Source organism: Asparagus officinalis, chromosome 3 (assembly GCF_001876935.1).
Source record: "Asparagus officinalis chromosome 3, Aspof.V1, whole genome shotgun sequence".
In the NCBI taxonomy this organism is placed as follows: domain Eukaryota; kingdom Viridiplantae; phylum Streptophyta; class Magnoliopsida; order Asparagales; family Asparagaceae; genus Asparagus; species Asparagus officinalis.
This window is the reverse complement of record NC_033796.1, coordinates 15,928,854-16,000,942: the sequence shown is the minus strand read 5'-3', so window position 1 is coordinate 16,000,942 and position 72,089 is coordinate 15,928,854. Positions and strand designations below refer to the sequence as shown.

General features: G+C 37.2%; 5 protein-coding genes across 14 annotated transcripts in view; 2 read left to right on the top strand and 3 right to left on the bottom strand.

The window, feature by feature from the left end:
- The window catches only part of LOC109833172, a 6,655-nt gene extending 293 nt beyond the window's left edge, over positions 1–6,362 (bottom strand). The window contains exons 1-6 of one of the 8 annotated variants that reach the window (XM_020400738.1): positions 5,709–6,362; positions 4,098–4,263; positions 3,576–3,662; positions 3,017–3,140; positions 2,749–2,898; positions 1,797–2,278 (exon numbers count right to left, since the gene is read on the bottom strand). In XM_020400738.1, coding sequence (XP_020256327.1) covers positions 2,127–2,278; positions 2,749–2,898; positions 3,017–3,140; positions 3,576–3,635 — 486 coding nt within the window. In that variant the 5' untranslated portion in view covers positions 3,636–3,662; positions 4,098–4,263; positions 5,709–6,362 and the 3' untranslated portion in view covers positions 1,797–2,126. Of the gene's footprint in view, positions 1–1,796; positions 2,279–2,748; positions 2,899–3,016; positions 3,141–3,575; positions 3,663–4,097; positions 4,264–4,424; positions 5,545–5,708 lie in introns of those variants that run through there. The other 7 variants (XM_020400737.1, XM_020400739.1, XM_020400742.1 and 4 more) reach the window with 7 other exon arrangements.
- On the top strand, positions 10,558–13,009 carry LOC109833171 (L-type lectin-domain containing receptor kinase IV.1-like). 2 transcript variants are annotated; one of them, XM_020400735.1, is made up of 2 exons: positions 10,677–10,846; positions 10,975–13,009. In XM_020400735.1, exons 1-2 carry the CDS (start codon positions 10,805–10,807, stop codon positions 12,604–12,606), a joined length of 1,674 nt encoding a protein of 557 aa, XP_020256324.1. In that variant the 5' UTR covers positions 10,677–10,804; the 3' UTR covers positions 12,607–13,009. The 2 variants fall into 2 exon arrangements, with proteins under 2 accessions (XP_020256323.1, XP_020256324.1); XM_020400734.1 differs by having other exon boundaries at positions 10,558–13,009.
- On the top strand, positions 26,248–29,012 carry LOC109833170 (L-type lectin-domain containing receptor kinase IV.1-like). The gene is made up of 2 exons (XM_020400733.1): positions 26,248–28,481; positions 28,721–29,012. Exons 1-2 carry the CDS (start codon positions 26,600–26,602, stop codon positions 28,828–28,830), a joined length of 1,992 nt encoding a protein of 663 aa, XP_020256322.1. The 5' UTR covers positions 26,248–26,599; the 3' UTR covers positions 28,831–29,012.
- Positions 30,513–37,748, bottom strand: LOC109833169 (uncharacterized protein DDB_G0290685-like). Of its 2 annotated transcripts, XM_020400731.1 has the most exons (3): positions 37,570–37,748; positions 32,476–32,606; positions 30,513–32,168 (listed from the first exon to the last, which is right to left on the bottom strand). In XM_020400731.1, the coding sequence occupies exon 3, from the start codon at positions 32,062–32,064 to the stop codon at positions 30,640–30,642; it is 1,425 nt and encodes a 474-aa protein (XP_020256320.1). In that variant the 5' UTR covers positions 32,065–32,168; positions 32,476–32,606; positions 37,570–37,748; the 3' UTR covers positions 30,513–30,639. The 2 variants fall into 2 exon arrangements, with proteins under 2 accessions (XP_020256320.1, XP_020256321.1); XM_020400732.1 differs by lacking the exon at positions 32,476–32,606.
- Positions 71,219–72,089, bottom strand: part of LOC109833168 — a 2,052-nt gene continuing 1,181 nt past the window's right edge. Inside the window, 2 exon segments of the mRNA XM_020400730.1 lie at positions 71,219–71,871; positions 71,874–72,089. The exon segment at positions 71,874–72,089 is cut by the window's right edge and continues 64 nt beyond it. Coding sequence (XP_020256319.1) covers positions 71,437–71,871; positions 71,874–72,089 — 651 coding nt within the window. The 3' untranslated portion in view covers positions 71,219–71,436.

The window sequence follows — 72,089 nt, the reverse complement described above, 5'->3', positions numbered from 1 at the left end:
AAAATAAGTAAAAATCGCTCCTTTTAGGGGCTGTTTGGTTCGTTTCTCATGTATTGGGAAATACAATTCTATGTAAAGAAACCCGAGCTTTGGCTTTTCTAAACTTTTTCAAGAAATATATGGTTTGCGTTTGTTTCACACATACAACATGATGGGAAACCAATGTATACATTTTTCTTGTGTTTGGTTGGCATCAGAAAAAGGGGGGGAACTTTTAGTGATTAGACATTTTTTATTTTTCTTGTATTTGGTTGATATTAAATTGTGTAGGGAAAAGTGTATATGGTAACCATGGTAAGTTTACCACTCAGTAAAGACAAATATGTTTGTGATCGTTAATGGAGGTAATTTTACCAAAAATAAAAGTGCAAATATAACATGAAAAACCAGTAAATAGCCGAATTCGTCATAAGTATCTAATTGGCATAAAAAATCAGATGAAACATGTAATAACGTGATTATTTTAACTGTTATTAATTAAGTGACTGATTTGACATGAAAAATACCTGTTTGACAAGAAAAAATCCCACGAAACATATAATAACATGATTATTTTAACTGTTATGAACTACACACCTAATTTGACATGAAAAATATCTATTTGACAGGAAAAGATCACATGAATCCTGTAATAACATGATTATTCACAAATTTATGAAATACGCACGTGAATTTGCGAAACTTTCTTATGAGACCTGTAAAACCCTATAATCATCTTGATTAGTCATAAATGCTTATATGACATAGAAAATCACATCAAACTTGATTAGTCATAAATATTTGTTGATATCACGTAAAATATACTAGCCACATGTTTATGAATTCTATGGCTGGGAACTCAGAACTTAGTCAATATCATCATTGTTAGCCATCCAATGTAATATCAATAAACATTACAGGTTGCTAATCTCAGAATATTTTTTTTTAAGTAAAAACGAGGGTTATACCCCGTTCATTAATAATCAGAATTATCAAAAGATAGTTCAGTACAAAACAAGGACACGAACTGTGTCCATATGTTGCTAATCTCAGAATATTTGACAATCATCGTAGCTTAAAAGTAAAAAAGTCACCAACTAAAACTCATGAGTAACAATATTTTCATTAATAACCCACAATAATAGCCATTCAATACAATGTAGATAGATTGTAGGTTGCTTACATACAACTTTTTTTAGTTGTCATGTATATGGTGACTTATAAAGTTCTTACAAACACAAGTTCCATGTAAAATTAGTATTCTACAATCATCACATAATGTTGGTAAATATGCACATGAAATCATAGGTTTATAGTTGAAGCACAACTAAAATCAAAGTCATACAAATAATTACAAGTTTGTACAAGTTTGTTGAGAAGCTGAGGGAATGGCAAACAAAACTTCTCAACTTTAGCAAGAAAAAAAAAACATTGGGACGTGTAACAACTATCATATGATAAATCAAATGAATGACAATAACTAATAACATAAATTTTAAACCTAGTGACTTGCGTATAAAATTCTGGATTCCTCATCCTATTCTTTGAAAGTTACCATACATGGGTTATTTTGAATATTGTTTCGGTTGCTACATGGAATACTTAAAAATGAGGAACTTTAGGTGTAAAATGTAGTTAATTGGAACATAATTCAAGCTTGATAATGAGATAAATATTGTAATTCATGTATGGTACAATTAATTAATATGAGAAATTCACAAAAATAGAAAGTAATGAGATAAATATTGTAATTCATGTATGGTACAATTAATTAATATGAGAAATTCACAAAAATAGAAAGAAGATATCCAATTCATGTATGGTACAATTAATTAATATGAGAAATTCACAAAAATAGAAAGAAGATATCCAAGAGTGCAAAAGATAATTATACATGTTGGATCACAATTAGGAAGAGATATACAAGGAACTCCACTGAAAAATTTTAGGTTGCTAACGTAGGCCGATGTGCTACGTGCAAAATTCATGAGATTTTACAAAATTAAAGCAATGATGAACTTCAGATGCAAATATGCAATGAATTGGAAATAGCTTCAGGCTTGATCAGAAAATATAGAAAATGAAATGCATAATTATTACTGGTTGGCTAGGATAATAAGCCAATGTGTTGCTTTTCAAAAATTATATTATTTTAGAAACAAAGAATAAACACAAAAAAATAGGAATAAAGAAATTGCAATTACGAAAATAACCAGACCTATTTGCTCACCATTAGGTACAGGTACAGAAGGAACTCCATTGGGTAAATCTTGGTTGCTAACATTTGCTGTTATGATGCCTGCAAAATTCATGAATTTTTACAAAATTAACACAATGGAAAGTTCAGGTGTAAAATTAAATAACCTTTAGCCTAATACAACTGTTCATAATGTTTTACTCTTGTCAACTATGAAACATGCCAAGTGATTTTCATTCATAGTCTAAGGGAAAATCAAAAAATAATAATAAAATATTGCAAAAATGTTAAATAATCATACATGGTGGATCACCATTAGGAGATTTTGAAGCAACTCCGCCACTTGGTAAATATCGGTTCCTAACATAAGATGCGCTATAATAAATTGGAACTAAGTTCAAGCTTTAGGATTAATCAAGAAATTCAATGTGTAAGTCTTGAATAATACAACCACCAAAAATGTTCTATTTACATCCAATCATAAAGTTGCAATTGAATTTCCTCTAGAATGCAAGGAAAATTAAAAAAATAGGAAGTAATTACATATTGCAAATAATTGAAAGCAATCATACGTGATGGATCACCATTAGAATTTCTCTGATTCATGGCATTTTTCTGATGCACGAGGAGCTCATTGTATTTTTCAATCTGTTTCTTGATCACAATCAACATATTGTAAAGCCTGAAGAATGTAGGATTCTCATTCTCTAGTTCTTTCCAAACTGTATATATAAAAACAAAAGAAAAAAATCCTAAAGTTTCAGTGGCTATAACATGAAATTTATAAAAATGTAAAATTAGAAAAATCAAGCAAACTAAATACTCAGTTCGGCACTTCACATGCTTTCCTTGTTAAGGCTGACCAATGCATGACAGAATAATGTGACATGATGTAAACATCATGCTTTGATGGAAGCCAGGCCAAATTCCTCAGTTGCGAACATAGAAGATATGATCCATCAATCTAGATATACACAATAGAGAAAAGTAAATTAAAAGAAGAACTAAATTCGGAGAATAACCTCACATGTGGAATATGACCGATGTTAAGAAAACATGAGAGTTTCCATAGGAAGCTAGATAAATATATATATATATATATACTTAGTACAAGGATGGCTTGAGGAACCTCATCAGAAGAAAAACATGATCACTGGTTTCCATAAAAAAAATTAAAAATAAAAAGTCACCACCTAGAGTACCTATGGTATGAGTAAAAAGTAATTTTTTTTATTGCATGTGCTAAATGTTGTCCGATTAGTAAACCTATCCCCAAAGGCAGAACTTATATATGCATATATTAATCCATCAGTTCAAGAAGCATATAAACTAATTAATACCAAAGTAAAATACAAATACAACAAGAATTTGAAACCTAAACAAGAAACCTTCAGCTGACCTGAAAGTGAAGAATAATTGGTTTCACCAACCTCGTGTTGTGCTGAAATTCATAGAACATACCCCCTTTCTCCGTGGGTTGGAATTCCTATATACAAGGATATGCATTTAAAATAATATGATAAATTAAAATGCAAAAAATAATGTAATAAATCTGATCGGAGAAGGGGCTGGCTGAGAGATTGATGATGGGTAGTTTGCTATCAAACATCAATTTTGAATACAGATCTCATTAATTATAGTTATACTGTAAGTTAAAAATATATGCACATAATAGAAGATAATTACAATACCCTTGTCTATTATTGACCTTCAATATTGCAATGAAAAAAAATCATATTTCAAAAAAGCAATACATGTCACAGGCAATGTTTGTAAGCATATGCTGCGTACGTTTCTAATTATAAAATATCCATGACATGAAAAAGCAGTTCAAGTGCAGCATCCTACAGAAAAGTTCACATCTTTATTCAAAAAACCCAACAGAGGCAAAATCACAAACACCTAAACCGTAGGAACTCACATGTTCATCAAAACCACCATATTCTCCGCGGTCAGCAACGACTTCCTAGTTCCTATGCATCCTACGCACCAGACTCCAAGCCAAGTCAAACCTTTTCTCATTCCCCAGCACCCAAATCATCAACTCCCACGCTTTGGGCCAATCCTCGACAAAATTCCTCGCCCATCTAACATGGAGTTATATTAACCGTGAAGAAATGACGGGAACTCAAAGTATAGAAGGCTCAGATTTGCCATTTCATCATTAACATGTACATTTATGAGGTTGTAGTTGGAAAATAAGTTCAGAAAATTATGAACATGGAATCATCCCAGAAAGAGCTCCTACTATGTGAAGTTCTAGGAATGGCTGCAACGGCTGCCTAGCATATAGCTGACCTCCAGTGTTGACTCGCCATAGTAGTGAAAGAAAGATACAGAAGAAATTCATAAGAAAAATGCTAATCGAGAGGATTGAAAAAAAACAACTTTAACACTACAAATCCTTCATCATCATCATCATCCCTTTTTTATCAAATTACTTTTACAAATATAACTAAAAAGGGTTTTTTAGATATTAGTCACCCAAATCTTCAAAAATTCCATATTAGTCCCTCAAATCATTGAAATTGCTTATTAGACCCTCAAATTTTATGGGGACTTGAGGCTAACATGTTAACCAATAACCAAAACCATTGAGGTGATTGGCAGCAAATCATCATCACCTCGTTGGAGAGTTCCAGCAACAAAGACTGGACATCTAAACAATTTAGGGATCGTTTGGTTTGCTGCAAAAAGAAAGGGTAGCAAATGCTAGCATTTCCTACAAAATCTACTTCAAATCCATTATTTTAATCATTACAAAATTATTTTGGAAAATATATTTTCATTGCAAATTCAGTGTATGATGAATAGCCTTGAGCAATGGACCAACTCGTTTAAGATCGTTTCGGACATTTAAACCCCTAATTACAAGTGACTGCAGCTCAGCTACCCTGCCAAAGCAATTGGGCTTAGATTATAAAAGCATAAATCTTGAAACAGCTCATGTACTGAATCAAATTCAGGTGAAACGGGTTGGCTTTGGTTCAAGTCCTCGAAGATCCATGTAAATCCCCATCCCTAACAATTGGCTTCAACAGTTTGCTACCTTACCAAATCAATTAGGGGTGAGTTCAAATCAAAGGAGTATCATGATTGAGATGCCCGTACAGTTGCAAAAAAAGATTTTAGTTAACTGCAACTGTAATTTTCAGATAAACAACAACAGCAACAACAACAATAAAGCGTTGTAATTTCCTATCAAGCAAACAACCCCAAAATTGTAGGCCAACACTATTAAAATCAGTAATAACTGATAAGCAATTTATAAGGTTTCACAAATTTTGAGTGAGTGCATGTATCAGTGAAACAGTAGGGGTGCAAACGGATCGGATTCGGGTCGGATACTACAATATCCATTAGGAATCAACCCCAGCTTGCTGCCTCGCCATTTTCATCGATTAGGGTTAGGGTTGACTCACTTTTAGAGGCAGTTATATTATAATTTCCTTTGATTATAAAGAAAAGAATTGCAAGATTCTAAGATTTTAATAAATATAAGGTTATAGTTTCTTGAATGAAAGATACTTACGTGTGAGGTTGATGATATACAGCCACAAATCTTCTTCTTTTGATGATAATCTTTGGAGGATTTAGGCTTTCGAGATGTAGGGATCAATTTTTAGGAGAGAACGCTTATCCTCTTACCTCCTCTTTATATCTCCCAAACAAATCTCCACCATGCTTCCAATCACATCACTCAACACCCTCCCTTATCTCTTAGATTTCCGTCTCAATGGGATGGGAGGGATGTGAACGGCAGGGCCTTGGGTGAGGGAGGGGTTATTTGGATCCGCCATTACTAAATATGAATATACAATTAGAAAGAGAGAAAAAACCAACCAAATGGGCAAAAGGGGAATGAAGAAGATCGCCGTTGCCGATGCCATGGCCAGCTCCCACAGTGCAGAGCAGACCAAATCCTTCGTCAGTTTGAAGGGGGGGGGCGGATCGGAGGAGGGCTAGGGTTTGGTTTTGAGATTGGGGGTGGGTTTTGAAGGTAGTGATGAGATTGAGGAGAGAAGGGAGGATGGGGTAATTGTTAGAAGAGGAGATGGGTTCGTTGGAACTGGGGAGAAAATGGAGAGAAGAGGTGAGCAGGGATCGGAGGAGTTCAAGTGGAGGAGGTGTGTTGTGTGTGAGGGAGGGTATGGGAGAGAGTATGGGGGGTACGAGAGTGGGTGAGGGACAGATTTTTTTTTTTTTTTTTTTTTCATCCGAAGAGGGGGGCTGGATGAACAGTAAATGATAAAATTTGGCATGAACCCCCGAAAATAACCTTGGTCCCAAAACAAATTTCAAATGGTAAAAATGAAGATAAACTGAAAAGTGGATGGCAAATCCGGAAAAACAAAACAAAAACCCCATCCAGCTTTTAGACAATGTATTTTATAGCAACGCTAAACTAGTAATATCACAGTGGCGTACTTAACGGAGCACATACCAAGCACTATGGAAGCGCCGCACGTACTCTTGAGTCTCTGAGCAGGACCAGCATCAGCTCAATCATATATATGTTGTCTACCAAGTGCACATAGTACATATATATATACTTTAATTGCACAAGCTGTAAGTGCCAAAGAGTGTTTTCTTTAAAGAACAAGGATAACTTCTAAACTTTTGAATGCACTAGAGAAAATTTTGAACATTTAGCTTGAATTTATGAACCTCTGAATAAAAAACTTTAACCTATGGGATAGGACCTATGAACCCTATACAAAAACTCCTTAAGATTACTCGTGACCTTAGACCATCTCCAATGGCAAGGCAAATATTGCCTTTCTCTCTCCTTCCACCTCACTTTATTCTCCCGGCAAGGCAAATATTGCCTTTCTCTCTCCTTCCACCTCACTTTATTCTCCCTCCACATCACTTGCCTTTTTCAATTGCCTTTCAACTTCACAACAACTAGTTTTTCAAAAAGTTTTTTTACTTTATCTTTCCTCCACATCACTCAACTATGATAACTAAGCAAAAATTTAAATTTTTTTTTGTGTCCAAAAAATACAAACTTAATCTCTATTTATAGATCTTGAAAAATAATAAATAGTGGTGAAAAAATAAAAAATTAATTTCAAATAATTATTGATCAAAAAAGTCATTTAAAAACAAAGTGAGAATAATTATAAAAAGTTTATGACATGTGGGGCCCATTTTGAAAGTTAACAGGAAGGCAAATTTTGCCTTTCTCCTCACTTTCTCTCCCCTCCTTTTCAAATGCCTTCCTACTTGCCTTGCCATTGCATCAAAAAATTGTTGAGATTGTTGGCCATTGGAGATGGTTAGTAGCTGGTAGAGGGGAACATCACCAATCCCATTATGTTAGGAACGAGTCATTTGCATACTCTCTTTTTTTTTCTCAATAGGATAGGTGGGTTGCGTCCATATATGTCAGGAACACACTATAGTGAACCACGACACGGGTCAATCGTCCCAAAATGCGGTACACTAGCGAATCGGATTGCATGCCCAACGTCCAGATTTAGAATTCAAATTAGTAATATTTTGGGGAAAAAAGAACAAACAATGTACCATAATTGCATATCGAAAATTCTTATAGCATTATTTAAGTTTGATCCTTGAAATTGACTTTTGCAAGGAAATTGTACGTAAAAGCACTCAAATTCTTACATTTAAAAATCAAACTTAAAGCTCACCACATTCCCTAGTGTACCATATAAGCCTACCCCCTTGTACCCGATTCCAAATAAGTAGCGTGTCACACTCCTGTTCCCGTTCCGTGAACTGGAACGAACCAAGTTCCATGCTACTGTGGCCTAACCACATGTCATTGAGAGGGTGATGATATGGACTTTGGCATGCATTTGGCTAGATGTTGGTGCAACATAGGACATCTAACATGTAACACCAATGTGATCATCTATTGTTTTAGGTATTGATTTTTCTATTTTCTTTTGAGGGGAAGAATTTGGGCAAGACATCACAAACGTTTGTATCCCTCTATATTGGGAAATTGTTTTTTGTTGAACTCTTCCTGATGGAATTTATGATTGTTGAACTCTTCCTGATGGAATTTATGATTTCAAAGCAAAACAATTTCATAGTGAATAATAACAGAAGGCATGGGAGAGGCAGTACTGTTCAGAAAATGGTAGTTGAAGATCTCTTTATTATTGTTGTTGTTTTCATTTTGTACCTAATTTACTCACTTTTGAGAAACCCAGGTTATCTCTTAAACCACCTAGATATGCAGGATGGTAAACCATTTTTTAGCCTAGGCTATCTCTTAAGCCAAATAAGCTGGTTGATTATTTCCTTATATGTAATAAAGTAGTGAAATATTTTAGTTAAAAATATGAACCGTATGTTTGTTACTTCAAATACAAACTCAAGCTTGATTTTAGAGGTACTATGAAAATCGAAGCCACTTTTATATACGATATGATTTGGTTAGAAATCACCCTGATTTTAAGACGGTTATTTGACTAACTGTTGTGACAATGGGCACACTAAACTTGATGATCTTGTTGCATGCAAGTGCCTCTTCCTTGTGCCTCAACTGGCGGGAGTCCATTTTAACATCCCCCGCTGGCTTTAACTATAGTACATATTATTCAGTCTTATTCAGTCATCTAAAAGCAGTGGGCTGCTGCCAGCATCTGCATGGACTTTGTTCTGTGGCGTTATGAACTTACGTAGTACCACAGTATCTTGATTCTTCCATTGAGCACAGCAGGTGATGAGGGTGATCAATGGTATCCCAGAATTCCTCTCTTGATAACCTACAGTGGTCTTCTGTTATGTAAATTGATTGAGCATGAGTAAAGTGTAACTTTATCTCTTTCTGGGCCATGAAGACCCTACTCTGCAGTTAACTTTGGTTAAAAGAAGCCGAGATGCCTGCCCATCTCAACTTTTTAGTGTGGTCAAACGAGGACAAGCAGCAATGCAAGGCCTTGTTTGGCTAAAAATGTGAAATTCCGTGACAATCTTCTAAATTATAGTTCAATGGAGGCACATGAACAATAAATGATTTATCTGGACTGATGTGGATGATGATTTCTACAAGAAGAAGAATGGTGCCTGATTCATATTTATTCAAACCATTATCTCTAGTCGTTAGATCTGGATTTCGTCTGATATAGATCAATGTTTCATCTTTTTCAAGATATGGGTAACTTCCTGTGTTTTAATTTGGTCAAGATAGGTTGGCTTACCGCTCAATAATTCTTTCTTGAGCATCAATTTATCATCTTATACTACTCGCTTTCATAATGGATCATCGTTAGCTTCTAGTGCACCATAGGCATATTGTAAACAGTCAGTAAAAGTTTATTATTCTGTTGGCGGCAAAGTAAATTTTCTGGGGTTGAGAGGTATGCTAGGCCATTTTTATAGTGATCAAATGAAAATACAGATTTACATTGGTACCGTTCTCAAAAAACTCTTTCAGTTTGGAAATTTTAGAAGTATAAATTAATCTTCCATGGCTTTGGGTTGTACAAACAACTCCAAGCCACTTCAGTACTGTGTATATCTGACCCTTCCTAGACTTAGAAATGGCAAAAAAAAAATCCTGATCTTGAAGGATCAATTAATGCCGGTTTAATTTGCTGCATCCTCTCCACCTTCTTTCCAAGCTATGTAAAAGACCTTTCTTTTATCTGTAACCGCTACGTTAAACACTATGTATTACCAACTCATACATCAATTTATCATCTTATACTGCTATGTAAAAGATTAGTGATAATGACCAGTGTAAAAGACCTTCTTTCCGGGAATGATGTTGTGGAAGAAAACTTCACATAGGGGGATGAGCCCCCAGCTGACTTTCTCTAAGCTCCTCTTGAGTCATCTCAGATTCTTTCTTTTGCAGTGGCAGTGGTTTCATAGACCTCTGTGTAATCGGATCATTCCGGAACTTCTGGCTGTAATGTTTCGGGTGGAGCTTGTTTTTGGTTTTGGATAGGTTAGTAGGATGTAATGGTAGTTTAAGTCAGATACCTTGTTATTTACCTGGATTTCGGAAGGCTTGGAAACTCTGAAGCTGTGGACTGGAGGGTGACGACATAGGTCCGGCTCGCGCCTTCTCAGCAAATCTCTTTGCTTGCGAACCCCCCCCCCCCCCCTTGTTTGAAACTTCTGTAGCCTTCTGGTTGATATATACATTTTCAATGAACAGGACAACTCGCCCTTTTTTGCTTCAAATATATATATATATATATATATATATAGTATACTATATATGAAGTTGAAGGCAATGAGCCCAGTATGCCTATTAAATCTCAGGTCTTATCACGTCTGTTTTTTACGGTTGTTAGCTCAAGGTTGTTTGTTTTATATATTATCAGCAAGTGCTTGAGACTAATAATTCAGCTGTTTGGCGACATGTTAATGTGAAACACGCCACACAACAAAAACTCCCAAGATACTTAATTAAACCTCGAGAGGTTTCTTCGCCTTTTGCAGGAACGAAAATACCATCCCTCTCGATGAAAACATTCTTCTCCTTCTCCTTCTTCCTTTTCGTAAGACTTGCAGCCTCAGGGGAATATGACTTCACTTTCAATGGATTCAGGAATACCAACCTGAGCATTGATGGCATTGCTTCAGTCACGTCTAATGGCCTTCTTAAGCTGACCAACAAAACACAGGATATGACAGGCCATGCCTTCTACCCTCTTCCCCTCCACTTTAAGTCTGAAACCGGTAGCACCCTCTCCTTCTCCACTACTTTTGTGTTTGCTGTCCTCTCTGAGGTCTCTGATCTCAGTGGCCAAGGCATCACCTTCTTTGCTTCTCGTACTACTAACTTCTCTCTCCCTTCTCCACCCCAGTATTTGGGCATCTTCACGGAAAGTAACAATGGAAGAGCGAGCAACCACATCTTGGCCGTTGAACTTGACACCATTCAGAACCCTGAATTGCAAGATATCAATGACAATCACGTTGGAATTGACATCAACAGCTTGATCTCCAACAAGTCATGTCCTGCTGGCTACTATGAAGATAGTACTGGTTCATTTCAAAATTTGACTCTAATCAGTGGCAATCCAATGCAAGTATGGATAGATTTTGATGGTGAAGAGATTCAGATCAATGTTACCTTATCCCCCATGGGAATGCCTAAACCTCAAAGGCCCCTCTTGTCCTCGACTATTGATATTTCAAGCTTGATGCTTGATTCCATGCATGTAGGTTTCTCTTCATCGGATGGCCCTTTTCATACTGAGCATTACATTCTTGGGTGGAGCTTCAAGATGAATGGGGTAGCAAGACCTCTTGATTATACAAAGCTTCCTTCACTACCTGTTCATAAACGGAAAGTGAAGTCTGTAGTTATGGCCACATGGCTGGTCATAGTTTCATGTTTCTTTGTGTTACTAGTTGTTGCTTTGACTGTTGTTATAGTGAGGAAGAGGAACAAATATGCTGAGCTGCTTGAGGATTGGGAGCTCGACTATGGTCCTCATAGATTTTCATACAAGGATCTGTTTCAAGCCACAAAAGGGTTCAAAGAGGAAACTTTACTTGGGAGTGGAGGCTTCGGTAGAGTTTACAGAGGTGAGTTGCCTAACTCCAAGATGGAGATTGCAGTTAAGAAAATCTCTCATGATTCAAGACAAGGCATCAGAGAGTTTGTGGCTGAAATTGTTAGCCTTGGCCAGCTCCGCCACCGAAACCTTGTTCAGCTCTTAGGCTACTGCCGCCGTAAAGGAGAGCTCCTCTTGGTCTATGATCTAATGGAGAATGGTAGTCTTGATAAATTCTTATATGGTCGAAAGAAGCCTACTATCAACTGGACTCAAAGGTTCCAAATCATCAAAGGGGTGGCTTCAGGTCTTTTATACCTCCATGAAGATTGGGAGAAGGTTGTGCTCCATAGAGACATCAAGGCCAGCAACGTGTTGTTAGATAGAGAATTGACCGGAAAGCTTGGAGATTTTGGCCTTGCAAAATTATATGATCGTGGCTCTGATCCTCAAACTACTCGTATTGTTGGAACAATGGGTTATCTGGCACCTGAGCTTCCTATGACTGGAAAGGGTTCGACCATGACTGATGTATTTGCATTTGGTGTCTTCCTATTTGAAGTGGTTTGTGGTAGGAGACCAATTGAGTTCCAAGCAGACGGTGAAGACGTGGTTCTTGGGGATTGGGTACTTGAGAATTGGAAGATGGGTTTGCTGATGGAGACAGTGGACCAAAGATTGAGAGAGTATTGTGTCGGTGAAGTCGAGTTAGTATTAAAGCTCGGATTGCTATGCTCACATCCAGTTCCTGAAGCTAGGCCAAGCATGCGGCAAGTGGTGCAAATTTTAGACAGAGATGCAGAACTATCCGAGCTATTGCCAAGTTTTATGAACTTTAGCTCTCTGTCATTATATCAGAGTATAGGGTTTGATAATTATATCATGCCGATCACCTCATCGGATTCCCCTCTTCCTGCTGTGTCAAGAGGTCGATGATCGCTTTGTAAGGAGAATAATTCTCTTTCTGTATGTAGAAGTGCTACTTGCTCATCAAAAGCTAGATGCCTGTTAGTTTTTTCTCTCCTTTTTTGTTTGGTTGGAAGACTTATATCTGAGACTTCTTAAACCACCTTGACCCCTCTACCACCCGAGCCAGGTTCACAAGCAGCAGAATATATCTTTGAGCAATGTGCAATAGGCTGCTTAACTGTTATATTGCAATAGATTTCTTTGGGAGTCTGCTGCTTTAAAACCAAGGCGATTGAGTGGTGAATAGACCAACATGGTTAAACCTTCATCTTTCTGTGTATTAAGAATTTGTTTTCTTAAAACTTTGCCCTAGTTAAGAAGAATCCTAATTAGGGTGCACCATCGGTCAGACAAAAGATCGGTCACTCAAATCCTCCCAATGATAGATGCAAAGAAAGTGCAGAATAAAGGCTTTTGATGTTTTATAATTTATCATCTTGATTTATGATGTTTATAATGAGGGGATGATGTTTTCTTCTTCTTCTTTCTCTCCTGTTCACAACTCTCAGAAAAGTACATAACTGGTCCCCTTGATCTATCTAAGGTTTCTGTGCTTTAGAGTGACATTTTTCCTACTCGAATATTTTGAAGAAGGTGTTCCTGGGTGTTGATAATAGTGTATTGTAGTGGGTTTTAGTCCCACATTGCTTGGGAGAACAAACCTCACACTCCTCTACTTGTATAAATATATGTGCACACTCAATATTCAATTCAAGGGAAATTTACCCAAGATTCTCTCTCTCTCTTACTTTAACATGGTATCAGAGCTAGGGCTATTTCCCTTTCAATAAAATTTTTAACGCTTTTGCGTTCTTTTGCCAAATCTTGGCCTTATTGCTTTGCAGCCGTTTAATGTTTTATTTTTTTTTATTTTTATTTTTAATTATTTGGCGTTCATCTGCCAGATATTTTGGCCTTGTCGTTTTGCGGCCTCTTAACGCGTTTCGCGTTCTCGTTTAACCTTCGGGTTCTATTTTAAACCTTCGGGTTTCATTCTAACCTTCAGGTTCTATTTTAAACATTCGGGTTTCATTCTAACCTTCGGGTTCTATTTTAAACCTTCGGGTTTCATTCTAACCTTCGGGTTCTATTTTAACGGCATTGTCGTTTCAAGACCGTCTCTCGGTCTCAAATTAACGGCATCGTCGTTTCAAGCCGTCTCTCGGCCTCAAACGAACGACATTAGTAACAGCATCTCGACATCTTAACGTCTCAAGATTGCTGTTATGGCTCCTTCAGAGAAGATTCCCAAACCACCTTTGCCCCTCAATGATCAAAGTGACTGGGCAGGGTGGTCCACCATTGTCACCAATGCCTTGCGTGGCGCTGGTTTGCTTGATCATCTCACCAGTACGGGACCAGTTCCACCGTCCATCAGCACTGTTGCTTCATCCAGTACTATTGCCTCTGGCAGTGGTGATGTCGATCTTCAGACTGCTCGTGCTCTCTATGTCAAGGAGAGTTCAGAGTGGCAATTGCAGGAATTTCGTGTTATGGATTATCTCACTCGCTGTGTTGGCTCTGGTCTCACTGTCGAGATTGGCTCGCTTCCCTCTGCTCAGGCCATGTGGACTCGTCTCACTGAGCGTTTCACTGAGTGCTCGGGTGCACGGGAGGCATATCTTCTGCAACGCATTTCTCTACAACGCAAAGGTAGTTCATCTCTGCAGTCCCATTTTGGACAAATGCAAGCTTTTTGGACAGAGTTACGCTCCATGCTTCCTGGACGTAATTCCACATATGAAGACTGGCTAGCCTGGTACGAACGGCATGAGGTGCATCAATTGTTTCAGTCCCTTCCTGAATATTCAACTATGGCTGATCAACTACTTCACCAGCCTCAATTTCCGACTTTGGCCTCAGTTATGGGAGCTCTCACTGCTTATGAGACCCGGCAGCAGACAGCACGACTCAATTTGTCAACAGACACTCCTACCTCTTCACTCGAGACTGTTTTGTCTGTACCTGTCACTGCTCCTGTTATGAATTATACTTCTCCACAGGCTCCCTCTCCACAGGCTCGATCTAAGCTCTCTTGCAAATATTGTAAGAAGGAAGGACACCGCATTGAGACATGCTTCAAGCTTCATCCTGAGTTACGTTCCTCAGGTACTGGACGTGGTCGGCGACCCCCTCAGTCTCAACCCTCTCGTACACCAGGATTGTTGGCCAATGCTATACCTTCTACTACTTCAGACTCTACTATTCAAGCTATTGAAAGTCTTCGCCGTCAACTTGATGCTTTTCAACATATCACCTCTACATCCGCCGCACAACTCTCTGGTATGCATTTTGCTGGTTCTTCAGCTAATCCTTCAGTCTCTGGTATGAATGATCTCTGGATTTTTGACTCTGGTTGTTCCTTTCATATGACTTGTAATGCCTCACTTTTATCCTCTGTCTTTACTTCATCCTCTCTTCCTCCTATCTACACAGCTGCTGGACAACCATTGTCCATTACTCAGTATGGCTCTATTACCCCACAAAATGATCCATCTGGTCGTCTAACACTTGGTCCCGTCTATGTGGCTCCACAATTGTGCTTGAATTTAATTTCTATTAGCTCTTTATGCATGGCGGGCCTGTTTGTCTCATTTTCTTCTGATACTTGTATTGTGCAGGATCCACAGACGGGCAAGACGGTTGGGGCGGGTCGTAGGAGGCACAAACTGTATTTTCTGGAATATCTTCACCTTCCAGAGTCCATACGTCCACGTTCTCTTGTTGCTTCTCTTTGTTCGTCAAAACCCTCTACCTCGCTTCCTGCCAATTTATGGCATAGACGACTTGGTCATGTGTGTAATAAAAGGCTGGAGAGTCTTATTCAGTCTGGAGTACTTGGTCCTGTATCATCTAGTTCTAGTATTGAGTCATGTGCTGGTTGCAAATTGGCTAAATTCACTGCTTTACCATTTAAAATGAGTACATCTGTATCCACTTCCTTATTTGATTTAGTACATTCTGATATTTGGGGGCCAGCTCCTTTGCCTTCTTCATCTGGCTACTTATATTATGTTAGTTTTATCGACGATTTCTCTCGTTTTACATGGGTTTACCTACTTAAGAATCGCTCTGACGTACTTACTGCTTATCAAGCCTTCACTGCTATGATTTTCACTCAATGGCAATCTCGTATTAAAGTTTTTCGTTCTGATTGTGCCAAAGAGTACCTATCCTCTGCCATGCGCTCTATCATGTCCTCTCATGGGACTATCTTTCAACAGTCATGTCCCTACACTCATGAGCAAAATGGTGTTGCTGAACGCAAACATCGTCATATCCTCGATACTGCCCGATCAATGCTCATTTCTTACTCTGTTCCTCGTCGTTTCTGGGCTGAGGCTATTCTCACCGCGACTCATGCCATTAATATCACTCCATCTAGCTCTCTTTCCGGTGCTACTCCTTATAGTCGTGTTTATACTCATCCTCCCCGTTATGATCTAGTTCGCGTTTTTGGTTGTCGATGTTTTGTTTTTCTGCCATCTCACGAACGTGATAAATTGTCTCCCAGAGCAGTTTCTTGTGTTTATTTAGGAATTAGTTCAGAACATCGAGGTTATCGTTGTTATGATCCCGCAACTCGTCGAGTTCATATATCTCGTCATGTTCAGTTCGAAGAGGATTCTCCATATTATTCTACTTCTGATGACTTTAATTTCCTCCACTCTACCGATCATGCTTCCCCGTCCACTGCATCACCCACTTCTTCACCTCAATTTTCCTTTCGAGATCTCCCTGACATCTCTCCCTCTCCTTCTGTTGACTCTTCCTCACCTGAGTCTTCTCTTACACCATCTAATCCATATCCTGTGGACACAACTCTCACTCCAGAAAATACTGTTGATCTTCATGCACCTGCGCCAGCATCTCCCCCGCCTGAGGTTCCTCTTGCTCTTCGTCGAGGCAAACGCCCACATGTCATGCCTGCCCGGTATGCTTCTGTTACTTCTTATTCACCTATCTTTCATAACTTTCTTGCTGCCATTCATACTATTGTTGAGCCAAAGTCCTTCCAAGAGGCAGTTCAAATTCCAGAGTGGCGACAAGCTATGGCTGAGGAATTTCAAGCATTTCAGCAAACTCATACCTGGGATATTGTTCCCTGTCCTCCTGGGATCTCTCTTGTTGGCAGTAAATGGGTTTATAAGGTCAAGTTTCGTCCTGATGGCACCATTGAACGTCGAAAAGCTCGTTTAGTGGCTAGAGGTTTTACTCAGCAACAAGGTATTGATTATGAGGAGACCTTTGCTCCTGTTGCTCAGATGCCCACTGTGCGTACTCTCCTTGCGGTCGCTGCTGCTCATCGTTGGCCCTTATACCAGATGGATGTCAAAAATGCTTTTCTTCATGGCTCTTTATCAGAGACCGTATATATGCAACCGCCTCCAGGGTCAAATATTCCTCCGGGACATGTATGTCTCCTTCGTCGTGCTGTTTATGGTCTCAAACAGGCACCCCGCGCTTGGTTTGAGTGTTTTCGCGATGTTGTGCTCAAAGCGGGCTTTATAGAAAGTCATCAAGATGCTTCTCTGTTTGTTCGCACTACATCGCGTGGCAGGGTTTTATTACTCATCTATGTAGATGATATGATCATTACAGGTGATGATATGACAGGTATACAATACGCAAAATCTCAGTTGCAACAACAGTTCCACATGAAGGATCTTGGATCTCTTCGGTATTTCCTTGGTCTAGAAATTTCTCAAGGCCCGCGGGGTGTATTACTGTCTCAACAGAAGTATCTCTCAGATATTCTAAATCAAGCTGAGTTAACTGATAATACAACTGTCGATACTCCACTCCAGCAGAATGTCAAACTTTGCTCTACTGACGGTGAGCCTCTATCTGATCCTACCCGATATCGACATCTTGTTGGTCAGTTGGTCTATTTGTGCATCTCTCGACCAGATATCTCTCATGCTGTTGGTATTGTCAGTCAATTTGTTAGTGCCCCACGTTCTGTACACTATGCTGTCTTATTACGGATTCTTCGGTACCTCCGGGGTACTAGCACTCGCTCACTTTTGTTTCCTGCTACATCTAAGTTAGAGCTTTGTGCATATTCTGATGCTGATTGGGCTGGTGATCCAACTACCAGAAAGTCTACCACAGGTTATTGTATATTTCTTGGTGATTCCCTTATTTCCTGGCGAAGTAAGAAACAAGATGTTATTGCTCTTTCCAGTACTGAGGCAGAGTATCGTGCAATGTCCACAACAGCTAAAGAGATTATTCATCTTCGTCGCCTTCTCAGTGATTTCGGTATTTCTGTTACGACTCCTACTCCTCTCTACTGTGATAATAAGAGTGCCATCCAGATTGCTAATAATCCAGTATTTCATGAAAGGACCAAACATATTGAGATCGACGCTCATTTTGTCCGTCACCAAGTTATCAAGGACAAGACAATTCTACTTCCTCATGTTTCATCCGCTGACGAGCTTGCAGATTTCTTCACAAAGGCATTACCTGTTCATCGGTTCCAGTTTCTTGTACGCAAACTCACTTTGTTTGATCCAACATGAGTTTGAAGGGGGCTGTTGATAATAGTGTATTGTAGTGGGTTTTAGTCCCACATTGCTTGGGAGAACAAACCTCACACTCCTCTACTTGTATAAATATATGTGCACACTCAATATTCAATTCAAGGGAAATTTACCCAAGATTCTCTCTCTCTCTTACTTTAACACTGGGGTATCACATTGTTCCTCTCTTTTTTCATTGTTTTTTTTTTAACAACTCAAGGCTTCTCGTGTATGGAGATCTAATCCTAAGTTCCCCCCTTAGTATGACTCTGAACCATAGTGAGATCACATCGATAGATTCTCTAGTCTTTCTAAACTACTAGTAAAAGCTCATAATATAAACAGAATTCCATTCAGATCTGAGTTCTGGTGTATTCGAGCAGATTGGTGCATGCTATCATCTGATGTCTGTTCCTCTCAAACTGTGGCTCGTTGCAGAGGTAATGAGACAAAATTTCATATGGCTATGGTCTCATTATTCATCTTGAACTTCCCCAGCACTACTCCTAGAAATTCATACAAGTTGGACGACTTTTTATGTTTGCTGGAGTTTGGATTCTAGCGGAACTTCTTTTGATAAACTACTCCTGGATCCGAGGAGCCCCTGGATCATGGGGGCGATTTCATGTAGAGTGGGTTGAATATTTTTTAGATGTTGGAGAACTCTAGAATCCTTTTTGGCAACCGTACCTTAGCTTTGGCTAAAGAGGATCTACTCCAATCCTTGTGCATACACATGGGTATCAGAGAGAAAATACTACGTACATGTTCACGTTGTGATCCTCTCATGTGTATCATGGCACATATTAGAAAGATTCATTAATTTTATGATTGGAATTCACGCTCCACATGCAACAAATCCCTTAGATCAAGAGATATCAGTAAAATAGTTAATAAGGTTTCAGTGTGTCTCATGAGGAAATAGTTAGTGATACATGTTCCCTGTTTTCTAACCTCAAAGCAATATTTATTGGTTAACATATCTTATTGAGAACAGTCACTTATTTGAGGTCCGCAATTTTTGCAGGCGACATGTGATCATCCTAGGTTCTGTTAACCAGATGGTTTCCATCTTTGCGGGGGTGAGTTTAGACAATAGCTTTTATTTGTTCTATGATGTGATGTTATGATAATGCTTGGTCAGAATCACTATGTTAATCATTTTTCGTTGATAATATAGCGGTGCCCTTTTCTTCTCTATTTTGCATCATCATGTTGTTTGGGAAATTTAGTTTCTGTCAAGTACTCTTTAGTGAAGCATAGGGGGGTAAACTTATTCTTCCTTTCTTTTCTTTTATTTTCTTTTTTTCTCCCCTTTTCTTTTTAAAGAAACTATAAGAGTTTGAATTCACGTTTAAGTTTTTTGCTTCTGTTCAGGAAATGGCTTAAAGAAAATCGATATGTAAAAGCCATAAAAAATTGTTCTGCATCTGTTATTCAGCTTGATGTATTCTTTATTAGCGCACGAAGATTTCGGTATTGATTTTACATTGCAACGTTAAAGTAGTATCATCACAGTAGCGTGCCTAACGGAGCACATAGCGCACTCAAAGAGCTGGACCAGGTCAATCATATATAATATCTGTTTTCTACCAAGTGGACATAACACAGACGCATGCTTTATTTGCACGCGCGGTAAGCGCCAAACAATGCTTTCCTTAATGAAAAGGTTAGGTTCTAAACTTTTGAACACAGAAAATTTTTAAACATGTTAGCGTGCGTATCTGGACCTACGATCTATGAGCAACGGTAGGCAAGATCCCAATAGCAAATGGAAATTTTTTGGAAAAATGCTTCCGGCCCCCAAAAGCTAAGAAAACGTGCTTCCCACCCCCCAAGACTTTGTCAACGGGTGTTTTGCCCCCAAAAATAAAGATTCTGTTCTCTAAACCCCCAAAACACAAAACCCAAAAGATTAAAATATGTGAAGACCATAATACCCTTCTTTCTCTTTTTTTATTAAAATATGATGTGGATTATTTTATTATTTTTGTTTTCTCTCTCTTTATCATGATGTACTGAGATAATAGTTGAAATGATTGATGAGGATTATTTTATTATTTTTGTTTTTTATTATTTTCATTGTTTGTATTGGGAGATTGTTAAAGTTACGGGTTAATTGTTAAGATTACGAGTTAATTGTTAATGTTACGGGTCAATTGTTAAGGTTATGGATCCTCTCTCTCTCTCTCTCTCTCTATATATATATATATATATATATATATATATATATCATGATGTTACTTTGATGATATTAAAATGATTGAAGAGGATTATTATTTTATTATTTTTGTTTTTTATTCTTTTCGTATTTTTAGAATATTCTTTGTCAAGGATAATGGTTGGTTGTAAAGGTTATGCATTGATTATTAAGGTTACAGGTTGGTTGTTAAGGTTACAGGTTTGTTGTAAAGGTTATTGGTTTGTTGTGTAGGTTACGGATTTGTTGTTAAGGTTACGGGTTTAATTGTTAAGCTTACGGGTTTAGTTGTTAAGGTTGCGGATTTAATTGTTAATTGTTAAGGATAATGGTTAGTTGTAAAGGTTATGCATTGGTTGTGAAGGTTACGGGTTGGTTGGTTGTAAAGGTTATACATTAGTTGTGAAGGTTACAAACAATTAACTCGTAATCTTTTTTTAATGTTACGGGTTAACCTTGGTCTGTGGGAGGAGACGGGACATGGAGGACGCCGTCTCGATCCGACCTGATTTTGTTGAGGGAAGCTTGGCGATCGCTGGGAAGTTTCACTTCTTCGGAGTCTTTGATGGCCATGGATGCTCTCATGTAAGCTAGCTTCGAAGCTGGGAAGTTTCACTTCTTCGGAGTCTTTGATGGCCATGGATGCTCTCATGTAAGCTAGCTTCGAAAATTCAAATCCTATTATCCCCTATATGTAAGCTAGCTTCGAAAATTCAAATCCTATTATCCCCTATTCGCCACGTGTTTTTTTTACTCGGAAGCCACTTGGGAACTAATAATTTCAAATTTTCAACTCGATAGGGCGGTTTAATTATCGTTAAAAATCATGCGTCTTGTTAACTGAAGGTTACGGGTTTAATTGTTAAGGTTACGGGTTTAATTGTTATGCATTGGTTGTGAAGGTTACGGGTTAGTTGGTTGTAAAGGTTATGCATTGGTTGTGAAGATTACGGGTTGGTTGTTAAGGTTACGGGTTTAATTGTTAAGGTTACGAGTCAATTGTTAAGGTTACGAGTCAATTGTTAAGGTTACGAGTTTAATTGTTAAGGTTACGGGTTTAATTGTTAAGCTTACGAGAGAGAGAGAGAGAGAGAGAGAGAGAATGGATCCATAACCTTAACAATTGACCCGTAACCTTAACAATTAAACCTGTAACCTTAACAATTAAACTCGTAACCTTAACAATTAAACCCGTAACCTTAACAATTAAACTCATAACCTTAACAAACAATTAAACTCGTAACCTTAACAATTAAACCCGTAACCTTAACAATTAAACTCATAACCTTAACAATTGACCCGTAACCTTAACAATTGACCCGTAACCTTAACAATTAAACATGTAACCTTAACAATTGACCCGTAACCTTAACAGTTGACCCGTAACCTTAATAATTAAACTCGTAACCTTAACAATTAAACCCGTAACCTTAACAATTAAACCCGTAACCTTAACAATTAAACCGTAACCTTAACAATTAAACCGTAACATTAACAATTAAACCCGTAACCTTAACAATTAAACACGTAACCTTAACAATTAAACCCGTAACCTTAATAATTAAACTCGTAACCTTAACAATTAAACCCGTAACCTTAACAACAAATCCGTAACCTACACAACAAACCCATAACCTTAACAACAAACTCGTAAACTTAACAACCAACCCGTAACCTTAACAATCAATGCATAATATTTACAACCAATCATTATCCTTAATAACGAATATTCTAAAAATACGAAAAGAATAAAAAATAAAAATAATAAAATAATAATCCTCTTCAATCATTTTAATATCATCAAAGTAACATCATGATAGAGAGAGAGAGATAGAGAGAGAGGATCCATAACCTTAACAATTGACCCGTAACATTAACAATTAACTCGTAACCTTAACAATTAACCTGTAACTTTAACAATCTCCCAATACAAACAACGAAAATAATAAAAAATAATAATAAAGTAATCATCATCAATCATTTTAACTATCATCTCAGTACATCATGATAAAGAGAAAGAGAAAATAAAAATAATAAAATAATCCTCATCATATTTTAATAAAAAAGAAAGAGAGAGAGAAGGGTATTATGGTCTTCACATATTTTAATCTCTTGGGTTTTGTGTTTTGGGGGCTCAGAGAGCAGAATCTTTATTTTTGGGGGCAAAACACCCGTTGACAAAGTCTTGGGGGTGGGAAGCACGTTTTCTTAACTTTTAGGGGCTAGAAGCATTTTTCCCAAATTTTTTTAGGGTAACCTATGTGATAGGACCTATGAACCATACACAAGAATCTCGAGATTGCTCGTAAGCTTTCGTAGTTGACAAAAGGGAACATAACCAATCTCATTATGTTAGGAACGAGTCACTTGTGCACGGTATTCTTTCCCCCTGATTTTCTCAATAGGAAAGGTGGATTGAGCCTAACCACAGGCAAGTTAGAGGGTGATGATATGGACTTTGGTATGCATTTGTGATTTGGCTAGACATCGGGCTCTTCATTGGACATATGATTTCTAACAACTAGGGGTGCATTCGGTACGGATACGGTTCGGATATGACGCTTACCATAACCAAAACCACTTTCTGAAAACGAATACGGATACAGTTCGCATATTCATCGATAAGAAAAAAAGCATTACCATATCCGCATTAAACGGAAACGGATACAGTTTAAATATTAGAGAGTCAGATACGGATATGATACGGATACTAATCGGATGTTTGGGAAATAGATATGAATAGGATATGACAAAAAATACATATGATTTTAATAACTCAACTGTGGGTTCTTCATTAGAAGCTTGAACTGATGGATTAGACGACATGATTCTAATACTTATTCATTTAAATTTATAAACTTAATCAAACAAAGAAAATATAATGATGCAAATTACAATCACATATGCAATAAAAAACAATTAGGGATAATAGGTTAGGGATTTTTATTAAATAAATTATGGTTTTTCAATTCAGTCAACAAATGCTAGAAATTAGGACTTTTATCAAACAAAAAAAATTAGGGCTTAGGGTTTTATAGTACAACTGTATTACTTTCTATCATATTCCAATAAAGGGTAAATTAATGTTAATAGCCAAGGCAAACTAACATCCATCTGATGCGGAATCAAACAACCATTCACAATTAGAAGATTGTGACTGATCGATGTCCCATCAAGTTCACAAGCCCATAACAATTCCAATAGTGTTTAAATTAATTCATTTAAAACATTCAAGAATTAAGTGCCTTCCTTTTCAATCTAAAACCAAATCGAAACAGATTTCTTGTTCGCCGCTTAGTAACAACAAGAACAACAACATTACAGAGTAAAATTTTACCATTTCAAATGCAGAATTATCTGATCTCACGATAGTTTCCTCGCTGCCTCTAGAAAGCGATGATTAAAACTGTTTAAGGAACGATAGAAAGACGAATCTTCTCCTGCCTATCAATCAGACTCCATATTACAATAATATACGCAACTAAAAACAATTAGGGCTAATAGGTTAGGGATTTTTATCAAATAAATAGAGTTTTTTAATTCAATCAACAAATACTAGAAATTAGGGATTTTATCAAACAAAAAAAATTAGGGCTTAGGGTTATGAATTCACCTTAGGGATATACGAAATTGAGGAGGAGAAGAGGAGGTCGGACGTTATCAATGGTCGTTGTCGCGTCAATCAAGAGGATGAGGCGGCCGCGGACTTCTTGAAGAGTTGAGCCGCGAAGAGGCGGAGGTAGAGGGGAAGCGTAGGCGGAGGCCAAGCAGGAGGCGGAGGCGGAGCTCGAAGGCGGCTTGGAGGCTCCAAAAGATTAGTAGCCGCCTGGGGCTTGCGAAAGTTCCCATAGGTAGTAAGGTCGTTGAATATCCCTTACTAGGATGAATGCTTTCACTTGGGTTGAATTTGGGGTTTTTGGGTTGAATTTGGGTCGGGTTGCGGATAACATGAGTATATGTTATAGACCCGACCCAATACAAGTATTATACTTAGCCCATTTCAAATATCTGGATATCCGGAATGTATCCGCAATTTTGACCCGATAACTGTATCCGAAACCGTATCCGGATAAAAAATATAATCTGTAACAGTATTTGAAACCATATCCGACCGGTTTTAATTTTCCCCCACCATATCAGCTTTCTAAACGGATACGATTGCGGTCGGTCCGAATAAATCTGAACCATTTTTCACCCCTAGTTTTTCAATTCAATCAACAAATGCTAGAAATTAAGGCTTTTATTTAAAAAAATAAGGCTTAGGGTTTTGAATTCACCTTAGGGATATACGAAATTGAGGAGGAGAAGAGGAGGTTGGACGTCGTTGATGGTCGTCGTCGCGTCGATCAAGAGGATGAGGCGGCCGCGGACTTCTTGAAGAGTTGAGCTACGAAGAGGCGGAGGCAGAGGCGGAGGCGGAGGTGGAGGGGAAGCGCAGGCGGAGCGGGAGGCAGAGGCCGAGGCCGAGGCTAGGCTTCGAAAGATCAGTAGCCGCCTGGGGCTGGCGAAAGTTGTCGTAGCTAGTGAGGTCGTTGAATCTCCCTTGCTGGGATGAATGCTTTCACTTGGGTTGAATTTGGGGTTTTTCGGTTGAATTTGGGTCGGGTTGCAGATAACTTGAGTATATATTATAGACCCAACCCAATACAAGTATTATACTTAGCCCATTTCAAATATCTGGATATCCGGACCGTGTCCGCAATTTCGACCCGATAACTGTATCCGAAAATGTATCCGGATAAAAAATCTAAACCGTAACCGTATCTGAAACCATATCTGACTAGTTTTAAATTTTCCTTATCATATCCGTTTTCTAAACGGATACGGTTGCGGTCGGTCTGGATAAATCTGGACCATTTTGCACCCCTACTAACAACCGTGTGGTCATTTATTGTTTTAGGCTTTGCTTTTTCTATTTTCTTTTTAGGGCAGACTTTGAGCAAGGTACCGCAAATGTATTTGTCCCTCTTTATTCGAAAAATGTTCTTGTGTTAAACTCTTCCTGATGGAATTTAGATCTTAAAGCAAATCAATTTCGTAGTGAATAATAACAGAAGGCCATGGGAGAGGAGGCAATGTTGAGAAAATGGTTGCTGAAAATGTTGTTTTCATTTTGTATCCAATTTTCTCACTTTGTAGAAAACCCAGGTTATCTCCTAAACCACCTAGATATGCAGGGTGGTAAACCCTTTTAGCCGTGACTGCTGACTTGTCTAATTAGTTACCTTGAGTTATTAAAGCTCTTTAGCCGAAAACAGTTAGGCAGGAAAACCTGGGCCGGAGCCCATTAACCATTTAGCTTGAAGATTATTTTTTCTGTGTGTCTTTAAAGCAACTTCTTTATTAGGATCCCGGCTCCATTATGCCCAAATTTTTCATTGAGTAAAAAAAAAAAAAGAGCTTTGCTACAGGAACCCAAAATATGGGACCAATAAAAAGAACAAGTGAGGTGTCCTCCTTTTATTGGATAATGAGTTGGTCATCATTAATGATGGCCAACTCATTATCCAATATGAGGGGGACACCTCACTTGTCCCCCCTATTGGTCCCATATTTTGGGTCCTCGAAGAATTTTTCAAAAAAAAAGGCAAATTCCTTCCATAAGCTAGTGTTATTGTCTAAATTCCAAAATGTTTTTAAAATAGATTAACAGCCTTCATAACCAAACAGAGGACATATATCTGCATATCAACATGTAAGAACCGACAGATTCTTAATCACAATAGTCAACGTTAAGAATGATTTTCCTTTAGAAATTCTGCCCCCCACCCCACACACACAAAAGATTGAATATTGAACAAAATAAATTTGAAAAAGTCAAAGTTAGGCATAATAAGGCCTGCACTCCTCAAAGCAAGTCGTTATCGCCTTCTTCCTGCTTGTTGAAAATGTTGCCATTCCTCTGCTGTGTCGCAGTCGTTGCAAAATGCAAGTCAAGGAAAACGCTGATCAATTGCTAACCACCTACTGATGAAAGGCCTTTGTTTTAACTAAATGAGAATTTCAAATTTAATAGGTCAGAGTAAACTGTGAAGACTGTTCTTTTGGCTTTCTTACAAATGCTGCGGGCCATCGATTGAGAAATGCATGGTTCACGATGCTTGTCTGCGTTCTCCATTGACTGACGGGCACCAAGTCTTCATATTTCGCTTTCATCTTGCTAACCACCGAAATTGATGTCTCCTGTTGTTAAGTGAACCGCTAGAGCAAAGAGTCCGAAATTCACAGACTAATGAAATTCTCAATGTTCAGGACGCCTCTGTTCCTTTTCTTCTTCCTCCTCCTAAACCTCACATCCTCAACTGAAGATGACTTCACCTTCAATGGCTTCAACAGCGCCAACCTCAGCCTCGACGGAATGGCATCGGTCAAATCTAACGGCCTCCTTCAGATTACGAACAACACACATATGAAGGGCCACGCTTTCCATCCAATCCCTCTTCATTTCAAGTCTCCAAACGGTAAAATTAACTCTTTTTCGACTACTTTTGTGTTTGCAATTATCCCCGAGGTCTCCTATCTCGGCGGCAACGGCATCGCCTTTGCAATCTCCAAAACCACTGACCTCTCCAGTGCTTTAGCAAGCCAGTACTTAGGTCTGTTCAATACAAGTAACGATGGCAATTCAACCAATCACATCTTTGCTGTTGAGCTTGACACCATCCAAAACCCTGAGCTCCGTGATATCAACGATAACCATGTCGGGATTGACATCAATAGCTTGATATCTAACAAGTCCGATACCGCCGGTTACTTTGAAGATGGGACTGGCGTGTTTAAAAACTTATCTCTGATCAGCAGCCAACCGATGCAAGTTTGGATCGATTTTGATGGAGAAAATATGCAGCTTAATGTTACCTTATCTCCGATAAAAATGCCTAAACCTAGTCGGCCTCTCTTATCGTCTGCCATTGATCTTTCAAGCTTGATGCTCGATTCAATGTACGCTGGGTTCTCTTCCTCAACTGGTGCTTTCCACACTAATCATTTTCTTCTGGGGTGGAGCTTCAAGATGAACGGAGTAGCTAAACCGCTGGATTATTCAAAGCTTCCTCCACTCCCTGTTGCTAAAACCAAAGGCAAGAGTTCAGAGCTCTTGGCGATAACACTGCCAGTTGCTTTGACTTCATTTTTGCTCGTGATGTTTGCTGCCATATTGCTCATAGTGAAGATGAGGAAACAATATGCTGAGTTGCTCGAAGACTGGGAGCTTGAGTATGGGCCTCATCGGTTTTCATACAAAGATTTGTTCAGAGCAACTAAAGGGTTCAGAGAAAAAGAGTTACTTGGTGCCGGAGGCTTTGGTAGAGTCTACAAAGGAGTTTTGCCTAGCACTAAACTAGAGGTTGCAGTTAAGAAAGTATCACATGAATCAAGACAAGGAATGAAAGAGTTTGTAGCTGAAATCGTTAGCATTGGCCAGCTCCGCCACCGAAACCTAGTTCAACTCCTAGGCTACTGTCGTCGCAAAGGGGAGCTCCTCTTAGTTTACGATTTCATGCCCAATGGCAGTCTCGACAAATTCTTATACAACCAAGTTGAACCTACTCTCAAATGGGCTCAAAGGTTTCATATAATCAAAGGAGTAGCATCAAGCCTCTTATACCTACATGAAGATTATGACAAGGTTGTGATCCACCGGGACATCAAAGCAAGCAATGTGTTACTAGACAGAGAATTCAACGGGAGGCTCGGAGATTTTGGCCTTGCGAGATTATACGACCATGGTACTGATCCTCAAACCACTCATGTCGTCGGAACAACAGGATATCTTGCACCGGAGCTTTCAAGAACTGGCAGAGCAACAACTGCGACCGATGTTTTTGCTTTCGGGACTTTCCTTTTAGAAGTCGTTTGTGGAAGGAGGCCGGTTGAGCCCAATAAGCAAGGAGAGGAGTTGATCCTTATAGGTTGGGTGCTTGCAAAATGGCAAAGGGGACAATTGATTGAAACGAGGGATGCGAGATTTGGGGATGAGTATTGCGATTATGAGGTTGAGTTGGTTTTGAAACTTGGGCTGTTGTGTTCGAATCCAATGGCTGAGGGCAGGCCGAGCATGAGGCAAATAGTGCAGTTTCTTGAGGGAGAGCTGCCGATGCCAGAGCTGCCGGCTAGTTATCTGAGGCTTAGTAATCTGTCGCCGTTGAGAAGTGAAGGGGCCAACAGTTTTATTAATTCGGATTCGTGGTCTAGTCTTTATTGCCTCTCTGGAGGTCGGTGATAGCTGTGCTGATATTGAAGCCCCCTCTTCTTTTGGTAACGGTGATTAAATTGCAGACAAGTTTCTTGTATTGAAATAAGGTGACTCTAGTCTTGATGTATCACAGTAATTAAATCCCTGTAATCTTAAAAGGATATCTGAGCTTTTGCACTCTGTCTGCGTCTCAGATCGAAAGGTTTGATTCTTATGTCAAGTCGTCTTCGTCTTTGGTGGCCAGCTTTTTCTTCACTCTCGGGAGGTAGATGGGATTTAGGTTCTCGTTTGCAGAAATGGTGGGTGATTTCTCTCGTTGTAGTAGGAGTATCAATTGTCATGTTCCGTATTGGGCTTTATGGTATCGAAGAAAATGTAAATGAAAAGCAATGCACATTGTTTGCTTCCGATAATATACAAGAGAGAGAGGCAACAAAATTCTGTATCATAATAGAGAGGAGTGTTGTCCCGAGGGCAAGGTGCGTCGACTGGGATGTCGATGTTAAGCGAATGGTTGAATTTCTTTCTTTTTCTCATTAGATTGAAACTTAGGCAAAGGTAAAGTCTCAATTCAAAGCGTGGTGTTTGAATATTGACAGACCATGTTCTTGCATTTCTGTTGGTCTCAAAGTTCTGCTATATTTGTTTGATTCCAAATAATCCTTCTGTTGTATTGCATCATTAAACCAATCGTGTGTGATTCCATCTATATATTACCTAAAGACCATATATCAAAGTTTGTACTATTATAAGGGAACGTTACCATTGTTACTTGAAGAGTCCACGAATACTGATGCTTCAGAACTCAGAAGAACACGCGAGAAGTTTCCTTTACCTTCTTCTTTTGGAGCTTTTAAGACCAATGAAAACGAGAGCTTAATAAGAAGAAAGAAAGCAAATTGTCTGAGGGAGGGGGGGAAGAAAAAAAAAACAGCTGCAGCAGCGGCAGCAGCAATGGTGAGAGCTATTCTCCAACGAAAAAAAAAAACAGCTGCAGCAGCGGCAGCAGCAATGGTGAGAGCTATTCTCCAACGAGCCTCAGTTTTATTCAAAAGAGCAGGAGCCAGGACCACTACCAAGACCAGGAGCTTTGCAAGCACCTCTCATCACGACGATGTTTGTTAGTTCCTCCTCTTAATTTCCTTTTTTTTCGTCCAAATTTTTTTAGAGCTATGATTTCTTGATCTCAATTAATTTTTTTGGTAATTAGATGAAGCAGAGAAATGGGAGAAAATAACGTATGCTGGAATCGCCACCTGCACAATAAAATTGTTTAGGTCCTGATGGCCTTCTTGAGAGGAAGCATAAAGATCATTAGAGCTTCTCAGGTGGTCATCGAAGATTTCAATGCAGCTGTGTCGATTAATGTTGCTTTGTAAAATTTCACAACAAATAGCATAATTTTACTGTCATCTGGTTATGCTTCTGGTCTGCTCTTGTAACTTCCTCTTCTGCTAGCAAATAGATAAACAAGTTATGCTTGTGTAGGTTTCTTGCAGAATGTCAATAGACGTACGCCTATATAATCAAGCAAAATACGTGTGTGTGTGTGTATGTGAAACTATATAATGATAATATAGAAGAGTCCACTGTAGTTTTGTTATTAAAAATAAACCCTCGAGTGATTTTTTTTTAATACTTTTAAAATCATTAACGAGGCCTAAGGAAGCAGGTAGACCACTTATAATTCTATTGGTGAGGATAGACCATTTGCTTTAAGAGGCGAAAACGTTCACTCATGAGGTGTATTCGCACCCTAGCCAAAACTATAGAGGTCTACTAGCTACAAATAGAACTTCACAGGGTCCATTCGCAATTGGGCGATACTGTAGAGGGTCCTTTTGCAATTAACCCTATATTATATCCATTTGAGTTACAAAACAATCCCATCTATGGAAATTTGCTCATTTTTGTGCCGATCAGTATTAGCCCAGCAAAATACTACCAGAAAAAAAGTAGAACTGCAAATGCTCTCATTCACCTCAGAAAGCAAGCCAAAAACAAAGCAGAGAACATCCAGAAAACTACAGAATCCTACATATTACAAGAAAACTTATCCCACTATATCAACCATTACATCACTCAGCAACTTCATCATCTGTGGACCTTACTTCATTTTGGATATCGGGTAAAGTAGATAGATCCATGCGGGCCTCCCTTTCTTCTACTGTGATGACACTATGCGATGAATTATCAGATTCTCCTTGAGCCTGAGCTGCAGCATCTTCATTCTCATTTTTAGTCGATGTAGTAGATTGCTCTTCAGACTGTCCTCGAGCTGCATCTCCATTTTCATTTGTTGATGACACCGTAGTAGCATTCGCGTACTCAGTTTGCTCTCCTTCATTCTGCAAGTTGCCCTTGCCTTCTACTTGAGTTGCATTATCGGCTACAGCATTCTGATTTGGGGCTGGATGCAAGCTAACAGTATCATTTGACATCGAAATGTCACCTGAATTACCCATTGTTGAATTATTTTTACTTTCAGCTTGCAACTCGGATATATTTCCTGTTGAATTCAACTGAAGTTCAATCTGGGTATTGGATTCAGCTTCCTTTCTCAAGTTAGATTGCTGTTCTATCTGACCGTTAAGCTCAACTGTGGTCAAATTAGAAACCGAATAGTTCTCTGGTTTTGAAAACTCAACCTTTGCATCATTGTTATAAAAAACCGTTACATTGGACGGCGTGGTGTTAATCTGTATGGTCTCATTATCTTTAAGTCCAGTGTCTGAAACATTGCTAACAGAAGCACTTCCAGATTCAACAATCAAATTGTTATTGCCTTTAGCACCATCATTTTTTGACTCTTCAACTTTCTTCTCTAAATTTTCCCCCACGACTTCATTTTTAGAACCCTCGTTGCTTACATCATCGCCTTTAGAATCGTTAGCACTCAAATTATCATCGGTTTTGTCAACTACTTGCTCCTCATTGACAACAGCACTCGAAGCATCATCTCTTTTGTAATTTTCTTCTCTTGCCTCCTGTGTACCACCTTCATGCTCTTGATTATCAAACACATCCACTTCCTCATGACTATCTTTCCCATCTTCATGATTATCATTATCCTCTTCTTCTATTGATTCTTCTCCCTGCTCGGCTTCCTCGTCGCCTTTTTCATTATCTTGTTCATCAATTTCATCATCTCCAGCACCTCTCCCTTCTTCTTCCTCAATCTCTTGTTGCTTGGTGTCATGGTCTTCGTCTTCTTCCTGGGTGTCTTCATTGTCTTCTTCTTTGTTTTGAGCCTCATTTATAGAACCTGACACCCCTGTGTGGGGGAGGTCTTTCCTGCCGAACTTGAAGAAATCTGCTTCATTCTCAACAATTTTATTCATAATCTTTGAGTTCCTCTCTTCAAAAGCCTTTTTCTTTTCATGTGAGTGCTTGACTTGATAAAGTAACCAAATGCAAATAGCAACCAAAAGGAGTATTTGAAGAGTATGTTTGACCTTGAACCCTTTGGACCTCTGATTCCTACTGGATGCCTGCCTTAGCATTGTGATTGGCTTTTAAGAAACTACTCTAAAAGGTCTCCTCCTGCGAAATGAAATCTACTCCAATCTAAATCGATCTGCCCTTGTTGCCAAAACTCCGTGTGTATCTGAGCCAAGTGTGAATAAAATGTCAATATATGACATAATAAAACCATAACCAGTGGAAATCAAGAAAGAGAATAACTCCATTCGACAATCATACCAGTGACATTTCAGCAAATCGCTCAAAAATAAGAATGACAATAGAACTTGATTTTACTCCTATATTCTGATCATTAGTCAAGCATGCGAATGAAAAGTGAATAAACCCTATACAGTGAGAACATAATTTGAAGTATGGCTATGCTCAAAGCAAAAATATTCCTGGAGTAACATTTTCTGCACCAAGTGAGGACTGCTGTTGTTTTTCCATACCTTTCCTGCTAAATGCCCTTAATTAGAAATTAGCAAGTAGGTGCAGCCTCTTATGGAGCCTCTCTCATTCCTCTCCAATGAATTGAGTGCATCCTCCTTGAATGCCTTCACACAGCTATCTGCCCCCTTCCCTGTGTAATTGTTTGTATGAAACCTCACTCCATTTACGATTAATGCGAGAAAGTCAAACAGATACATCTATACTACTATTTAAAAGAAACAACCTTTTGGGTGAGCTTATTTTTTGAATTCCAAAAACACCCTCATTTTTTGAAAAGGGGATTGTCCTCTCATATGGGGGAAAAACTACGGATATGCCCTCAAAACTGGAAATTTTCAACATAAATAAATAAATAAAAGAACTAAAAAATGTACGTTCCCTTGACAATTTGACTACAACACTCCTCAGGTTTCATGTCATGCACGCTTCACATGTACAGGAATACTAATGGGCTAATAACTGAAAGCAACCAAAAAGGATATTCATACTTTTAGCTATAAGTCTATAAATTGCCTTCTTATTATTTTCTTTCATTATACTCCTTTCTAGTCTCTCAAAAAAAATTTCCACTACTATTATAGATAACCTACCATATGTGTATGCATACAGGGTATTACCATCTTCAATTTCACCAATCAACCAATAAAAATAGAAATCTTTTCTCATTTCTTGAGATGTACTATGGAAAAAAAGCATCAAATGATATCTCAACAGCCTAAGCCTCCCTCAGTCCCTCACTTAGTCTATTCCCTCAACCCCAACTACCAAACTCCTTTGAGCACACACAAAAAAGTGGTGCTCCAAATAGTACAGTATTACCTTGATCTGTTGTAGGGTGTGTGTATTTTCCATTTATGTTTGCATGCAAAGCCGAAACATAGTGTATTAGGTAACATATTGTACTACCTAAATAAATATTTATGCACGTACGTACGTACGCACGCACGTACGTATGCACGCACGCACGCACGTATGCACGCACGCACGCACGCACATATAAAGATGTGTGTGTGTGTGTGTACACACATATATACATACATACATATATATATGGCCCAGACTCCTACGGGAGGCAACAATGGGGAATTTTCCGCAATGGGCGAAAGCCTGACGGAGCAATGCCGCGTGGAGGTAGAAGGCCCATGGGTCATGAACTTCTTTTTCTCAAAGAAGAAGTAATGACGGTATCTGAAGAATAAGCATCAGGTGACTCTGTGCCAGCAGACGCATTAAGACAGAGGATGCAAGCGTTATCCGGAATGATTGGGCGTAAAGCGTCTGTAGGTGGCTTTTCAAGTGCGGAAAGGAATATATAGAACTAGTTTAAAACGTATTAGTCGACTTGGTTTACGAATCTATTCCAACTATCAAAAAATTCCTAAGATTTAAGGTGGAATAGGAATTGTAATTCTTTCTACCTTGGGACAAATATGATAGGGGGGCTAATTTGAACCCCTCGGGTAAAATAAGAATAGACCCCACATTCAAAGACCCTTTTTTACCATTAGCAAGAATACACACGCACACGCACGCACGCGCGCACGCGCGCACGCGCACACGCACGCGCGCGCGCACACACACACACACAGAGCAATTCTTATGTTAACTTAAGTGGATGGTCCACCAAAGTTTCTATCCACTCATGTTGCCTAGGGATCCTTGCATGATATGAAGAGTCTTTTTATATATATAAATGAGTGGATAGAAACTTTGATGGACAAAGACTTGGTGTCAACTTAAGTGGATCATCCACCAAAGTTTCTATCAATTGATGAAAAATCTCTTCATATGATGCACGGATTTCTAGGTATCATCAATAGATAGAAACTTTGGTGGATGATCTACTTAAGTTGACATAAGTTTTTTTTTCTCTCTCTTTATATATATAAACAATGTTTTAAATATCGGCTGATAATCGGCTATTATTGGTGATTTATCAGTTTTGGCGGCCTTCCGCTATGATAAGTCTGATTCTAAATCGGTTATCGTTTTTGAATGTTTATCGCCGATAATACGGTGATAAAGTGAGTTATCGACTGATATTGTTGGCCCAAAAATCGAAATTATCGACCTTTGGTCTGAGTTTTGATTTCGTGCAATGGACACTTATTCAATGCACTTTAAACCCGACCCGACCCAAGTTTCTACCATTGGTTAGTGATCTTGAGCATAATTATTTTTATTTTGCTATGTTTATATTTTATTAAGTATGATTATATTTTAGAATATTATATTATGTATATAACTATCCGGTAATGTCACTCCGAGAAATACTACTTATCCCTCATATATCCTTGATATCCATTTTCCAATATAAATTTTGACCGTCTGAAAAATCCCCAATGACCGATATTTAAAACCTTATACATGTGTGTGTGTATTACTTGAAAGAGGAAAATATTGTTGATTGAAAATTGATACCTTAAAAAATAACGGACTCCTTATTTGACATAACTTACTAAAATAGTAAGTATAAAAAATTATGCACAAAGTAAATTGAAAGTGTGAAAGTCATTTTTTTTGCAAGTGAGAAAATGTATCCATGACATAATGCAAGTGAAATACAGTGTTTATTTACACAAGTAAATTATCATTGGAAAGTAGAAAAGAGAAGATGATGTGGCAATTCATCCATTTATTTATTTATTAAAAACCATGGTATATTCTAAATGGTATTTGGTAACTGCAAAAAGTGTTCAACGATTAAAAATAAATAACTAGCACGATTAGACACAAAAATACAAAATTTAATTCATAGCATAACTATTAAAAAAAATCATGTGAAGACCCCTGATGAGATTAAATCGATAGCTACAGATTATATCATGTAATTAAAATATAAGTTTTTTTATCATAATCCCTTACATCTTTAATATTTTGGAACTAGTCTCTGAAATCACTGAAATTACAATTGTGTCCCGCGATTCTTATATCTTGCTACTACTAACCTTGACTAAAGGGATTAGTTTGAAAGAACTTATAAGAACTTAAGGATGTAATAGTAATTTCAGGGATCAAGGGATTAATTGTGCAACAACTCATAAGTATTGAGGGACATGATAGCAATTTTAATAATCTGAGAGATCAATTAAAAATAGCAAAGATTAAGGGACTGATATTGAAAACTCAAGAAAAAAATGAAATTGAAAACTTTATATGTTAAGTGAACCGTCGGAGATTAAAAAAAATTGATTAACGAGCCTGTAGGAAAAGGAAGATTTAATTAATAATTTTTTAGTTAAAGGTGGTCCCCCACTCTTTTCACTTACGTGTGACACCTACAATTTTTTAGGGAAACTTGAAATTGTATCATATATGATGTGGCAAAAGTTTTGTATTTCACTTTCGCATGTACTTTCAATAAAATAAACATCGAAAGTGATAAAAGTGAGTCACTTTCACACTTTCACTTTCTACTCTCGGGTAAACAAACACCCCTAAAGAAACAAATCGATCAAATGTGAACGAAACTCAGGCTAGTTTCCTAATCCTAACAGTCTACTCAGGCTAGTTTCCTAATTCTAAGTCCTAACAGTCTTATTTTATCAAAATGATCCCCCCCATCTTCTCCCCCTCCCCTCACAAAAAAAGGAAGAAGAAAATACTGCAGAAATTATTTTGTGACCAAGAATGCATAATTCACATATTATATGTCTGGAAACGCCTTCTAGATTGGAAGATATGACCCTTTCTTCTTAGGCGAGTCAATTACCCTACATCGACCGTTGTCTGAACTTTTACCGTTCAAATCGTTCTATGAACTTGTCTGTCACACATCCTAAATTAATTGGTATGTTTATATCATGGGCATTGTATTACTGCTTGAATTTTTTTTATGGTTGAGCATGTTGTGAGTTTTGTGTGTAATTAGGTATCTGGGTGTTTGGTAGTATGTGTATTTAAATGGTTAGTTATATAACAAGTATAGTAGATATTTTTATAATTATATAAGGGGTTTGGGTGTTTATATCATGGTTATGGGGTTATTTCTAGGATTTTTGTTTTATAATTGAGAACATTATGACTATATATATATATATATATGAGAAAAATCTGTATGCTTGGTACCAAACACAAAAAGTTTTGTTTGGTTGTGAGGTGACATAACCCCTTTACTCATTCAAGTGGTTGCATATCCTCATGTACTCTTCAACCCATGTGAATGCGGTCTCCCATTTGAATGAGTGGAGGGGATTGTGTCACCTCACTACCAAGCACAAAATTTATGCTTGGTACCAAGCAAGAACTTAAATGTATGGCCCTTATCATTATAAAGTGAGGCCATGATATAAGTTGTTGCTGTAAATTTCATGGTCTTTTTCCATCAAAATTAAAGACCTTCTGTTCAGGAGCTTACTACTCTGCACATAATACTTGCACCAACATAACTAATTTTTCAACACTAGTTGACTTACACCAACCAAACAATACAGTTGAATAATTCTCAAACTATCTTTCATCACAGTGCAATGATGCCTTATCATCCAAATCCACTAGAATCAAGGCTTAAAACCAGCTAGCCAGGCTTAAACCCACTGGCAATAAATAGAAAGAAACAAAATCCAGAAGAAACCCTAGCCTCCATTCCGTTGATGCCAAATTATACCTGACCCCAAATCTCCAAACAACAGATCAAGTTCCAATTTTGAAGTAAACCCATTTCTTCCAACAAGTAAAAGATGCACATATCAAGCTTAAAGATCAAAATTAAGTTTTTCTCTTAATAATCCTCATTCCGTTGATACCAAATCTCCAAACAACAGATCAAGTTCCAGTTTTGAAGCAAACTCATTTCTTCCAACAACAACTAAAAGATGCGCATCAAGCTTAAAGATCAAACTTAAGTTTTTAAGATTAATTTTTTTCCCCTAATAATCCTCATTCCCTTGATACCAAATCTCCAAATAACAGACCAACTTCCAATTTTGAAGTGAACCCATTTCTTCAAACAAGTAAAAGATGTACATCAAGCTTATAGATCAAGATTAAGTTTTTTCCTAATAACCCATCGATCAGAGCGATCTAAAATAAACCCATCTCAAAAAAAAAACCTCGAAAATCAAGCATACGCTATAGATTCAACAAAAAAGTACCTTCGACAGCAAGATTGCTCCCTCAGCTTGATGTTGAGAGCAAAGCAAGAAGATCTTGAAGAGAAATCAGATCACAGAGAGGGAAGGAGCTAGGAATAAATAAAGAGGGAGCAAGGAGCGGGCTCACTCTTTTTTCCTGGTATTGGTCATGAAAATTTTGTTGGGTTCTTTTATTTTTATTTTTATTTTTGACGATAAAGGAAAGGGTTTAATCAGCTTCTTTATTTATTTAATAAATAATAATTGGCAGTCTCTGATCTCAGACTTTGACTAATGTGCCACTTTCTGTGTGAGTCTTGTACATGTAACTCAACTGCTAACTAAAAGTTTGATCCAGCAAAGTTTTATTAAAGGGGTGTTTGACAATCTGAAAGTGAATTTAAAATATGTAAGTTACTTTTTTTTGCAAATGATTTTTACATCCATGTCAGCACGCAAGTGAAATACAGTGTTTGTTTAAAAAATTAAATTATTATCTAAAGTGCAATGTGAAGATGACGTGGCAAAATAAGATTAATTAGAAAAGTATAATTAAAATCATTTAATTAAATTAGTTACCTTTTTGTCACTTTCATGTGACTTCACCACTTTTTTAGGGGAAGCCAAAATTACATTAAATCATATGTGGCAACTTTCTTGCATCTCACTTTCATAACCACTTACATGAAAACAAACACCTTAATTGTTAAATGAAAATAACTTTCTCACTTTCATCTTTCACTTGCATGCAAACAAACACCCCCTAAATGTAGGTCCAATCTTATTAGCACCACAAGATTCTCAATTTTACACGGATAACTTGATAATCATTGCGATGTTACCATACAGCTGGATTGGATTTTTATTCGTGTTTTATTTTTAAATTTTTTAACTAATTAATGGAAAGAAAAGCCAATTCTTTGCATTTAAATTATACCTCCATTTTTGTTTTGTTTTGTTTTTTTTTTTTGGCAACGAAAAAAAGGGTTAGGAGACTCTAATACTTGAGGGAGAGCTGAAGTTGGATCTCTCACGCTAATATTTGAGAAATTTGCTAGATCGGAACCGGAAAAATACAACTTGTAGCATCATGACTAAATTACTATTACCATCAAATATTGCGTCTAGCGTATTTTGCAAGTATAAAATTTTTATCCGATGTAACCCCCCGGGAACAACTAGACCACTTTTATTCACTAATGTTTTTTTTTCTTTTTTTTAACTTCTATTGTGGGAAAAAGCAGACATCTCTCTTTCTTTTCATACTGAGATTAAAAAAACATAATCATTTAGATAAAGTAAGTGAGCCTCGTTATGTTTTGCTATATGCTACTAACAAATTCTTTCCTATAATATGTCCTTTTTCGCTGCAATGTATCAAGATGTTGTTAGATTTTAGTGTAGTGGCCCACGTTTTTGTTTTAAACAACTTTAGTGGCCATTTTTTTTCTTTTGGTTTAAGAAACTGGTCATGATTTATTTTAGTTATATAACTAATCACGTTTTATGCTAAGTTCCTATTGGTCAAGATAACTACTCACATTGATGGATTGTGGGTAATTATTTTATTTTAAAAGGCTTGGTCCTCTCTACCTGGTATGGAAAAAAATTTCTCTCCATCAAGAAAATTTCGGAAAAGCTCAAAAAGGGTTAAGGGAGAGATACTCAAGTCTTCAAGGTTGTTCATCTTGCAATCCATTTCTCTTCAAGTTTCAAATCATGGATCAATGTACGTTTTCTTAATTAGATTGTTTATTGTGAAATCATATTGTTCTAAGATCTTGGTATTATGATGATTAAATCAAAATGAAGTTTGATTTACTTAAGAATTTAAGTTTACATGTTGGTATCAGAGCCAGGTTAAAGAACTTATGATTTTTCATCATGATTCTTGTTTCTTGTCAAATAATTCCATTACTGTTAATTAAATGTTTAAAATTATATAATTAAATTTTTTCCGCTGATTATTGAATACTATAAATGTTTTGATAATTTCGTATTAAATTGAATACCTTAACCATTACTGCAAAAATCGGAACTGGCCGTCCATTTATTATTGGGGTCTCGGATTTCTAATGATGTTTTTACTAATTCGTTTTTTTTTTTTTTTTGGGTTGCATGTGTTGCTGCCTATTTGTCTATTTTACATGCATGATATTTCTGTTTATGTCAATGCACTAATTATGCATGAATTGTTAATATTCATGGACTGCTATTTGCGGGCTTATTATAACGTTATTGTCTAGATTCCATTATACAATTTGAAATTTAAATTTTCATGGATGGTTTGTTAGTCACCAAAGTGACCATACCTTGAAGTTCCATACTTATCAAATTATAATAATATAATTTCAATTACTCATGATTAAGTGATGCTACTAATGAAATGACATAAATGTATATATATGTTGTCATGAGTAGATTGAGGTTTATTGATTATAAAATATTTAGAATCGCCCAAAGGTTGATTGGTAAATTTTATAATCTATAAACATGACTGTGGTTAATTAATATATCTGATTAGATATCTTTAGAATATCCAAAGATAGCAAGCATGTCTAATTGGAGTATATATAATTGCCAATTATATGAAATAAAACTAAGCATCAATTATGTTCACTGTTGTACATTAATGGATCACCCAAAGGAGAACTTCGATGTACGTTTATTGATTAATTTGAATGTTATCTAAATATGTATTATTAAGTTTAAGTTTATGACTCAAAGCATTAATATTCCAGTATTCTATATATTTGCAGCACCTATTAGGGGTGAGCATGGTTCGGTCCAAACCGAAAAAACCGACTGAACCGACCGAAAATCAACGATTCGGTTTGGTTTTAACTCTTAGTCGGTTCGGGTCGGGTTGAAAAATTTTCAACCCGAACTACCCGAACCGACCGCCATTACCCATGCCCATTTTAACGTAACCCGACCCGTGTTCCCTCAGGATAAAATCCCAAAATCTAACCTAGCTCTCAAAGCCCGTTCTCCAAATCTTCTCCAACCTCAGATCCAGCTGCCACCGCCGCTCCAAAGTCCAGCCCTACCGCCCTCCGTCGACGCGCTCCGTCTCCGTCTCCGTCACCGCTGCGATCCGTCAACCCATCTTTGTTTCTCATTTCTGTATATTTGGATTATTACAGGGCCAAACTCCGGCGTTTCCTAGGATCTTTGGGCACGAAGCACGAGTGTAAGAAATTCCTTATGCATCTTAAGTCGTTTGAGTAAGTTTTCACCACTTAATCAGTTGAAATCAGGGTTTCTGAAATTACCTTTTCTGATTTGACCTCCTCTAAGTTGATCGGATTTAGGAATCATTAATGTTGTTGCCTGATGGAATGGTGCCGGTTTTTTTATTTTTTTGCTTTTTGAAAGATTGAAAAATCGATGACTTTTTAAAATTGGGAAGTTTGTGGCCTAATTTCATATTTATTTTCGCGGATCAGAGAATTTGTATAATATATGATAAGGGAAGAAATCTTGTTTTAGAAAAATATTCTCATTCAAATTAGCGCAAGTGATTGACCTTGTTCATGCATAAGGGTAAATCATAATTTACTCAATTGCTTGAAATCAGAACTTCTGAGACATTTCTGATTTGAGATCGTATAAGTTGATCTAAAAAAGTTTATGTACATTGGAGTAGCAGTGATGATTGATGTATTAAATGTTGTCGATTGCTGCAATAATTGTTATACTTGATGAAGTTAGAACCGAACAAACCGAATCGAACCGCACCGAACCGATTTGCAACGGTTCGGTTCGGTTTTGAATTGTAGGTGGTTCGGTTCGGTTGTTTAAATTTTGGTAAAAACCGACCCGAACCGAACCGTGCTCACCCCTAGCACCTATTTCTCTACATTCGCAAGCCTCGTCTATTGTAAAGTTCAATGGGCTTAATTTTTATGAATGGAGTGAACAAGTTCAGTTTCACCTGGGTGTTCTGGATCTTGATTCAACACTCATGTATGACAAGCCCGCTGCTATTACTAATTCTAGCAATGCTGATGAAAGATTTTTCCATGATGCTTGGGAAAAATCAAATAGACTTAGCTTAATGTTCATGCGGATGACGATAGCAAACAACATTAAGTCCATAATTCCTAAGACTAATAAAGTAAAGGAATTTATGAAGTTTGTGGAAGATCTCTCGCAATCTGACTCTGCTGATAAGTCAATTGTAGGGACATTAATGGGTACGTTGACTACCATGAAGTTTGATGGTTCTTGTACCATGCATGAGCATGTCACTGAAATGACAAACACAGCAGTACTAAGATTGAGATCTATGGGAATGAAAGTGAGTGAAAGTTTCCTTGTGCAGTTTATCATAAACTCATTGCCTTCTGAGTATGGTCCATTCTAAATAAACTACAATACTATAAAAGATAAGTGGAATATGACTAAACTGCAAAGTATGCTCATTCAAGAGGAAGCAAGGCTTAAGAAATAAGGAACTCACTCAATTAATCTCGTGGTTCATCAAGGAGCTGGAAAGGAACCAGGAAAATATAATGGAAAGGGTAAGAAAAGAGCACTGAATGATAATGTGTTGCATGTCCAAATCCACAAGAAGGAACAAAAGAACGATAAGTATCATTTCTGCAAAAAGCCTGGACACTATCGAAAGATTTCCTAAAACGTAAGGCATGGTTCGAAAAGAAAGGTAAACCTCTTGTTTTTGTATGTTTCGAATCAAACCTAACAGAAGTTGCTTATAATACTTTGTGGATTGATTGACTCTGGTTCTACCACTCATGTTTCAAATACGATGCAGGGATTCCTTACGACCCAAACTATAAATCCAAATGAAAATTTCATCTTCATGGGAAATCGAGTCAAAGCTCCAGTTGAGGCCATTGGAACCTACCACTTGTTTTTAGACACTGGACATCATTTAAATCTTTTTCAAACCCTTTATGTTCCTACTGTTTCTCGCAACTTAGTTTCTTTGTCTAAACTTGATGTCGTTGGATACTCTTTTAAATTTGGAAATGGTTATTTTAGTTTGTTTAAGCATAGTCATCTTATTGGTTCTGGTGTTCTCTATGATGGTTTATACAAATTAAAGCTTGATAATCTTTTGTTGAAACTCTGTTAACCTTGCATCATAATGTTGGAACTAAACAAAGTTCAGTGGATGAAAGTTCAGCTTATTTGTGGCATAAATGTTTGGGACATATTTCCAAAGAAAGAATACAAAGATTAGTAAAGAATGAAATCCTTCCTAATTTGGATTTTACCGATCTTGGTATTTGTATAGATTGTATTAAAGAACAACATACAAATCAGCTCCTTGAAATTATACACACCGATATATGTGGACCTTTTTATGTTCCATCCTTTAATAAAGAAAAATATTTTATCACCTTTATTGATGATTTTTCACGTTATGGATTTGTCTATTTGTTGCATGAAAAATCTCAATCAGTAGATACCCTAGAGGTATTTATTAATGAGGTTAAAAGACAATTAGACAAAAAGGTGAAAATTATTAGATTTGATAGGGGTGGTGAATTTTATGGAAAATATAACGAAACATGACAATGCCCTGTCCATTTGCTAAATTTCTTAAAAAGCGTGGCATATGCGCTCAGTACACTATGCTAGGTACACCGTAAAAAAATAGTGTTGCAGAAAGGCGTAATCGTACACTAATGGACATGGTTAGGAGTATGTTGAGTTATTCTTCTTTACCGTACACTAATGGACATGGTTAGGAGTATGTTGAGTTATTCTTCTTTACCCTTATCATTGTGGATGTATGCTTTAAAAACGAGTTATTCTTCTTTACCCTTATCATTGTGGATGTATGCTTTAAAAACCGCAATGTATTTATTAAACAGAGTTCCTAATAAGGTTGTTCCAAAGACTCCTTTTGAACTGTGGACGGGAAGGAAACCTAGTTTGAGACACCTTCATGTTTTGGGTTATCCTGCGGAAATACGAATTTATAATCCACATGAAAAGAAACTGTACTCTAGAACAACCAGTGGTCTCTTCATTGGTTATCTAGAAAAATCTAAAGGGTATAGATTTTATTGTCCTAGCCATAGCACGAAAATTGTTAAAACTAAAAATGCCAGGTTCATTAAAAATGGTGACATTAATGGGAGTATAGAACCACGTAAAGTGGAAATCCAAGAAGTTAGAATGAACGTTCCTTTACCTTTAACTTCTTCTCAAGTTGTTGTTCCTACAGTTGTTGAACAGTTTAACGACTTTCAAGAACAACAAATAAATGATCAAACACTCCATGAAGACGTTGTTACCAATGAACCTGCAATAGATATATCACATGAAGAAGTAGCATTAAGAAGGTCTCAAAGACAGAAAAAATCTGCTATTTCTGATGATTATGTGGTTTATCTACAAGAGTCAGAACATGACCTTGGAATTGATGAAGATCCGGTTTTATTTTCACAGGCCATGAAAAGTCACAATTCTGATAAATGGTTTGATGCCATGAAAGATGAGTTAAAATCAATGGAGCATAATGAAGTTTGGGATCTTGTAGAATTTTCCTAAAGGTTGTAAAAGAGTTAGGTGTAAATGGGTCTTTAATACCAAACACAACTCAAATGGCAATATCGAACGATACAAGGCTAGACTCATTGCCAAAGGTTTTACTCAGAAGGATGGTGTTGACTATAAAGAAACATTTGCTCCTGTTTTGAAAAAGGATTCATTTAGAATTGTTATGGCTATGGTGGCTCATTATGACTTAGAGCTACATCAAATGGATGTGAAAACTGCTTTTCTAAATGGAAATTTAGATGAAGAAGTTTACATGGACCAACCCGAGGGTTTTTCAGTTGAAGGAAAGAAACACATGGTGTGTAAGCTTAAGAGGTCAATATACGGGCTCAAACATGCTTCCCGACAATGGTATCTTAAGTTTAATGATACTATCACATCTTTTGGATTTAAAGAAAATATCGTTGATCAATGTATATATCTAAAGATCAATGGGAGAAAGTTTATATTTATGATTCTGTATGTTGATGATATCTTGCTTGCTACTAATGATCTTGGCTTGTTACACGAGACCAAGAAATTTCTCTCTAAGAACTTCGAAATGAAAGATATGGGTGAGGCATCCTATGTGATTGGAATTGAAATATTCCGTGACAGATCACAATGATTGTTAGGGTTATCTCAGAAATCATATATTAATAAAGTTCTAGAGAGGTTCAAGATGGATAAATGCTGCATCTATTGCTCCAATTCAGAAAGGGGATAAATTTAGTCTTATGCAATGTCCAAAGAATGAATTGAAACACAAACAAATGGAACAAATTCCTTATGCATCCATCGTTGGGAGCTTGATGTATGCTTAGATTTGTACAAGACCTGATATTAGTTTTGCTGTCGGAATGCTGGGTAGATATCAAAGTAATCCAGGATTGGATCATTGGAAAGCTGCAAAGAAGGTATTGAGATACTTGCAAGGAACAAAGGATCATATTCTCACTTATAGGAGATCTGATCACCTTGAGGTGATTGGATATTCAGATTCAGATTTTGCTGGGTGTTTGGATATAAGAAAATCCATATTTGGCTATTTGTTCCTTTTAGCCGGAGGAGCGATCTCATGGAAAAGTGCGAAGCAGTCTGTCATTGCTGCATCGACTATGGAGGCTGAGTTCGTAGCAGGTTTTGAGGCCATTGTTCATGGATTATGGCTGCGGAATTTCATTTCAGGACTTGGAATTGTTGACAGTATTGTCAAGCCACTAAAAATTCATTGTGATAATGTTGTAGCAGTCTTCTTTTTTAAAAACGACAAGTATTCGAAAGGTGCTAAACATATGGAATTAAAATACTTTGCCGTTAAAGAAGAAGTTCAGAAACAAAGGGTGTCAATTGAACATATTAACACAAATCTCATGGTTGCGGATCCCTTAACAAAAGGATTGTCACCAAAGACATTTACTGAACATGTCGAAAGAATGGACATTATTGAAAATCATTACTAACTGTTATGTGAAGTTTATATTTATTATATATTTGACACCTTGAGCTCATCTAAATATCGTTTCTAATATATTAATGCATCATGTTCTTTATTGTTAGTGTACACGTAAATGATTATGTGAATATTAACAGGATTTGTCCATGACAAGGACATTATTGTTGGACCATTATGATAAGTCCTATTACAAGTCATGTTTAGTTTAAAGCTAATATTGTGATACATGGAAGGGACTATGTCAATTTAAATGCATACGACCGCCATGATCCTTATTAGTTTTCTACTTAATGATGATTGATGGTTTGATCAATATGATGATGGACTACTTAATGATGATTGATGGTTTGATCAATATGATGATGGAATTAGCTTACACTATGCATATTATGTTGTATTATTAAATCATGATGTTAGATGGAATTAGCTTACACTATGCATATTATGTTGTATTATTAAATCATGATGTTAAATTATGAAACATGAGCCAAGTGGGAGAATGTTAGATTTTAGTGTAGTGGCCGACGTTTTTGTTTTAAACAACTTTAGTGGCCACGTTTTTTTTTCTTTTGGTTTAAGAAACTGGTCATGATTTATTTTAGTTATATAACTAATCACGTTTTATGCTAAGTTCCTATTGGTCAAGATAACTACTCACATTGATGGATTGTGAGTAATTATTTTATTTTAAAGGGCTTGGTCCTCTCTTTACCTGGTATGGAAAAAAATTTCTCTCCATCAAGAAAATTTCGGAAAAGCTCAAAAAAAGGTTAATGGAGAGAAACTCAAGTCTTCAAGGTTGTTCATCTTGCAATCAATTTCTCTTCAAGTTTTAAATCATGGATCAAGTTATATTTTCTTAATTAGATTGTTCATTGTGAAAATCATATTGTTCTAAGATCTTAGTATTATGATGATTAAATCAAAATGAAGTTTGATTTACTTAAGAATTTAAGTTTACAGATGTTACTGCATAAATTATCACAAAAATCACTTTGTCGGATTCAACTACATATAATGACAATTAAACCTTCATGTGTCTTGAAAATGTAATGCTTTTAACCATCTATCTATCGTCTTCATTAAAAAAATACATATTTTTGCTAGTATATTTATCCACCAATGACCTGAGTTAAAGCTTTTTTTTTAGGGTCTTCAAAGTTGGTGACAATGTGCAAATTATCAGTTTAAAACATGGTTATTCTATAGAAATCTTCTTTAAAAGTGGATTACTCTATAGAAACCATCTTTAATTTTCAAGTTAAACATAAACCCGATCACCATGACTCACTTTTAAATTAAGTTTTTCGGTTTCGTTCTAATGATTGCTTATCAAATATGAAATATATTAGGAGATGATTTTTAATGGCGGATATGTAAGATCAATTACCAAAAAAAGCAACTAAAAATATTTTTTGTATATAATAACAAATTAAAAATGATTTTTATAGAATTATCTTATTTTAAAAAGTTATGTTTTGCATATATATCATACTCGAAAAGCACTAGTTTGGATAAAGTTTTCATGGTCAATATTACTTTTTACTATTTTAATATTTTATTTAAATATTAATCTATCTTAATCATAATTAAATCATGTTCTAAACCCACATGAACTTCTATAGCTCAACAATTTAAAAAATAATTTTAATAAAATATATAAAATAACTTTACGGTGTCAGTTTGTTAAGGTAAGGAAATTATATGTATTTAACATACTATAATATATGAACTATTATAACAAAACCCTAAAAATTTTAAAATTGCACAAAATACCAACAAATGTTCAAAATTATAAAAAAACATCCCGATGTTTTAAAACTTAAAATAACAAACATGATATTAAGGAATTAACAGTAGCCTATGAAGAATTTAAAATTTACAATTAACACCCTCAACATCTCAAAATTTATAGAAATGCGCTAAATTTTTAAATTACAAACAAACACCCTGAAATTCTAAAATTTTAAAACTTGTAAATAATATAGATGAATTCAAGTGATTACCATAATGCACCTGAAATTTTTTGATGTTTTTAAATTTAAAATAATAAATATAAGATCAAGAAATCAATAGCAATCTCCAAAAAATTTAAAATTTAAAATTAACACCTCAACGTCTCAAAAATTATAAAAACATCCTCAAAAGTTCAAATTACAAAAAAGCACCTTAAATTTTTAAAATTTAAAACTTGCAAATAATATAGATGAATTCAAACGATTACCATCAAGCACTAAAAATTTAAAATTTTTCAAAATTAACCTCAAAGTTACAAAAATTACAAAAAAAACTCCTTCAAAAGTTAAAAATCACAAAAAAACTCTTAAATTTAAAATTTTATTACCAGTACTCATCAAATTTGAAAACTATTGGCAGACCACTGAAATATAATTTTTTTTTAAAACGACCCATAATTCTAAAATTGTAAAAAAACACCTTAAAAAATTTAGAGTTGCAAGAAATATCCTGACATCTGAAAATTATCACCAATGCATGAAACATAGAAGTTACAACTACTAAAATTAAAACTAAATTTTTTAAAAAAATACTCCCAAAGTTTTTAAAAATTACAAATCACACCCTAAAAGTTTAAAACCACAAAAATGGCTGAGATATCAAAACTTGGCAAAGAAAAGTGTACTTGTTTGGTATTTTTATATATATATATATATATAAAAGTTGATACAAATAAATAAACAATAAGAATTGATCAAAATCATCCATTTAAGGAATAAAAATTTAAAAAATAGAAGTCAGCTTAAAAATTATCATTGTTATTGTAGGATGTAAATTTGATCTCCCGGAAACAGGGAACTTCGTTTGTATTGATAAGAACGGCTTATTACAAACTAATAATCAAATGTTTACAACAGAAGCGGAGGGAATGCCCTCCTTGTTTAACGTGGGTTCCTCGGTGGCGATAGGACGCCTCGCTCGGTGCCCGTGCCGAGTCTGCTGATCGAAGTTGCTGCCGGAGCTTCAGTCCTCAAATGAGGGAGCCTTTGGCAAAGGTCCAGGTTTAACCTTTGGGAGATTAGCCAGCAGAATATGCAACAGCCAATCCCCTTTTCATGCTGGCTGAAGATGGGTTTTAATAGGCAACGGATGGCATGGGCCATCCCTTGATTCGTGGGATTTGACCACTAATAGAGGTGATGGAGCCAGCCACCCTAGCTGTGGGATGTGACCACTTAGGGGGTCCTATCAGCCGCCCTAGCTATGGGATGTGACCACTTAGGGGGTACTGTCAGCCGCCCTATTCTTGCTAGGTAAGGAGCGACATGCTTTCTCCATTGATTTGTGGGATTTGACTACTGATGTAACTGTTCCCATACTCCAAGTGAGCAATTGACAGTGAGCTGGCGAGTCTGCAGCTTGGGTCTGCAGGCGAGCTTGGGTCTGCAGGCCGACTTGGGTCTGCCGGCGAGCTTGCAGGCGAGCTGAGTTTGCAGGTGAACTCGGGTGTGCAGGCAGACTTGGGTCTGCAGGCGAGCTTGCAGGTGAGCTGAGTCTGCAGGCGAGCTTGGGACTACAGGCAGACTTGGGTCTGCAAGCGAGCTTGCAGGCGAGCTGGGTCTGCAGGCGAGCTTGTGACTGCAAGCAGACTTTCGAGCTGCAGGTGAGCTCCTGAGCATGGACCGAAGAATAGGCCGTAACTTTCAAACCGTAAGTCAGAATTGGACGAATTATATATAAAAATCACCTATCTCGATGAGATGGAGCCATCCGAACCCAGCCGAAGGCTTCGGTTTGCTTCCTCCGTTTCGCCAAATTCCTTACGGTTTGGGAGATATCTATGTTTTCCCCTTTTTATTAGTGTTTTTCCCCTTTTTGCTATTTCGGGTGAGGTTTTAGTAATTTTGTTCTGAACTTCTCTGATAAGGATTTAAAGGTAATTTTTATTGCCTACAGTTATATAAATCACAATAACTTCATATAATTTTATTAATAAGTTAGAGCAGCAAAAATGCATGAGTGGCTGTAATATAACAGCTTAGCATTAATTGATTATTATATAGAAACATTAATCTTTGATTTTAATAATATTTATAGGGTAAAAGAGTACAAGAAAATACCTACGGAGAAACTACCAAAATGTTCAAAGATATCCTTTAAAAGAATCAAGCTATGTCCATTTCAAATGGGAAAGTTAATGAAATATATCTAATTCAGAAAACGTCCACAAATCACATTAACATAAGGCATATCTATCAAAAAAGCACTTATTAAGTTCCATTAAAGAATAATTTAACTACTTTATCCTAATCAAAGAAGAATTCTCCATAGAAGATACAAGAAAAATTAGTAACTATACATAAATATCATACCTTGGTCTTCAATTACTAAAGAAATCAAATATTAATATTATAATCAAAGGCAAATTAGCAATGAATATAGCAGGTATTTAGTTCTGATCCTTGTGGAAAATGATAGGGATAGAGCGAAGATAATATTATTGAAATAACAGAAACTATTATTGGATGCACATGAGAAGAATTTATCGTAGAGAAAAAAGAGATAATTCATAATCTTATTTAAGTACTAAACTAGGAACACAAAGATGTTTATATATATGAAAATAACATTTATTCTCGTTGAAACGGGTCAAAGTCTGTATTTTAAAAATTTTGTGTTGAACATCGAAAATAACAGGACACAAAATTAAACTCCACCCAGATATCATAATCAATATAGATGATGAAGACATTATTCTAGAATCGCCTAGAAAAAAGATAAAGATGAAGAAGGATTGACCTCAGCTTAATAAAAAAATAAAACAGAAGGAATAAAAGATAATATTTTCTGAATACTTTATAGAATAGTTTACTTGCTTTAAGTTAAAATAGGAATCTTTAGAAGTGGTTTTGATTAACTTTTTTTAGTACTTTTATATTCTTATGTGGATTCTTTTATCATATTAAAGTATACTAGATAAGAATTAATCTTCAGTTTATAATTTTTTATGAAGTATATCAATGATTAGGAGCAAAATTCATATTTTTTGTATCGTTTTAACATAATTTTAATCAATCATCTTGCTTTTATTGGTTTTAAATATTCACCTTCATTGTATATCATTATTTCAATATTTTTCACTTTTGTAACATTATACTTTCTCAGCTAAAGCTTGGTTTCATATTGGTCTAAATAATAGGAAAATTCAAATTGGTTTCAGATTATATTTATTTCCTATCAATTAAATTATCTACATAAAAATTTAAACTGGGTGTAGCCATTCAAATAAACATCAAAGAAAATAAATAATCACAATGTCAAAGTTTAGAGATAAAAGTGAATAAAAACTATTGAAGTGGAACCAAGAAATAAATTTTAGTTAGGAAATAAGCTAAACATACTTTATCATGGTATTTAACCATATATATTGCACGTGTATAAAACCTGACATAAATATAAGAGAGAGTTGAGCTAGGCTACTACTAATATATGCGAATTCTATCAACCCAATTTTAAAAATTAGAATCCAAAAATAAAAATCTGAACTAATTAAATGTGATCTACTACACATGAATTAGTCAGGATCATAAAATTTAAATGATTTCGACGTGTTTTGAATTATTTATCAAGGGGTGAAATTGACCAATTTTATGATGAAAGTACCCTAGAGAGGGGTTGAATAGGATAATTGCTAATCTAATTCGATTTAGATGTTAAATTAAAACTTATTAATAATATCCTAGTAAATATGATCTACAATAAGATACATGCACGGATAAAAAAAATAATCAATAGGCGATATAAACAATGAGACAATAAAAATACGCCAAACCTAAACGCAAACAAACCGATATGATCACGGAGTTTGGTCAACCCTCGACCTACGTCTCCACTCCTCACCTCGAGGAGATTCTCCACTAACTCATCACAAGATACTACACAATCGATTTTCGAAGCTCACCGAAATTTTTTACAATACCAACATGATTATCAATCTCACAAGACACTCCTCTAAGTGTTGGCCAACCTGTGTCACCTTCCTCAAGTGCTTGGAATTACTACATATCCCTAGGCTTTTACAACCGAGCCACTCCTCTTGGAATTGACCCTGTTGTTCTCCCAACCACTTCTCTAAGTGTCCTTATGTATTACAACATGTTCTCACAATAAGCACAAATAAATGACTTGTTCTCCAACAAAGTTGTGAATGAAATTTAAGCTCACACTCAATGAATCACACACCACACTTCAAATATACTCAATGTGAAATACTAAAGCTCAAGTGTGTGTGTGTGTGTAATCAATGAGTAAAAAGAAATTAAACTCAAGTTAATCTAGCGAATCAAAGTAAATATAAAGCTAGAAAATTGAGTTTCGAAAACTTCTCCAAAGAAGACAAAGAGATACAAATAAAGATTTAAGGTTGAACTCCTCAAAACCAAAATTGCAATCCTTCTCTTTGTGAAATTTTCTTCACATAAACAAAACTCACTTAAAAACTCTTTAAATAAACTGCTAAAATTATTTTGTAAACTTTATTAGTGAAACAAATGAGTTATGAGGCATATATATATCCTCTATAGCCAAACAGCCCAAAAACTAGCTGTTATCGTGCTTCTGACCGTTGATCGATTGATTGATGAACAGTATCGGTCGACCGATGCACTGTTCACAGAGCATTATTCACAGAAACATGAAACCTAAAAAATCTGATTTTGTAAAATCAATTAAAAACAACAAATCAACTCCAAAATTAGTAAAACTTAGGAAAATGTTTATATATGTCATAATGAACATGTTAAAAAAGAAATTTTAAAATGTCATTTCTTGTTTGTGAAAACTGATCTGTTTTGCAAAAATGGCATGAACCCTGTTTTCCAGAAAATCTAAGTTTGTAAATTCAATTAAAAATAACAAATTAACTCCAAAATTTGGAAAATTTGGAAAAAAAAATTATAAACATGAAAACAAACATGTTAAAGAAGAAAATTTTGAAACGTCACTTCGTATTTGTGAAAACTTGTTGTTTTGCAAAAACGAACAAAATACGAAGTTATAAAAAACACTATTTGATGAAATTTGTTCAAAATAAGTCTTGTGATTCTTTTTAATGGATTGATAGACTTAAGAAAAGATGTAAATCAATATTACTTAGTCTATAATCTAAAAATATAATATTTTCTCAAAAACAATGTGTAAAGCGATAAATCCACAATTTGTGTGTACGTGTATGAAATGAGCTTAATTAAAGTATAAACACATAGAGTACACAACTAAACTTAAAACACTATACCCAAGACAAATAATCTTTAATTAGCTCGTATTGGTTTGTGGATGAAACGATGATGAATCTTGACTTTAATTGTGACGGCTTCATTCTGATATCCTTCCAATCTCCTTTAGATATCGTCGTTAAGCTCAATTCCATCCAATCTCCAATTAGGATCTTTGTGTAGGATTCCTAACAATTAAATATAAACACTCGACAAACGATGTTAGGAATTGCTTATTAATCATCAAAACTAGATTAGGTAGTAGGCTCATAAACATGAGACCTAACATATGAAAATTCTAAAACTTTTATTTTGACAACATATTTTGTATGGGTGAATGATGGTGAAATTATTTAGAATGTTGTTTCTAACTAGTTTATATATAGTAGATCACATCTACTAGTTTGGATTTTTATTTTGGGTTCCGATTTTTGAAATTGGGTTGATAGTATCCATATATTGGATACTATTAATAGTAGCCTAGCTCATATATACACACACACACACAAATCGAGATCGTGGAAGTGAGATATTTTCAATGATCTCACTTCTATGATCTCAATTTGTGTGTGTGTGTGTGTGTATGTGTGTGTGTGTGTTAGATCCTACGCAACACTAGAATACTTAGGGCCTGTTTGGTTGCCACTTTTTGGGGTTATAATAGTGTAGGTATTAGGTGCTACAATATTATGACCAACTCCTATGTTTGGCTTGTTAAAATGGACGTGTATTGTAGCTTGTTTGCGGAGAAAGTTGCTGTTTTCATTGCTATCGAATCTATTACAACTTTAGTCGTTACAATAAACTCGAATGAAATAAAAAGTCGATCTTTTTATAAGATCTCCTTACACAATGAAAATAAAAAAAAGTTTACAACTTTATCAAACAAACACAGAGATTGTTCTTCGGTCTTCTGCTTGCGTGGGTGTCTTTGCCTGTGCCGGGGTTTATCCGTGGACCACCGTTGATCAGATCTGACTGCTGAAAAATTAGGCAGAGCTTCGTCTATCCGCGAAGGGATCGAGAAATTGTAGCTCTTATCTCGGCGAAGCGAGATAATCACTCTTCTTAAGATTACCACAACGGGATAATCTTAAGAAGAGTGATTATCTCGCTTCGCCGAGATAAGAGCTACGGTTTCTCGATCCCTTCGCGGATAGATAAAGCTCTAGACACCCCTGGGGTGTCTAGGCTTTTCCTAGACACCCCTGGGGTGTTTCGACTTTCCCGAGACACCCCGGGTGTCCCAACTCAGCCTGAGACGCTCCGTTGCGTATGTTTGATTATTTTCCCCGTAGATTCTTCGTCCGAACTCGGATTTGAGTGATTCCAAGTGCGTTGGAAGCTTGACGAAGAGTTCTATCTGGTCCAATGGTTGGATTATCTGTAGAATGAACGAGACACGAAGGGCGTTGTTCTTTTTGTAACATCGCGGGGCTCTCGATTAGCCCGTGCTTTCGTTATCCCGAAATTCTGTCAGCTCACGTAGTTCATCGGTTCACTTCAATCGTTCATCAACGTCAATCGAACTCCTGTGAACCGGATAGTGACGTTCATCGTCATTCCTTAACACTGAGCTGTTCGTAGGGACCTATAGGCAATTTTCGACGCCTACAGATACCCCCTCCAAAGCATTCCGGACTCGTTTCTTTTATAGAAGAGGCTGGGATACTTTGGATGTGATTGGTCTAGCCTTCAGTCGGCGTAAAGGACCTGTAGTTAGCTTCAACTCTTGACTCCTTCGATTTTCGGTCTATCCAATGCTTTGACGAATAGCCGAAGTTCTTCCGGCGCTGCGTTTATCGCTTGGCCGTCGTCGGAGTCTCGAGTCTACAGCTGATGAATTGAGTTTGGCTCGTGTCATTGAGTTGACTTTGAACTACCTCCGTCACATTGAGTTGACTTAGGGTTTCAGATCACCGTATGTTAACTTTTTATCACAACGCGTTGAGTGGCGTTGACCTAGGGTTACGCGTTGACCGGCGTTGACCCTAGGGTTTCGAGCGTCGAACGTTGACTTTTTGGTCTCAACGCGTTGACTGGTGTTGACCTAGGGTTACGTGTTGACCAGCGTTGACCCTAGGGTTTCGAATGTCGAACGTTGACTTTTTAGTCGCAACGCGTTGACCGGCGTTGACCTAGGGTCATGCGTTGACCAGCGTTGACCCTAGGGTTTCGAATGTCGAACGTTGACTTTTTTTGTCGCAACGCGTTGACTGGCGTTGACCTAGGGTTACGCGTTGACCGACGTTGACCTTAGGGTTTTGAACCGCCCGACGTTGACACAGTTTATACTCGTACGTTTACTGGAATATACACAGTTTAAGCTCTTAAGGTATTAGAGCATGGCGGTCCCAAATGTTGGGGCTGCAGGACCAACTGTTAAAGCTGATTCATCTGCATGTGTGGATTTTATCCTGAATTTGTTGGATGCTCAAGTCACGAGACCAACTAGTGGAGCTGGTGCGTCAATGACTCGTATTTATAGAATTTTTGGCAAATTCTCAGCCATCAACGGGTTTGATGAGCCTTTACCGACTATCGTTTGAGTCGGGCTAGCATGCAGATTGTTTAGATCCGTTCTGCACATAACGTTGTGCTAAAAGAGTTAACTCTTTTAGCGCTACGACATTGAATACGTAGACTTCGTCTTTCTCACGGGAATAGACTACCCGGCAACGCGTGTTAGGCGCTGACTTATCCTTACTTAGGATTCAGGATAAAAATCCCCAGACTCGGATTCTGGTGTCTTCTTCAATCGGTAAAAGACTAAACCGGCAACGCGTGTTAGGCGTTGACTTATCCCTGCTTAGGCTTCGGGATAAAATTCCCCAGGTTTAGACCCTGGTGTCTTTTTCAATCGGCGAAAGACTAAACCGGCAACGCATGCTAGGCGTAGACTTATCTCTATTTAGGAGTTGAGATAAAATTCCCCGTGCACACGTAGACTCGGTCGTTTTTACGGGAACGAACCACCCAGCAACGCAGGTTAAGCGCTGACTTATCCCTACTTAGGCTTCGGGATAAAATGCCCCAGACTGGATTCTGGTGTCTTCTTCAATCGGTAAAAGACTAAACCGGCAACGCGTGTTAGGCGTTGGCTTATCCCTGCTTAGGCTTCGGGATAAAATTCCCCATGCATAAAAGGCATGGATTTTTATTACTACGATGCTGAATACGTAGACTCGGTCATTTTTACGAGAACGAACCACCCAGCAACGCGGGTTAAGCGCTGACTTATCCCTACTTAGGCTTCGGGATAAAATACCCCAGACTGGATTCTGGTGTCTTTTTTAATCGGTGAAAGACTAAACCGGCAACGCGTGTTAGGCGTTGGCTTATCCCTGCTTAGGCTTCGGGATAAAATCCCCCATGCATAAAAGGCATGGATTTTGGGAGTTGAAAAAGGTGGTGTCTTCTCTTGGGGCAAAGACGAACCCGAAATGGGAGAGGAAGAATTTTATATTCTATCTCCCAACACTGAGGAAGAATAATTTTATATTCTATCTTCAGCTAGAAAGGAGACTCGAGGTGGGATCTCCACTCCTAGAATCCAAAAAGATGAAACTAAAAGTGGGATCTCCACTCCGAGAATCGACAAGATTCGGATAACCCTAACTGTCAGAAGGTTTGATTACCGAACTAAAGATAAATTTCTCGTTTATCGAGAGTGAATTGTGGTTTTGGTCCTAACTATAGGAATGTTTGACCAAATGGGGGTTTGAGATGACCCTAACTGTAGGAAGGTTTGATCACTCGAATTGAAAGTGGACCTCTCGTTCATGGAAGGAATCGAGAGGGGATTCTGGCTTTGGCCCTAACTTTTATAGGTTTGACCAAGGAGGCAGTGGAAGTGGGGGGTCTGAGACGATCTTACCTTTTATAGGCTTGATCGCTCAATTTAAAAGTGGACCTCTCGTTCATGGAAGGAATCGAGAGAGGAATTTGGCTTTGGCCCTAACTTTTATAGGTTTGACCAAGGAGGCAGTGGAAGTGGGGGGTCTGAGACGATCTTACCTTTTATAGGCTTGATCGCTCAATTTAAAAGTGGACCTCTCGTTCATGGAAGGAATCGAGAGGGGACTTTGGTTGTGGTCCTAACTATAGGAAGGTTTGACCAGGTAGACAGTGAGAGTGGGAGTACAAATCATAGTGGGGGTTTAGTGTTTATCACTTTGTTCGTAATTATCGGGTTATCCCTAAGAAAATTATATATAGCGTTCTTCCGGGAACTTCCAATTACATGAATCATCCACCCCCAGCTTCTTCCTTGGAACTGGGTTTGACTTTGTACTCCATTACATGTTCAGGTTATCCTTAAGAATATTAGCGTAACATTCTCTAGAAACTTCCCATCAACGGTAGAAAACAGTTTAGACTCATATACCTATTGGAGTATCAGGGAGCAGTTTAACCTCTTATACCGGTCGGAGGATTGAGAAGCAGTTTATACTCTTATACTTGTCGGAGTCTAGGAAGGAGCAGTTTATACTCTTATACTTATCGGAGTGATGCCGTTCTTATTTAGCTTATCCTAGCGTTATAACGCCGGCTTCAACCAAGGTCTGGATGCTATTCTTTAAAGTAAAGCAAGCCTTGGTGGGATGAAGGATTCTCCTGTGGTACGCGCAGTACTTCGGATCCGCAGTATTGTCAGCTTCCTCCTGATTCGTGATGGGCGGCAGCTTGATCTTGTTGTTTTCAAGAAGGGTCTCGAAGATGGCTGGAATGTCTTCGTCCTTGAATGAGTACTCTTTTTGGAACCTCGGATCCAAACTATTCTGCTGTCTTCGGAGCTGGTGTTGTGACGTTTGATTAACGTCAACAACTGTCCCTTCGTCATGGGACACGAGACTCGAATTCAGAGGGTTGACCATCGGTTGGTTTCTTTCGACCTTCCTCCTTCTGAGGAAGCGTTCGGCCTGTTCTCCGCACACCTTCAACTCTTTCCAGGTATTGAGCGGCTCTACTCCCATAACGTCCAAGATGTTAACGGACAAGTTATTATGACAGGTTTGCAAGACAAATTCCTCCGTGATGGGATCCTTGCAGTTCATTGCCTGATTGCGGAAGCGTTTGATAAAGGTATCCACCGACTCTCCGTCTTTTTGTTTCTCATCGAAGAGTGTTCTGATCGACACTTCGGCGTCATCATCGAAGAAATGAGGGAGGAACATGCTCTCCAGGTCCTCCCAGCTGTTGATGCTTCCGGGTTTGAGACGGCGGTACCAATCGAAAGCAGGCCCGCGAAGGGTGCCAACGAATGACCGAACCATCAAAGGCTCGTTGCCAGAGATCACCCCCAAGTGGGACTTGAAATAAATCAGATGCTGAGTGGGGGAACCCTTCCCGTCGAATGGCATGAAGTTGATCAGGTTGAACTTCGCCGGATACGGAATCGGTTCTCATTCTCTTGGGTAAGGACACGGAATGCCGGTCTTCTTCACCTCTCGAGCAGACATCAGGGCGTCAATTTTTCTTTCGAGATCCTTCATCTTTTCGGCCTTATCTATATCCTGTTTTGGATAATTTTCGAGAGGAATAATACGGCCACCCCCAGTGTTATCATCATTGGTGGGTCCACCCCCAGCGTCATTATTTTTAGTGGGGCCACCCCCAGTATTTTTGGGCGGTGCGTTGGCCATGATGATCTCGTCTACTTCCGGATCGCTGTCAGCTGCGGCGTTCTGGGTGCGACGGCTGGATTCAACTAGCTGATTTGACAAAGCTCAGATTTGTTGGTCGTGCATTTGTCTCATCTCCCGCATAGCCATTTCCATTTCGATTTTGAATGCTTCTTTCTGCTTGGCTAGAGCATCCTCAATGATTTTGGCTATTTGCTCGGTATTGACCATGAACACTTCCCGAGCTTGTCCTATGCTAGACGTTGTATCGTCAGAGGCGATCGCGGAATAAGAATCCGAGAGTTCGTCATCAGAATGGATTCCTTCACGAACGCCCTGGTAATCATTATGTCCAACGGCTTCTAGCTGAAGCTGAGATATTCGTTGGGTTATTCCCGAACCGACTCTTCTTCCTGGAGAGAAATTAGGGTTGGAACCACTTGAAACAATCGGAGATTTTCCCTTATCAACCATATTGACGGTAACCTCTGGGAATTCATCATCTCGAACAACCGATCCTCTTTGGTGGAAACGCCTCGATTTGGGCTTCGTCATTCCATCGGAGATTCTCTCGAATATCGAGACCCTCTGTCGAGAGGAGGATTCTGATGCTGGTCGTGGCGACAGATTAGCCACTTGGCGCTTTCTGAGCTCCAGATCTGCTTGGTAATGGAGACCATCCATCTGATCCAAAGCCTTGGCGAATTGGCGCGCGAGGCGTTGTCGTTTTCTTTGACGTGCTCTCTTTGATAGAGTTGGCGCGCCTTCAGCAGTCGACTCCTTAATCGTGAAGGAGTTCAGATCTGCAAATTTGGCTTCATTGAACGCCGGTGGATCATTGCAAGGTGCAACAGCAACAGCGGCGGAGAGATCGTCTTCTTGGATCTTCAGATCTGAAGACGGAGAGGCGGATCTGGAGGAGGAGGCACTCCTGCGCTTGCCAGGAGAGGCAGAGGAGGAGGAGGAGGAGACGTACTCCTCGAACTTTTGCTGGTCGAATTCATATTCGACCTCTTCGAGCACCGGGATCTTGATCGTCAGCTGCGGCACGACAACTTCGGCAGCGAAGCTGTTGGCTCCCACTGTGGTCGCCAGTTTGTTTGCGGAGAAAGTTGCTGTTTTTATTGCTATCGAATCTATTACAACTTTAGTCGTTACAATAAACTCGAATGAAATAAAAAGTCGATCTTTTTATAAGATCTCCTTACACAATGAAAATAAAAAAAAGTTTACAACTTTATCAAACAAACACAGAGATCGTTCTTCGGTCTTCTGCTTGCGTGGGTGTCTTTGCCTGTGCCGGGGTTTATCCGTGGACCACCGTCGATCAGATCTGATTGCTGAAAAATTGGGCAGAGCTTCGTCTATCCGCGAAGGGATCGAGAAAGCTGTAGCGCCTATCTCGATAAAAGCGAGATATCTGCTCTTCTTAGTATTACCACAACGGGATAATACTAAGGATTTGGTACGGGTGATGTAGATCTGACGAATCTCCCACTCTTGCGTTGAAGAACTGGATCCGATCTCTCCTCCTCCTCTCTAAAATCCGTGCACCTTCAGTCTTCAATCCGACAGGGCTTCGCCGAGGCACCAGAATTCCAGATGTGAAAAAATGAGGCCTAAGGCTTATATTTATAGGCATGAGGGGTTGCGGAGCGGTTAAAACCGCTTTAGGGGGTCAAATCGGCGTTGGGACACCCTAGGGGTGTCTTGGCCTGGCCGAGACAGGGTGTCTCGGCTAAACCGAGACACCCTTTGGGTGTCTTGGCTTGGCCGAGATACCCTTGGGGTGTCTTGACTTGGCCGAGACACCGTAAGTGCCTCGGTTCAGCTCTGAGACGTTTTCAATGCCCGTTTGACCGTTTTCGCTGTAACTTCTCCGTCTGAACCCGGATTTGAGTGATTCCAAATGCGTTGGAAGTCTGACGAAGAGTTTTATCAGCTCCAATGGTTGGATTATCTGTAGAATGAACGAGACACGAAGGGCGTTGTTCTTTTTGTAACATCGCGGGGCTCTCGATTAGCCCGTGCCTTCGTTATCCCGAAATTCTGTCAGCTCACGTTGTTCATCGGTTCACTTCAATCGTTCATCGACGTCAATCGAACTCCTGTGAACCGGATAGTGACGTTCATCGTCATTCCTTAACACTGAGCTGTTCGTAGGGACCTATAGGCAATTTTCGACGCCTACATAGCTGAGTTGGTATTACTATATATGAGTTAGCAGACCCTTAACAATTCTCAACAAAAAAGTAAGGAATTAGGCTCACATTACTGTAACTGTTATTACAGCTAGGCCACTCAATTATGCGGTGCTTGGTCACTCAATTTCAGTGTATTTGTGGTTCATGTGCGTTTTTTAAAAAAGTAACCAAAGAGGCCTTTACTTGAATAATCTGGAGCAGTTTTAAATACGCGATGAGTCCCATTGCGTCGACTCCACGCGGTTTAACTTTTGGAGCCTTAGCAGAACGTGACCTGACTGATCAGTGAGTAAGGGTGGAAATGAACTAAATAATTAACAAATAGTTCGATAAATATTCGAGTAACTATTCGGTCATATTCGATCTGATAGTTCATTTACCACTAAACAAATATTTTTTAGTATTCGAGTTTACTAACGAATAAAATTTAACAAGATGTATATTTGATTCATTTGTCTATTAAATATCCATTTAAAATTTGATCACTTATTATTTGTATTATTGCACATATATATGATGCCATATTTTTAACTTGCTTACCATTTCTACTTAAGTTTTATGTACTAATTTTAAAGCTTAAATAATCTAAAATCTGTTTTCTAATAAAAATTTTGATCTAAATATATATACATCATACATCATAAAGGAATATTTTTTATTTATGAATTTAAATACTATTTAAAAATCAAATTCTTTAGCGAAATCAATATACTTTGATATTCGATAAGTATTCTTAAATATTCATGAATATTTATCAAATACCAAGTATTCGAGTTCGAGTTCGAAAAAACTCCATATATGAATATTAGAGTCCGCATTCGAATTCGATAATTTTAAACAAAGACAAATACGAACACCTTAGTATTCGATTCGATTCGATCGTTTACCACCCCTATCAGTGAGAGAGAAATACAGATGACACGTGCGCCTGTGGGGCTTTAACTTCACTGACCTAGCATCTTTGTTTGGAATTATTATACGAGGAGCCCTCATATTTTTCTTAGATTTTTTTCTTTTGCTAATTTCATATTTTCTTAATTGAACTCTATGATTTGGCTACATTTTCGTGGTTAACGAAGATTGATTTAAACCGCGTTTAATTTAATTTCAAGATTGATTTGGCTACAATAAAAATCTAGCTTTAGATCATGCTTGGAAAGTTGTAATTCATTTGTAGATTGTTATCCAAGTGAACTAAAGTGGAAGGAGAGAGAGAAAAGAGAAGAATGAGATGTGAAAATAAGAGGTTTTTTGTCTTTTACTCTAACAAACATGTACAATATATCATGTTGGACAAATGGGCAAAATGTCAAAATGGTTTATAAGTCACTTTGAGATATTTGATAGATGACTTATTGTGACTTAGGGGCTGTTTGGTTCACAAGTAGGCAAGAATAAGATTAGGAATCCGGTTTTTTTTTATAGATTCCTACTTATTCCATAAAAAAATTTAAGACAAGTTTATAGATTCATGGAATCCTTTTTTTTCTATGTTTGTTTCATAACATGGAAAAATAGAATCCAACTTTATAGAAACCCTCTAATTCCTAATATTTAGTTTGGTTTGGAATGAGAAAATTTTCGGATAAAGGGTGAGTACACCATAATTTGTAATCAGTAATCAACAATGTAACAAAACCCTTGTTTCACGAGAGATTAGACATGTAATAAATTATCAAAACCAGCGCTTTCTACTACCCATGTTCATTTCTTCAGATCAAGCACAATGAAACGATCACATGAGAAGGGCGAAAAGTTTTATACCTGCAGTTGTGAAGGGGATAATTCAGAAATCGATGTAGTAACCCCACCGAAGCCAACAAACCCACCGAACAGAACAAACCCACAAACCCCACCGACAGGAATCACCGACATATTAGCATTGAGTCTCGTCTTCCAAAAAGAAATCGAAGAGATAAGGCGGGACAAAGATTCGCGGGAGAAGCCGAAGCCAACAAACCCACCGAACCCACCAACAGAAATCGACCCCGCGAACCGAATGTCAAGTTCAAGAAGTCCAAAACCTGACAACAATGGTTGTGCCTTGTCTTCGAAATAGAAGAACTCACCAACGATTATGCTCTTTTGATTCCACAAATCCCAACACCCTATTTGACATACAACTACCAACTAACTGTCATTTTTTATCATTTTGATATTAATGATGAATTGTAATCCACTCATTTGCTAAACACTATCGTTAAAAATAGATTATAGTCTTCTAGATTTACGAAACACTTCAGATTTTAATTCACTTAAATTATATTTCATTTGTGGAATAACCAAAGTGGATTATAATCAAAAGTTCCCCAACACCGTCTAAGCTAGGAATGTACATATATTGTACTTGCTCGTACAAAAACTAAGCGAATCATGCTTTTATCCCAAAACAAAACACCATTTGTTTAAAATGTTGCTCCTCTCATAATATTTGTTCCTCTGAGAAGTTTGACAGCCAGAATATAAATTCTAGATCTCTAAAAGACTGCAAAGGAACTATTGGCTAGTCTTTTTGCATAAGTAATAATTTCTAAAAGAGATTAATGGGTATCATTGTCATAGGAGGAGATTTCCTCCTTAACGTCTATGTGGCACAATCCAATTTTACAAAGTCAGTAAGATAAAGTTCATAACCTTGAGTTTATCACGTCGTATTTTACGATGTCATGACTCATATATTATTGCTTGTCCATTTTAGAAAATAAATAAGAAGCTCTTTCAACGCTTACCTTGTTCTGTTGTTGACATACGCGCAATAGTCCCAAACACAACCCAATTTTTTATATTCATGCAATCTATTTATTTACCGTTCGATTCACGGTTGAACTTTTATTTTCTTTTAATTTTATTAGTTAGGTTGAACTAGCCAATGGAAAAGGAGCTAATTAGGGAGTGAGTTCAAACCTAACACACTCACGGCTCACCATTTTTCTAGGAGAATGCCAAAACTTAGGCGGAGTCCAACTCGAGTGGTCAACTTGGACTTTGTCCAGGCCCAGGCCCACAAGGGAGAAAGTTCTTTCGATGACGTAAAGGCGGTGATGGCCTTCAGTAACGTAACTTGGGCTTTATCTAAGTGTAAACTGCTGGATGAATTTTAATTCTAAGACCCATGGATGAACCTATAATTATGCTGAGATCATATCTGAGTCCGAAACGTACCAGTTGCCCGACACAGTAACTCGGTATAATTAGACTCGTATTTTAGGCCCGTGCAAAGCTCGGGTTTGATATATTCTTACCTTGTTTTACTTGTCCTGGCGCTTTAGAGTTCTCATGGGCCTCCAGTATAGCCCATGTAGCCATGCTGTTAAGGTATTCTTTATGTAATTGGCTTGTATTCAATTGTCAAGTTCAGAAATTGTTTGTTAATTATCTTTTAAAAAAATTTAAATATTTCAATTTAAAATATTTGGGTCCACTTTAGTAACTGATAATGAGTTGATGGTTAATGAGATACTAATATGCTTCTTACTGTGTTTTTATAGTATAAAATTAAGTGTGGTAGGCTGGTAGCAGGTACGTACATGCTAGGAAGTTACCTCTTATCTAATGTCTTCAACCGATGGTATAAACAACATATAATTGGATTCAATCATGACATGTACATTTAAGTCTAAAAAGTAAATGTATTTGACATTTATGTTTGGTAAAAAAAAGTTCCGCAATAAGTAATTGCCACCATATATACACTACAATTACAGTTTCAAGACTTCTAAGATCTTCGACAATAAGGAGCTCTTGTCCAACTGAACTAAGAACCCACAGTATGGCTAAACTCGAGTAAAATCAACTAAGATCCAATAAAAAATTTTTTTTTTGAGAAAAAGATCCAATAATTATTTATCAAATAAAAATTGTAAAGGTAGAAGTTTGTCCAAAAGAACTCAAACTTGATAAATTTAATTGAATTTTAGAAACAGAGGAGATTGAGTCGATGTTTGAAGAGAGTCTAAAAGAAAGCAACATGCTTGGGGTATATATATTTCCACATAAATGATTCAGAAAACGGATGAGGAAAAAAAAAGTGAAATCTGAAACAAACTGGGAACTTTTATCTACCGTTTGATTTACGGTTGAAACTTTTATTTTCTTTTAATTTTATGTTGGCTAGGTTTGAACTCGCTAATGGAAAAGGAGCGATCAGGGAGTGAGACCTAACTCACTCACCATCTTATCAGGAGACTGCCAAAGCTTAGGCAGAATCCAACTCGAATGATCAACTTGGTCCAGGTCCAGGCCCACAAAAGAAATGGTTCTCACCTTCCATGAACTAAAGGCTTGCTGGACTTCAGTACTTTAAGATGGGCTTATTAATCTTTGTGTGAAGTGTTGGATAACTTTTATAAAAAATTCAAAGGCCCATGGATGAACCTATAGCAATACTGAGGGCACACCTGACTCCCAAAAGTACCAGTTGCCCGACATTGCAGCCCAGTGTGATAAGATACTGCCAATTTGCATAAAGGAAAGGGCGGTACTACAGGCACACCATGTGCCACACCATCAACCACACTCCCTTTCCTTCTACAGTGCAGTGGGACCCACACGATTTTTTTTTAAAATTTCGTGTGGGTCCCACTGCACTGTAGAAGGAAAGGGGGTGTGGTTGATGGTGTGGCACATGGTGTGCCTCTATCATTTTCCTAAAGGAAACTTACAGATACAATAATAATAATAATTTTATGAAGTATAATTTTTTATCAAGACACAAAAGTAACAAGTTTATATAGGATATTGTCCATACAACTATTGTAAGTTGCAAATTCCCTATTCGGATTCTCTCCAATTAGGTGTTAATTAGAGAGAAACCAATTATCCTAATATTTACCATATATTATAATTTCAATGACTATGATGTGACCACATAAGATCAGAATATTATCCAAAGAATCACCCTTTTTTTGAAAAACCTCTAATATGAAAATCACCTTTGTAAGTAGTGAAATCCTATATCTATATGGCCACATCCTATCTCTTGAAATTGGACTAGGAGGTTAAGATTTGGGTAACTTGACCCTCTCTAATTACCACTTGATAGGAGAGGAGTCAAAGACCTGATATTGGTAACCCGGATCAAAAATCTCTCTTTAGAAAAATTAGCCTCTAATTTTGATCCTAGATGTAATTTAGCAGCAAGCTAAATGATAATAAGATTATATCTTACATTGGCAAGGTGTAGGTGTATTAGGATGGGAAAAACATCTCCACTTGTTGTATCGGCAAGACAATTACATGCATTATTTGCTAGGGAGTATTTAATCACAATCTAAAGTTAATAGGCCTTAAATAAATGCTGGAAACTAATTTTAACTTAAAAGCTATATCTATTAGGTGTTGCCTCAGACTTTTATTTTAAAACTATTACTCTTTCTAATCTTATCTAATGTGAGACTATGCTCACATTTTAATAAGCTCAATATTATTCATTGTAACTAATTAAAAAATTAAATTCTTTTTGTAAGATCAGATTGACAATTTAAGATCTATGAGTTCTCAAGGAAATCTACTCTTCTATACTTATAGAAAGATCCAAAAAATCACTGTTCATACTACAGTAAATGCTATAGTGAATTATTGTAGCATGAAAAGTTGATGTTTATAAAACAGTAAATCAGATCTGAGCCTCTATGGTTGAAGCTACTATTCATTCTATAGTAATTTACTATATTATAAACAGTAAAGCAAATTAAATATATTAAAACATGGATTCCACTTCAAGTATAGAGGAGTAGATATGATTTTTAAATCAAATGTATTAAAACTTAAATTATTCTTTAAGTATATAGGAGTAGATATGATTTCTAATTTTAAGTGTGTAATAATTAAATCAAATATGTAAAATCTTAGAGGAATGCAAGTTTAAAATGTGGTGCATAAAAAAACAGGGGAGCGTGTTTTGCACGGGGTGCACACTAATGACGAGGTAAAGCAAGAAAGCAAACTCATAGATAACCAACTCAAAGAGTACATCTGTCAAACTCCCGCGTATCTACTAATTACCGGAAATGAAATGGAGAATAAATTTTCGATTGTAGCCGTTATGTATTTCGTTATATCTTGAATTAAAAAAAAAATCTTTGACACGGTTCCTTTGAGATAAATTTTACGGAAAAAAAATTATTGAATCATTTTATTCGACCAACACTCGTCGGAAGTGTGAACGAAAGGAAACAAAAGATGTCATGCAGTAATTTATATGCTATAGATTTTAGAAGGGAAAAAAAAAGATACTTTCTGTCAATTGAATCGTTTCACACAAAGCTACCAAGCTTTTATTGAAACACCCAAAATATATAATCCCACCAACCAATTATGAGAGCAAATAGTAACAAGATACCTAAAAGAGACCTTTTACTTTGCGATCGCTCTCACAGACCTTTACTTTGCGATCACTATCGAAGGGGACAAAAGTTGAGCTGGCTTCAAGAGAGGTCAATATCGGTCACTGCGCCAAATGCCAACATCAAATATAATATATAAACATAGAAACGGTCTGGTTGTGACCCCTGGCGGTGTGCAACGGTCGGTTCGGTTTTTACTAAAATTTGAACAACTGAACGGTTTTTACCAAAATTTGAACAACTGAACCGAACCGTCTATAATTCAAAACCGAACCGAACTGTTGCAAGTCGGTTTGGTGCGGTTCGGTTCGGTTTGTTCGGTTCTAACTTCATCAAACAACAAACTGTGTTAAATAAAAAAAGATATCAACAAGTAGGAGATTATGAAGCATTAAACACTAATATAATGATATTGTTTTCAACCCATAATGATTCAGAAAATGAGTTTATGGTTTAAGTCTTTGACTCTTTGAGGACAGGTCGGGTAGGTTTGAGATCAGAATGAGTAGTATTGCACTATATTCGGTCGGTTCGGGTTGAAAATTTTTCAAACCGACCCGAACTGCCCTACTTATAAAACCGATTTTTTCGGATCAGTTCGGTCGGTTTTTTCGGTTTGGACCGAACCATGCTCAGTCCTAGTGACCCCCATAACAAAATTACTATGGAAAATTTTTGCGGAGGAACACTGCTTTATTACACCAGTTGATTATTTAATAGATCAGGAACACTATTTTATTACACAAATTAATTATTTAATATATTACGATTTTTCTTTGAGTGTATAAATTGGAAAATAGTGTAATTCATTAGATTATGATGATCAGTGTTAAAATTAGATGATAAACTAGAGTGAATCATAACCATTCGATAGATAATAAACGATTGTGGTGAAAAGTAATGACCTCTCTACTATCTTTTGACGACTAAAAAAACAAATTCAAATTCGAGAGAAAGAGGGAGGGAGAAGAATCGATCATATTTTTATAATGTGGGAGTTGAAGGGGGGAAAACAACCCGATTTGAGACTTGGTTAGGATTATGATTGATCCGCAATCGAACTAAGTCAATTGATTTGTGGCACAAATGTAACTAATTCGAATTTGACTACTTTTAATATACGAGTTTGAATGCATTGTACGTGGGTATCACATTGACTTGTTTATCCTCAATCAGATCCATTCTCCTCGACTTGCACTTCTAAATTCAGCTTTGTTGATCTCGTTGTTTATTAGAAAACTATTGAGAGCTCCTCGTTTGTATAATGTGATTCACCCGGGCACGTGAGAGATAATATTAGATGTTGCTTCCAAAGCCAACGTATCAAAAAAAGACAATAATACAGATCTAAACATGTGTCAAAGGACTCTGCAGATCATACGAAAATGCAGCTCATCGCTCTTTTGCTCACATACACCAACACAATTAACATCATTATTTTACATAAATTTGACCTTTAATTAAGGAGAATCATGTCTGGTGATGCAAATTATAAATTCCACCATCCAGGAGTCGATCAGCGCACACTTAACGAAACAAACCCAAAGGGTTACAAACATGTAAACAAAATACTCAGAAAGAGTTGCGTACGATATTTGTACCCTCGACAAAAAAAAGTTTGGTTATTTCTGACATACGTATTTGTCTGAGAAAATATTCATTATTATCCTTTTAAGGAAGTTCAGAAAGGCTTGGACCTCACAGTTTCTAAATAAATGAAAAGACGCATGCTTGGGTACGTGCCCACGTGCATATGTGTGTAGAATGTCGAGTATTTGGAAATTTGTGATTAATATGGATCTTTCGTAGAGCGATGATCGTCTAGAAAGATTGTTACCGATAAGTAGATGATCAAGATATAGGATTCACATATGTAATTGGACCTTAGTAGGAGCTAGTGGGATCCAAATGATGCGAATGAAGTGTTCCGAATACTTTTGCTCATATAGTATGGCTCATCCGGATAGATTAATTAGAGACAAATTAAAAAAAAAAAACACTTTCAAGGATGATTTACATCCAAACGGACGATAAGATGGACCTAAGCCTCTTTCCAATCCATTTGTTGGCTGTTTTGCGCTCTGATGCACTAGCATAATTAACAGCATTATTATATACGATTTTGAATCTTCAATTAAGAAAGGGGGGAAAAGAACGCTCACGTTTGTTACCATAAATTATGGGAACCACAAGCAAAACAAGAAGAAATGACGACTCCTTTCGTACAAGGGAAATCTAGTTAAGGTTGGCTAACCATTCATCAAACCATCATTAAGTCCAGCTAATCACAACTATAAACTTAGCTTCAATCTCACTGTCACATCTAATTAATAATGTAAACCAAACGTCCCAGAGTTTTGAATTTGTTTGGTTAAAAAATGGAAAGTGGTGTCAAGCTGTATATCTCGTCATGATTTAGCTTTAAAGAAAAGGGACCAACTCGTGGGTTTGGATCTAGAGCCAGCTTAAGGCCCACAAGGGTCCAGCTAATAAGTGCATATGAGAAGTTGCTGAGATCAAGATTTGTTTGAGAGCTGAAAGCAACAAGTAGCTAATTTCCCTTTTTCCCGCTAGCTTGTTGTCTTTCCAGTGTTAGGGATGTACGGTTTGATAAAATGTATTCACCTTTTCCAACTACACTGTAACTAATCAAACATGGAAAAATACAAATCTGGTAGCAGTATTTACGAGTGCATTTCCAATACAAATTTAGTGTTTGGTTAAAAATTGGCACGAAAACTACATGATTTTTCTATTTAGAAAACCCGGGTCTAAATGGGTTTTCTAGTTGGAATAGAGAATTTATTTCTAATGAATTTTCAATTTTTCATCATTATAAATTTTTTTTGGTGGCTACAACTTTTGTTTCGCATGCATCAAATTGGATATAACATTTGGTGTCGTTATTCCTTTAAAGTTTATTTTCCTTCTATAATTATAATGCTATAAAATAAACAATTAAAATATAAATAAAATTGCTGTATTTATTTCTGCAACTATGTTTTCAGACAATGGAATAAACCCCGATCAGTGTAGATCTCCTAAAATTGATAAGTTTCCATAATAAGTTTTTCTTTCTGACAAATAATGCGAACTAAGTTATCACATTGCAAAAAAATTTCACATTTCTGTAGATATATTCCATCTTCTTGCTCTCAGGGGCTGTTTGGTTGCACACTTTTTGAGAAAATTTTTCTCAAAACATCTGACAATGATAAATTTGTAATTAAAAGTTTTTCAGAGATTTCTGTAAATTGTGTTTGGTTCAACAGAAATATTTTCTATAAAATATCAAAACCTACCAAATTTTACAAAAAGCAATTTCCTCTCAAAATGAGAGGAAATCACCAGAAATCTGACACATACCATATTTAATTAAAAACCTACCAAATCTTGTTATTTTCTATAAAGTTATGAGCTACTTTTTTGTTTTGAACCAAACAAGCAAAGTACAAAAAACAAAAAAATTGGTACTTTTTGATTTCTCAAAACTTTTCCTATAATTTTTTTAAGAAATACAAGGAAATCATATTTTAGGTGGAAAACATTTCCTATAATTTCTAGAAATTGAACCAAACACCCCCTTATTTGCCAAGCAAACAAGCTTCCCACGATCTTCTTGGCAGTTTATCAATAAGTAGATAACAAAAATATCAAATTTAAGATTAGACATAAAACACAATGAAAGATCACAAATTCTAGATTGAACAATAAAGTCTGTTAAGAAAAATAAATTATTCGCAGATACGTGCAAAGTAAATTTAGTAAAATTTGTTTTTGAAAAACTGCATGTTGAATATAACGGATCAAGTATATACAACACAAAGTCAAAGAGTTTCGGGTCTAAACTATATTTGTTAAACAACGTGTCATTGTAACGTATTACTTCGATGTGTAAACTATGTTTTTTCTCTCTAAATTCTCCGCAGAAATTAGAAAATTCCATTTTCGCCGGCGGGAGAAACTTAGTAGGGCCCATTGAACTCTCCATTGTTAACAAAGAAATTTGATCTTCTCGGGCTTCCACCCGACGCAACGATACTTTCGATAACTAAAATAAAATGGACACATGATAGCTACAACCACCTCATCAAACTCATCTCAACCAACCAAATGAAATTACTTGCTCCCCCAAACAAAAGACGACAATATACATCCCCATCGGATCCCTTTCCTGCAAAAGCAGGACCCTTTACAGAACAAGCCCATGTGATTTCACCTGGCCCACACAAAAACAAACAAACAGCTAGCACCAAAATCCATTCAATTCCATGGCACTTTTTCATTTTTTTTTAATTTTGATTTTTAATTTATTTTAATCGAACGTACAAAAATACAAAAAACTAACCAGCTAGCTACCCTCTTCTAGTTCACAAAAAACACCTAGAAGAAAACACACCTGCTCAAAATCACACACACATTTCACTCAGCTCTGTACATTTGCCAAAAGCACCCCCCCTAAAATTAACAATCACACCCACGCCCATAAAAAAATTAAAAAAAAAATTCAAATCAGAATGAGCCTGATCCCTCTCTCTGCAAGGAAAACTCCTTTCTAAGCTTATGAGAGAAAAGCCTACAGGCATCCATGCTCAGATCAACAGCGGCCGCCAATGCGACGAACGCCGCTGCGTCCTCCGTGCACCCCACGTGCTGAACTCCGACCTCGACCACCGGCTTGCTACATTTCCCTTCTCCTTCAACCGATGATGACATTACAAACCCTCGATAGCTCGAAAACTGCCACAAACAATACCCAAAATCCCCACTCCCCCTCGGACTGCAACCCGGCGATGAATGCCTCGTCAAGATCCCATTGCTTCCAGTGAGATCGATCGAGAATTCCCACCCTGGCCGGCGTCGATCACAAATCGGCCAGCGAGACTCCGACGCCATTGATGTTGTTGGCATCGGCATGAGTCGAAAGCGGTAGCGCGAGACCGTCCGTGGGACCCGCGCCGTTCGCGCCATGCCTCGAGGCGGCCCCAGGGCTTGAGAATGTGCCTCCCGAGGCGGAAGAGTATCCAGGCGCCAGGGTTTGTGCTGCTGACGCGGTCGTGCGTGCGAGAGGCGACGAAGGGGGTCGCCATTGAGGCCATGGCGACGGTGGAGCCCGAGACGTCGTGGACGGTGACGTACCAGCCTTTGCGCTCTTTCAGAGGGCG

Coding starts and splice junctions, on each gene's coding strand:
- LOC109833171 (XM_020400734.1), top strand. CDS start 10,630: ATGAAAACATTCTTCTCCTTCTCCTTCTTCCTTTTCGTAAGACTTGCA.
- LOC109833170 (XM_020400733.1), top strand. CDS start 26,600: ATGAAATTCTCAATGTTCAGGACGCCTCTGTTCCTTTTCTTCTTCCTC. Junction 28,482..28,720: donor GATGCCAGAGCTGCCGGCTA/GTTATCTGAGGC, acceptor TAATCTTAAAAG/GATATCTGAGCTTTTGCACT.
- LOC109833169 (XM_020400731.1), bottom strand. CDS start 32,064: ATGCTAAGGCAGGCATCCAGTAGGAATCAGAGGTCCAAAGGGTTCAAG.